The following is a 72,089-nucleotide window of genomic DNA, read 5'->3' as shown; positions in this document are numbered from 1 at the left end:
GACCATGACTCGGACTCGGAGTCGGAACCGCACTCGGACCCGGACTTGAACCCGGACTTGGACTCGGACCCGGACTCGGACCCGGACTCGGACTCGGACTCGGACCCGGACTCGGACTCGGAACCGAACTTGGACCCGGACTCGGACCCGGACACGAACCCGGACTCGGAACCGAACTCGGACCCGGACTCGGAACCGGTCCATGACTCGGAGTCGGAACCGTACTCGGACCCGGACTTGAACCCGGACTTGGACTCGGACCCGGAGTCGGACCCGGACTCGGACCCGGCCTCGGACTCGGACTCAGACCCGAGCTCGGAACCGGACTCGGACCCGGACTCGGACCCGAACTCGGACCCGGACTCGGACTCGGACCCGGACTCGGACCCGGACTCGGACTCGGAACCGAACTCGGACCCGGACTCGGACCCGGACACGAACCCGGACTCGGAACCGAACTCGGACCCGGACTCGGAACCGGACCATGACTCGGACTCGGAGTCGGAACCGCACTCGGACCCGGACTTGAACCCGGACTTGGACTCGGACCCGGACTCGGACCCGGACTCGGACCCGGACTCGGACCCGGCCTCGGACTCGGACTCAGACCCGGACTCGGACCCGGACTCGGACTCGGACTCGGACTCGGACCCGGACCTTGACCCGGATAACCACTATGATACCTTAACTAAACATGGGGGCCACTTTTAGGGGGTCAATGAGAAAATTTAAAAATAAATAAGTTCAAACTAAATCGTGTTGATATGTATCAAATAAAAGTTGTGAGAATCCAAATATATTTTTTTTATAATTTTAGGATAAACATTTTAGAAGTTATTCAAGTAAATAGGCAAAAACTGACCATTCCTCCCTTTATCTCCGACACTACTGGGTCTAAACTTTTGAAAAAAATTCATAAAATAGTTCTTTACCTATTAGATGACAGGAAAATCTATTAGAAATGTGCAGTCCAGCGTGAGTCGGACTTAATTACTTCGTTTTTGATCCGACCCTACGGGTTTTTCACTCACGTTTCACATAAAAAATACATTGTTAAAAATTGTGTAATGTTACATTTCTAATGTACGAACGGAACCCTTGCAACGCGAGTCTGACTCGCACTTGGCCGGTTTTTTTTTTAATTTTCAAGCAGATGGGCTAATTGATGGTGGCAAATATGAAACTGATTAGTTTTCTTGTATAAATAAATAATTGGTTGATTTTAATCAATAATAAAAATAATTAATAATACCTTCTTCTATAATCATTCTAAAGCTGCTATAAAAAAAAATATTAAATAAAATTATAAAATAAAACATCTGAAACTATTATTTACTAATTAATTAATAAGTAGAAAAGTAATAAAAAAACAATAAACAAAAAACACATATTTCGGCGCACACAGCGTACTGCAGGACGCAAAAGGATTCCTACGCAGCGATACGCTTCGCTTTTTCGAGGAAAGCACTGATATTCTGCCGGTTACAAATAATAATACTCATTTTATCTTGCTGCGACGTTTTCAATTTAACCGGTTTATTTCGTTCCTCAAGAACGAAACGAGAACGTAATTGGTGTAAACCGTTATTTCAAAAGAACAGTTCTTTAACCGGTAACCGCAAACGGAAACGAAATCCATTTCGTTCCCGGGCAAATGAACGAAACCGGTTTGAGCGTTGAGAACGGTTTCCGAGCCCTGTAACAGACTTAAATAGTGTAGTATGCTACATGCTTGCGTATTTTATCGATATCGATAAATTGGGGAGGGTTGAAACATAGGCCTGGTTAGGCATAGGTTAGAATCGATCACTGCGCACGACGGCCTTTCAGTCCTGCTTGTGACCAGTTAGAACTGTTTGACGGGATGACGAATAGGAACAGATTTGCCGTGTGACCAATAGCTACAAAACTATGATGTGACTTAATGACTGACGCTGACGTTTTTGTGATGATGCTGATGATGTGACTTTTTTTTGAGAACTCAATTTACTTGTGACGAATTGAAACAAATAATTTCGCTTTTGGCGGTGTGACAGGTTATAACAAAATTTTGGTGTGACGAGTTGATGCCTGAATCCTTTTCGCATGGTGTTAGGTACTTTATTAAATTTTGATCTCAGTAAATTAAAAGAAACGATTGAAATTCAGTTTAAATGACTATTGATCCTTTATTTCGGAAATCAAAAAAATAATTACCTACGTGTAATTATTTGCCAAAAAAAGTTTACCACCCCATTTTCGTAGTATATGGGCGACTTGCCTTTGTATTAGAAAAATGGTGTTTATTTCTAATCTACACCCCATATTAACAAGTTTAAAGTACACTTTTCATTGTCTTGATTCGTTCCTTTTAGGAATTTGACTACGAACATAATATACGCACCCATAGATTGGCTGATATCATTACTAGACGGACTTCCCTTAAACTGCACGGGAAGTCCGTCTACTCGCCAAATAAAATAAAAAACTATTGTTTTTGCTTAATTTGTGTTTGAAATGATCTGTCACTAAAGCTAAACTATTAATCGAACGAGCGAGCGAAGCGAAGCGAAGTACTTACATTCGACTTTGAACACGCGGCTGGCTAGGGGCACGTCCTGGCATTTCGATATTTTTAAGCTGAACTGGCAGAAGATAGTTTGATACTCAATAACTTAAGTAAATTTTTTCTAATTTAAATGAAATTAGGTAAACGTGTAGTCGACGGCATTATATTTTAGTCATTAAATTATGAGCAGGCCCGATCAAGGGGTTATTGAGCTAGAAGAGCTTAGAAGGCCAAAAAGCTGTTTGTAAGAGGTCTTGCTATTCTGGTAATTTTAATTGCAAGAAACATGGTCGAGTTTGGTATCAAATGAAAGTGCTTGGTTTACACTTTTATAATATCGTTTTTAAATTTACCATTTTGGAATAATTAGCAAGATAAAAATAAAATAAACATAAGTATTTGACATTTGACAGGAAATGTTTCAGGTTAGCACAGATACAGTTTATTTTTATCTCTATGGTGGTGACTTAAGTCCAGGGGAGGGACAGCCGTATACAAAGCCCTTTATTCGAAAAAATAGCGCCATCTATATTACTTAACGCTAAACTTTTTTTTGTTAATATGGCTTCACTTTATTTCGTCAGAACGTCTTAAAAGTCTTGTATGCAGGGCATGAAACAAACAAATAAACATCTGATAGAACAGATTATTTATCGCGTTGCCATACTTGCCATGGAGGCAATTGTCACAAAAAAACAACTTTGTCGAATAAAACTCAAAATATTATAACACCGTATTTATAGTCTGTACTACGACATAATTCATATAAATAAAAATACTTTCAGTTTTACAATGTTAAAAGAATCAAAGTTTTCATACGCCATCACAGTTGCTGACAACTTTATTATCAGAAAATTCAGAAAAAATCAGGGCGGGTAGATTCACAACCTGTGCTGCGTTCAATTGTGTTTTGTGGTCAATTGTGTGTTATTCCAGCCGTGTATGATAGGTACTTTATTTACATCAACAGTCAAGTTAAAAGTACCTAATCTGTTTTCGTGTATTAATAAATATCCTGAAGCCTTTCTTCAAAGTCGAAGTTTTTTACGTTCGCAACATAGGTCCTTAGACGCTATTTATGCCCCTTCACCCCTGATATTGACGTTGATGTTTCTGGTTAAGAATTACAGATGGCGCTTCAAAATTGATGCAAAAAAGTTCCACGAGAAGTTCTTTTTGTCCTATACAGGGTGTCCCTAGCCATTGGACAAAGCCGAAATGTACATATGCATCAGGGTATTTAGAACCAGTATACAAAGTATCATAACAATCGGTGTAGCGGTTACGAATAAATTAACAAATTACAATTTTTTTACTTTGGAGCAACCTCTGTGTCAATAGCTCCTGAGGTAATAAATAGTATAAAACCTTCTTGGACCGTTTTGATTATCTTTTTTATTTATGACATTAATAAGATTCTGACTTTTGACAAATGTCATCATTGTCGCACATTTTCAAAAAAAATGCCAAAAGCACTGCCAATGATTAATACAGTATGTTTCTTTTTGTTGTCGATTATTGTTAATAACTTTTGTATGATAATTTTTTTTTTTTATTAAAATAATAATAACCGTTAGAGCATTTCTGCGAAGTAACCCTACGTGGGATATCAGGGTTTGTCCAATGGCTAAGGTCACCCTGTATATAGATGGTCAAGCAAATCTTGTCAGTAGAAAAAGGCGTGAAATTCAAATTTTGTATCAGACGATATCCCTTCGCGCCTACATTTTTCAAATTTTGTTCTATATATAGATGGTCAAGCAAATCTTGTCAGTGGAAAAAGGCGTGAAATTCAAATTTTGTATCGGACGATATCCCATCGCGCCTACATTTTTCAATTTTGCCGCCTTTTTCTACTGACAAGATCTGCTTGACCAACTATATTATACATACTACTCTTTGCTTAAATCTGTCAGTTGCCGCCTATAGTGCGACATAAAATAGTAGAAATTAAATAAAATGGAACTCAAAAATGTCCATACTAAATTGTTGCCATGTGTAAGCATTTTACGTCAAAAATGTGACAGTTACGTAGAAACTGGCGCCCTCATTTATTTTCTATTATTTTATGTCACTATACGAGTACCTAAGTAGGTAGGTGCAATAAAGTCAATCGCTATATAATTTTTGGTTAAGACGAAACGGGAGCTGAGCTAAAAGTCAATTTTGAGATTTCAAGCTGAATATACCCGTCGCTCTGACGGGGCGTGAGAGACTGTATTTGTGTGTGTAATGCACGCACACAGATGCGTACGCTTGCACCCGCGCGCGCCTCATTGCCGACAATTTGCAATGTTATTTTTCGTGCGTTACTGCCACGAGGCGTTCACTTATTACTTACTGTGTTGCGATTGAATTTTTTGACCCGGCTTACGTTTACGGAACTCGATAATCTTTCTACTACTGTGACTTGGCTTTGTTTACTTGACTTTGCTGATCAGCTTATTGTTTTGGACTCCGTGAGTTGTGGTTACCTATTGGACCGCACGCAATTCATCTACCTTTATTCAAGTAATTAAGCGTAATTAGCCGAAACCTTTATAAGAGTGTAATTCATAAGATATAATTTATGTACTGGTTTGCTGTTAGCTTTTAATTGTATCACTTTACATATATGTTACTCAAATAACTAACACGGTTACACTGTTGTAAGAACATTATTTTTCAGGTAGGCCTTATTATACCTACTATAGGCCTTATTACCTCCTAGTACCTTAGTAGTAGTAGTACTACTACGGAAATTGATTCAAAGACTCAAGACTGACTTAAGTGGCAGTAGGGTGTAGGGTTTTTTCTAGGCTTAATGAGTTCGCTGAAGCTTATTTTTTATACTTAGCGCACAGAACCACTAGTTTAACAGTATCAGCTCTAACCACATGTCACCATTTTGTCCTTTACGTAACAAACTCAGGGGCCCAGAATATCCGATGTACCTATCAAATCAAGGTTCTGTACCAAATAAGGCCCGGTTATTATAGTTCGTTATTTTTTAGCATTAGAAAGAAGGTAAACAATCATGACGTGTCTTTTTATTAATAATTATTGAAAAACGCTTTCAAAAATTCTTCGAGCAACACCGGCTTCCCACACATCGGAAGGGAGGGGCCCAAGCGATATCTCACCGTACAAATCTTTCTGCCATTTTTCGCGGGGGGAAAGGTGCACACAGTCGCACTTCTCACACACTTACATACAAAATCCAATCTGTAATGACGACACAAATACATAGAAAATGACACACGTCAAAGACAAATCTTGCAAACCTCGATCTCTTTTTGTGTACGGACGAGTGACAAGTGTCACAACACGCACACTAACACATTTTCGTTGAAGTATGTTATTGTATTCTGAGAGATGAGATGTCGGATTTGTCGCTCGACCGATCCGCAATTTGTACTGAGCGAGCAAAATCGATAAATCCAACAATTACATGAGACTAAAATATAATAATTGTGTTTGAATGTAATTAAACGTATGATATGTAAAAAAAATATTACATGTGAAATGTAACACTTTCTTTTTGTAAATTTGATGTCCCCGACCTCTTTTTATAACAAAAAACCGAGCAAACAGGCATTTTTGTGCAGCAGTGTTCACGCGCGCGTCTGGACTCGGTCTAGTGAAAAATCCAAGTGCAACTAGTTTTATTACCCGCGCTAGATTAGATTGACGCGCTAATCTTGTACCTCGGCAGAGGGGAAATAGTGCGAATGCCGCCTCCCTTCCGTGTTGCTCGAAGCAAAAATTAGTTTATATTACTTATGAAAGCAAAAGAATATAAAAAAGTATATAATTAATACATACATACATACATACATACAATCACGCCTATTTCCCGGAGGGGTAGGCAGAGACCACGGATTTCCACTTGCTACGATCCTGACATACCACTTTCGCTTCCTTCACATTCATAACATTCCTCATACACGCTCGCCGGTTTAGGGTGCTCTTGCTCATTAATATGATTAATATGATTTATAATTCTAACATATTTGCTATGACTTATTTTTCAATGGTAATTTTTAATAAGACATGTCAAAATCTGTTACCTTAATGCAAAAAAAACGAACTTTAAGCGTGCTAACTTTCAAAATTTCATTTTTTATAAGATAGTATAAGTAGATGGGCAAAAATTTTGCGTCCATGTCCACCAGTGAGTAAGTGATTGAGATACCTAAACATTTAACTTTATAATGTAAAATGATATAATTTACTAACCTACTCGTTTAATTTCAGGTAGGTTGAATAAGGAACCAAGTAACCATGGGGAGGAGCAGTATTTACTAACATTTTCTTTTTGGGTCTTCAGAGTGTATCGTCTCCTTTTTTTTGCACATATTACACTTAAATATATATTCTCTGTGTAAACCCTTACGTCTTTCAATGACAAAGGCAAGATCAGCAAATGTACAATTTGTATGATCGTGCCTGATATTTGAGATCACAGAAAATAAATATTTTAAATCCACTATTCTGCGACCGTCTAAAATTTTGTTTTATCATGATTCATGATCAAAAAGCTCGGATTCAATAGTCATATCAAACGTCGATTATGCAGTTGATGATGAGCTTGCATTTTCTACCATTGGTGCTGCAAATGCATCAACCGGTGGCGATAAACTTTGCCCTCTTGTAAAACAAATTACTATTGTGATTGTGTCCAGCAAAAGGCCAAAATTCGGTTTACTTTCCTGTTTAAAATATTACTAATTTATTCATATTTCAGATTAGGTACATAGGTAACTGTCTGAATGTTACAATGCCAGCTGGCAAATTCTATCACATTTGTTTGTTTGGTAGTCATGGTAACATTCACTTACATTGATATCCTTATTAAGATCTGTATCTTATTATCCAGACCTTAAAATATTGCCACCGTTGCCCTTTAAAAAAATACTGTTTAAATAATTGGCTACTCAAACAATGCTTCTATAGTATAAATAATGACTAAACAAAAATGGGTAGTATTGTATATAATGCACGAAATAAGGCCCGATTCTTAAGCGGGTTTAAATTTTGAGGCCATGTCCGCTAATACTATAGACAAAATATCAAGTTTAATAAACACAAAAAAAACATTGATGGGCCTTATTTTATAATTTAGGCCTTACTTTGTAATTTAAAGTAGAGTTAGGCCAAGAAAAATCTATAGCGATTTTGATAGAACACGCAGTGCAAGTATTATTTCAAACGTCGCTTCTATGAAATTATGACATATAAATAACACTTGCACTGCGTGTGCTATCAAAATTGCTGTAGACTTTTCTTGGTCTGACTCTAAAATATTCTTTATTACACCACAAACATAAAAACAAATAAAAAAAAAAACCGGCGAAGTGCAAGTCGGACTCGCACACGAAGGGTTCCGTACCATTATTTATAAAAACGGTCACCCATCCAAGTACTGACCCCGCCCGACGTTGCTTAACTTCGGTCAAAAATCACGTTTGTTGTATGGGAGGCCCCACTAAAATTTTTATTTTATCCTGTTTTTAGTATTTGTTGTTATAGCGGCAACAGAAATAAGTCATCTGTGAAAATTTCAACTGTCTAGCTATCACGGTTCGTGAGATACAGAGATACAGACGGACGGACGGACAGCGGAATCTTAGTAATAGGGTCCCGTGTTTTACCCTTTGGGTACGGAACCCTAAAACCGATTTACAATGTAGATAAAGGTAGCAACAGGCGGTCTTATCGCTGTTAGTTCTTATTCTTCGTTTGTTTAGCATTAGAGTGAAGGTGACGTGTCTTTTTTAAGCATGCAATCGTATAATTATTTAGCTTTTTTTGTAATAGTTATGTACTTAGTGGTTAATATTAGTATTTACTATTTTTTTTTTCAATAATGCTTAAAAACGAAGTATAGACATGACAACCAAATATTAACGCCATTGTAGGGCAGGATATACAGAACATGAATCATTAGTACTGTCACGCTCCGTGATTGTTGAGCCATTTAGGGTTCTAGCTAAATTGGACATTCCATAGAGCACGAGTAAGTATGGAACAACCAATTCAGCTAGGACCCTAAATTGCTCGACAATTACGAAGCGTGCCTGTAGGTACCTAAAAATTTTGTTAACCCATTTTAACCATGCAATAAAATATTTTTGATTTTGATTTCTAATGTAATGTGGGGTGTTCGGGTAGATAATGAATACTAGAAAGTCTGCTGAATACTGAACATCTTTATTGAGTAAATTGGTGCTTATATACTAGTGGCCTACGTGAGTGGCATTTAGGTGACCTTTATGAAAATGTAATTAGAATTATTGTTTATTTTATTAAATCATCATCATCATCATCCTGGCGTCAATCCCGGCTGTGCCCCCGCGCGGGGCGCGAGGACCCGGGGTCCGCCTTCCGACTCCTTCGTGACCACTTTGCCCGATCTTCGGCATCCCTGGTAGTGAGTCCGTTGGCACGCATGTCCTCCTTGACGACATCAAGCCATCGCTTCTTGGGCCGGCCTCTTCTTCCCGTACCGGGAGGAGGCGGCATGGCCAGGCATTTGTTACCCACGTAACTTGCCGGTCTGCGCGAGACGTGGCCATACCAACGAAGGCGACACTCTTGCAGTTTGTCTGCAATGTCACGGACGCCAAGACTACCCCGAATGTGGGCGTTTCGGACGCGATCCTTGCGTGAAACTCCGCACATCCACCGTAGCATCTTCATTTCCGTGACACGCAGTTCCTGCTTGTGCCGCTCTAGTAAAGGCCAAGTCTCGCTGCCGTACAGAAGGGCAGGTCTAATGATGGTCTTATAGACCTGTCCCTTCAACTTAATCGGCATTTTGGGGTCACAAATAACCCCAGTCATCTCCCGCCATTTGACCCAAGCAGCGGAAATTCGGGCTTTGACGTCGCTGTCGATGTCCCCGGTAGTGCTAAGTACAGATCCTAGGTACTTAACTTGATCCGTGCGCTCGACCATGTCCACGCCTATGCGGACGGGTAGAGGATCTGTACTATTGCAGGCCATGTACTCTGTCTTCGCCACATTTAGTTTAAGACCGCCGTTCTCCAGCGACCCCCTCCATCTGTTCACACGCTGGACAAGTCGGCCCTTATCAGAGTCTGTCAGCGCGATATCATCAGCATACATGAATAGCCACGGTGGCTGCTCATGGTAGTCTCGGATGCTGGCTGACAGGGCGTCTAATATCACGCTAAACAGAAACGGGCTGAGCACAGAGCCCTGATGTACTCCAACAGTGACAGAGAAGGGGTTGGTGTCACCAACAGCGGTCCTGACTATTGAATCAGAATCGTGGTACATGTCCCGGATAGTGTCAATATAGGCCTCAGGTACAGCCTTGGACCGCAGCGCCCACCAGATCATCTCACGAGGGACACAGTCAAAGGCCTTTTCCATGTCCAGAAACAGGAAATGTAGAGGCGTGTTCTTTGCTCTGTATCCCTCCATGAGGGTCCTCAGGGCAAATACAGGGTCCATCGTTCCGCACCCTGGCCGAAACCCATATTGACACTCCGAGACTGTACACTCCTGTCGGAGCCGAGCATCGATTATGCGCTCAAAGAGCTTCATGGTGTGAGACATAACCTTTATACCGCGATACTTGCTACACTCCCGCACCGAGCCCTTACCTTTGAATACTGGAGTAATGATACTCAGCCTCCACTGGTTGGGTATCTTCCCGGTGAGGAGTATGCGGTTATAAATATCAGTGAGTATGCTCACACCCTGAGAGCCCATCGACTTCCACGCCTCTATAGCGATTCCGTCGGCTCCGACAGCTTTCCGATTCTTCATGCGGCGAAGAGCTGCCTCGACTTCCTCCGGCGTTATCGGTGGCACTAGTCCTTGATTCGGAGGGAGATCCGGAGGTTGCACCTCTTTGTGCTGGTTATTCAGCAGGTTGTGGAAGTAAGAGCGCCATCTCTCCTTTACCGCGCGATCCTCGCATAGCAGGTTACCGTGAGGGTCATTGACGCAGCGGCACTTGGAGATGTCCTGCGCCGCTTTGACCCTCGATCGTGCCAACTTATAAATGAACTTCTGCCCCTCAGACGTCTCCAACTTATCGTACAGAGGACGCAAGTGGTTATGTCTGGCTCTGGCTACAGCTTGTTTAGTGGCACGTTTGGCAGCCCTGTATGCCGCGTGGTCTTCAGGAGATCTGGACGCTTGCCACTTTTTAAAGAGGGCTTTTTTCTCCCTAGTCTCCCTCTGGACTGTGGCGTCCCACCACCAAGTCTCCTTGTCAAGCCTGCGACCCCCTTTAGACACCCCCAGCACCGCCTTCGCCGCCCGTGTGATGGCTGCCTGAGTTCTATCCCAGATTTGCTGTACGGAATGGCCATCCGTCACAACACTGAGGTCGTTGACAGCGGCAGCAAACTCATGGGACTTGGATCCTTCAAGCAGCCACCACCGGGTTTGGGGGCGGCACAGCTCCCGGTATGTGCCTCGGGGCTTGACGAGCAGGTCCATCACAAGGACTCGGTGTTGGGCAGTGAGACTCTCTCCCGGTATGACTTTACAGGTGGCTACTTTGCCGATATAGTCTCTCCGAGTGAGAAAGTAGTCGATCTGAGTGGCGCTCCTCCCGCTCCTGTAGGTGATCAGATGCTCGGATTTCTTTTTGAAAAACGTGTTCACGACGGCTAGATCAGCAGCCGTACACGTCCGGAGAATTTCTTCCCCTTCGGGGTTACGGCTCCCGAAACCAAAACCACCGTGGACACGCCCAAACTCCTCACACTTCTCACCCACATGACCGTTCAGGTCGCCACCCACAACAACACTCTGCGACAACGGGATGCTTTGCAGCAGTTCCCCGAAATGCTCCCAGAACATCGCCTTGTCCGCATCGCTACAACCGGCCTGTGGGGCGTAGGCACTTATCAAATTGGTCACGACCCCTTCGATAAGCACCTCCACAACCATAAGGCGGTCGCTTATACGCTTTACGTCCAAAACGCTATCCCTGAACTCCTCAGAGAGCACCACCCCCACTCCGTTGTCCCCACTCGGCGAGCCCGTGTACATCAGCTTGTATCCATTCCCGATGTTCCGGGACCTGTTGCCTTTCCATCGAGTCTCCTGCAGGAATGCCACTGCCACCCTCCGCCTGGCGAGTACGTCGGCTAGCTCGCGGGAACGCCCGGACAGCGTGCCAAGGTTCCACGTGGCAAAGCGGACCTTTCGGGCTAACGTCTTTGGCCGAGCCCGCCCTTGACCCGGTAGCCCTCGCCCACTTATCGCAGGGGTAGGGCGATCCCCCTGCGCGCCGTTATGCGGCGGCGCCCTATCCGTGGTGCGTTTTCTTCTTCGACTTTCCATTTTTGTTTGGTGTTTTGGCTTTTTACACGCGGCGACTACCATCTGACCCGCGCAACCCGGGCAGAGCCGGGAGAAGCCGTTTCGCCATAGCCTCGTCCGTTTGTCAGCAGGGGGACCGCGAGCAGGTGAGGTTGACTTGGGCCCAGAGGATGGTGGTAGGGCCCCGAAACCCCCCATTAAATATATTTTCTATTTATTAAATGTCACCTTAAATGTCACATGACGTGTTGACCTTAATACTCAATACGTCATGTCTCTACTCACCGTACACCTTCCCCGTTTTTTTTTTGAGACAAAAATAGGTTACAATATATTTTTGTCGTAATTACAATATTAGAATCAAAAAGTTCATAATAGATTGTATATCATAACTACAAAAATGTGTTCCCTACTCTCAACCCCAAACCCCTTGTATCTTAGGATCTAGATATTTTCACACAAGACGGTTTATCGATAACTTCTTACATCACTAGATTATCGACATTAAATGTCGACTATTGCCCATCACTTTTCTGGCTGTGTACGTATTTAGAAACTTGACTCCGCCCCTAAAATTAGTGCGATAGGGACAACTGCAGCTGAGGCGAAAAATCCTGCGTAAAAATGACAAAAATCGAGGTTTCGTAGTCCTCTTTTTCCTCCCCCAAAACTTAACCAATCGTAACCAAATTTGGAAATCTAAATGATTATGAAATTATCTGTGTCGGACCGTTTTGCTTTTTTGGCTAATTGATATCAGTTTTGAATACCACGCCTCTCATTGCGGCATAGTCTATTAGGCCATTTTGGCCGTTTTTGAAGGGCTCTAGCGCCTTAAAAAACAAAAATATCAAAAAAAGCAAAACGGTCCGACACAGATATTGACAATATTAATCTGTGTTGAAAAAATCATTGCTCTAGCTTCAAAAACCACGGAGGAAAACGAGGACTACGTTTGTATGGAGGAATGACCACTCCTGTTGGCTCTTAACCGCGAGTTCTCAGTTCGGGGCGAACTACTAGTTATTAAATTCTTCATCGTATGCGATTACAAGCGTTAATGTAGGTTAATAATTAACGGTAATAACGGTAGTAACGGTTAATAAATTAACTAGATCACTCCAAAGTGAAAAAAAAGTATGCCGGTCTTGCCCACAGTGACCTTAAGTATATTTAATTTTGTAAACCTCTACTTAGGTTACAAGTTCAACCGGTTGGTGGTGGTGAACCGATTTGGAAAATTAGTTTTTAGTTTGGAAGTATATACATAGTTCCAAGTTGGTCCCGTTTTTATCCCAGTTCTGATGATGGGATCCATGAGGAATCCACGGAACTCTTCGAATCTTATAGGCATACATATAGCGTTTTTTGTGTTTTCATCAATAAAGCAAGTAGGTATTTACATTCAGTTTTTATTTATATCAGTTAAAGTGACAATTAACGAAATGGAACTGCTGACGATGATTAAAACGGAACTCTTTAACGATGCATAGTTCACTTTGGCGATTTGTACTCTTGGTTAAGTTTACTAAGCCCGTAAGATTTATAAAGAACATTTTTATCAAGGTTTAGTCTGATGATAGGTTCCATGAGGGATTGAGGGAACTCCTCAAATCTTATAAGCATACATACAGCGAGTTTTGTATTTTCATCAACTAAATAACTAAGCATTTACAGTTACAAAGTGCCATTTGATAAAGTGGAACTGCTGATGAAGGCTTGAAGTCGGTTTTACTTTTTTTAGGGTTCCGTACCCAAAGGGTAAAAACGGGACCCTATTACTAAGACTCCGCTGTCCGTCCGTCCGCCCGTCTGTCACCAGGCTGTACCTCATGAACCGTGATAGCTAGGCAGTTGAAATTTTCCCAGATGATGTATTTCTGTTGCCGCTATAACAAGAAATACTAAAAAGTACGGAACATCGTACGGGCGAGTCCGACTCGCACTTGTCCGGTTTTTTCTTAATTATCTTAAGCCTTTTTACGTAATTATATACTTTTTTCGACTTTTAAATATTTGACGCTGTCATGTTTTTCGAATAGTAAAATAAACATGTCAAGAGAAAAAATAGTGATCTTATTTATAGAAAGCTACTAAAGTATGAATAAATACCTACGCAAGAGTAACATAACAACATAAAATGTACTAATTAAGGTATTTGCTTAAGTATAATATGGTGTAGGTTGTTTGTGTTATCCGCCTGTATTTTAGGATTTCGTTATCTATCCGAAACATGCGCACCCAAGTTATTTCCATGTTTTTGTCCCCCAAAACATGCCCAAAACCCTGATCGTGTGAAGAGATTTTATTTACTTTGACAAATAGAGCATTTGCATTAACTACAGATATGAAAAAACGGGACCCTTTAGGTATCACTTCGTTGTCCGTCCGCCTGTCGGTGGGTCTATCCGTCTGTCCGTCTATCCGTCTGTGAATCCGTCCGTCTATCCGTGTATCCGTCCGTCTATCCGTGTATCCGTCCGTCCGTCCGTCCGTCCGTCTGTCAAGACCCTTGATCTCGGGAACGGGTGGAGGTATCGAGTTGAAGAGGAATAAAGTAAATACGAGTATTATTATTTACTAGGTATACAGTATGTCCAAAGGAAGAGTGCTATGATAAGCAGAAGTAATTTTTTAGGGTCCGGTACCTCAAAAGGAAAAAAACGGGACTCTTTAAGGATCAATTCGTTTTCCGTCCGTCCGTCTGTCCGTCTATCCGTCTGTCCGTCTGTGAGTCCGTCCGTCCGTGTGTCTATCTGTCTTTCCGTCTGTCCATCCGTCCGTCTGTCCGTCCGTCCGTCTGTATGTCAAGACCCTTTATCTCGGGAAAGGGTGGAGGTATCGAGTTGAAGAGGAATAAAGTAAATACGATTATTATTTACTGTACAGTAGGTATGTCCAAAGATTTTCAAATCTTTTATATACAGGTACTTATAGTATATTTTTTCCACGACAAAGCATGGTTTCATGAAACATTTCCCGAAAACGCGTAAAGAGGCACAATCCACCTGATGATGCCGACATGGCTCCCAGCTTCAACTGCCACAAATGCGGTCGCAAATGCCGGTCCCGCATTGGCTTATACAGCCACGAGAGACGTTGTTCCTCGCTTACAGACGCTGCATAAATCATCTGTCAAGATGTTAAAGGCCTGAATGATGATAGTATTTTTTTTTAAAGCTTTTATTAGGTCGACCTGTATGTAACTAACTATGTAATGGAATCTAAGGTAACTAATTTAACCATCTTCCAAGGATCGTAGCGTCATGAAAATTGGCAGCTGTATGTAGTTCTGATGACAATACAATAATATTATGGTACTGTCGAACTGATCTGATGATGGAGACAGCAGGTGGCCATAGGAACTCTGTGATGAAACAAAGCAACCTAATTGTGTGTGTGTAGGGGTTTTAGAATTGTCTCGATGAGTATTAGTTGTCTATCGTAAGAAAAGTACAGTCAGCGATAAAAGCTTGTACCAAAAATGAAATTTTTGCCAAAAACTTATTTACATTTGCATTTAAACAGTGCTATTTGGTGAATGGAACTTTTTCATGAAGACCAGAATGTAACTTGTCCATGCCAAGTATTTAATAGGTGTTTGGGCTTAGGCTTTTAATTATTTATTATTTATATCCTCCCTTGTGGGGAGACGAAGGAAGAGACATTGACCAAATTCCACACGGGCAAAGCCTTGGCCACAGCGAGTATATAATCACTCCACCTTATAAAACAAAGTCCCCCGCCGCGTCTGTTTGTGTGTCAGTTCGCGATAGACCCAAAAACTACGGATCGAATTTTCATGCGGTTTTCACCTATCAACGGAGTGATTCTTGAGGAAGATTTAGGTGTATGATTTGTTAAGGTATTGTAACCCGTGCGGAGCCGGGGCGGGATGCTAGTACCAAAAATGGCGTAGTTGGTGTCAATTTTACGTAGGTTTAGGTAGAGAATCTTCAAAAATAAAACAATAGATACCTACAAAGCAGTTGTTATTGGCCCGTCTTTATACACCTGTATACAGTTATACATACACCATACGGAACATTTCATTTAATTGGATGGGTGATGGGAGGCATGTTTGACCTTATAAATGACTGTGCCCAAACATTTCCGAAACATATCGAACGTTTTAGTTGCAGTTTTCAGTAGTGTAAAATAATTGGTATATTTATAGTACCTCCTGTTATAAATGTAAATATAATATATTATTTTTTAAGGTTCAATGGACTGGCACTGGTTTCACCAAGAACGATGAGCGAGAAGCGATTGGAGCTAAAAACTAGAAATAAGATGGCGCGCGAGCAGCGAGAAGCGAGTATAGTTCTGGTACTTACTTCTGATAGTTTTGTCGCCCGGCTATAAAGCGAGTGGTCGAATGCGAGTTTGACGTTTTAAACACTGTATTTAAGGTTAACAAGGTCTACAAGGAAATATCAGCCTTCGTGAATTAAGTATTGTAACCTTAGTCACAGAATAGAAGTACAATGGAACCTCGATAGCACGGATCTCAAGGGAAACGCCAAAAACTTCGTGTTAACGAGGTTTCGTCTTATAGAGGGCATCGACTTAGAGAGGTTCTTGTAGGTTTTTGTTCGTCTTAAAAACACATTAAAAATTCGTGTTAGGCAGGTAATTATAGAAACGTAGAAATACAGTTTCTTTTTTTTCGAGTTACAGAGGTTCGTTAGTAATATCGATATAGATGTGGTAAAACAATACGACTATTTTTTCTAGTTGCATTGTCTCTCCGACCGCCAAGCGAACATCGCTTAGCGAGTACCTACCGCTGAGCGATTTTATCGTTGACAGCTTTTATCGCTGCGAGTAAAGAGTGTAATAGTGCACTGCCTTATGGGAATTTAGTTCAGATTCGGAAACCGCTACCAACTTTTAGTATGTAGTTGGACATGGCATTGGGTCTCGAAAACTGCCGGGAAACAGCGGCGCCGACCATCTACTTCATTCAGCCTCGATTAGCCTTTTATAGAAGCAAATTTTAACTACGAGCGTAGCGAGTAGTTCGAAAAGTGGAATCTTGAGTGTTGCAAGGGCTTCAAGGCTGTGAAGGCTGGCAGTATTTTCCCTCTGATCCTCTGAAATACATACAGGTCAGCCCTCTGGTCATTTGAAACCTCCATAAGGCATCTTGCTAACTCATAGAGGCGACGCCCGCTAAGCCCCTAACAGTTACTCTATGGCCTGAGGGTTTCAATGTTAGAGAAATGATGTACTACCTGCTTTTTATTTCTCTTAGAGTCTGTGCGGAGAGAGACGACTCATAGAATGTATTGATTCCCTTATGTTCCACGACTCTTCTCTTTCCGCACAGAGTTTATAGTTTATATTTGTAGTGCCAGGCAATGATAATAAAGGTCTAATTAATTTTAATCTTGTGCTCAACTACGGCAGAATTTGCTGTCTATGCGTGCATGTACTGTTTACATGAAACTACTGAACTGATTTAATAAACGAGGTGTCAATTCATTCGTGTTTGTAGCCCAGGTGACAAAAGCCACATTTTAACCAACTATCAAAGGAGGAAGGTACAGTTCGTTTGCTTGTTTAACAAGCAAATTCAATTTATAAATTAAGATTCCAGTCGAAAATGTCGTTTTCATGTATTTTATGTAATGTCCTTTCATTTAATACTCGATAATTAGAACAATTCTTTGCATAATAAGAGCGCATTAAGATAGAATTGTACAAATACAAATACAAAAATAGTAGAATTGTTGGCGCGCTTTAGTTTTTTTTCTACAACTTTCACAGTTTTTATCGGAAATTTAAAATTTAAATTGTAATGTATAGTTGAATAACTGGTTTCTTGAATATTATACGCAACATTTTATTAACGTTTTTAGTTTAGCCAGGGGTGCGAAACTCCTGACTTCGGCCAAACTCGGCTCCGCTCGGCTCAGCATTGCTCCGAGCAATTATTAGGGTTGGCACCACTTGACTTCCTTTTGCATGCACGACCACAGATAAGATAATCACTTGAATTTTGACAACCCTAAATAGCAGAAAGAGATAGTGCCATATATTAGAAAGGGATAGCATGATTCGACCCTGAACCGCTGTCAAACTTCGGTTTTGTAGGAAGTTTCCTTTCTGTACGATAGTACTATTATTTGAGTCGCTTAACTTCAAACTCGGGTAAATCCATCTGTCAGATTATGCGATTTTGGTATTAAGAAAAGGTAATAGGGTAGATATTTGCTGAGAGGGTCGAATGGATTTACCCGAGTTTGAAGTTAAGCGACACATTTATTCTGTGGTTTAGCTATAAAATCGATATACACCTACTTTTTTCATAAAAATGGTATTCCTGTGTTTATAGCTCTTAAACCATATTTTTTTTCTGCAAACAATGTTTAGGTGACTTATAATACATTTCATTTCATAATTTCCACATATTTGGTCAAATTTGAATTTTTTTGATATCAGTGTATGCCTTGAGATGTCATCTTTAATGTTGTAGTACATTTCTTTAACGTCCGACTTTTGGTTTGGTTATAAAATCCAAATAATCGAATATTTTTTACCTCATTTTGTTTATTTTGTAAACTGTTGTATATTTTGGTACACACTGTATAAATGAAGTATAGAATATTTCATTAGCTTTCATTTAATACCCCACACGTGTATGTGCCATGTATAGTTTGGGTGCAATATGCAATATTCGCAACGAGACGGGAGTCATTTTGATGATATCATTCCGCTGAAGGCCTGAAGTAGATGGCCGGCGCCGCTGTCTCCCGGCAGTTTTGGAGACCCAATACCATGCGCAACAACATACTAAAAGTTGGTAGCGGTTTCCGGCTCTGAGCTATCTCTTCGACTGTTTCCCATAAGGCATAGTACTTTAAAGAGAGTCCTCGTGCAATGTGAACAGCCAGCGATCAACTATTAATATACCTATCTATCTCTTTTATTACCGACACGGAATCTCTATCTTATCGCTTACAGGTCATTTTATTTAAAGTTGTCCCCTACACTTTTTTTTTAATTTGGGAAATTTTATGTTATTTCTACTCAGAATCACGAGCTCTTTCTATCCTAATAGAAGAAAAAAAGTGTGCCAAGGTTTTTATTTCCATTCCGGTACCATTTTTCATAGACTTTGTATGGCAGTCACGGAATGTAAAGATCGAAAATTTTATGGAAATTTCGGGACACTTTTTTTCTCCTATTAGGATCAAAAAAGCTCATGATTCTGAGTAGAAATAACATAAAAAATCCCAAATATGAAAAAGAAAGTGTATGGGACAACTTTAAATAAAATGGCCCTTACACGTCCTTGAACTAGTGCATGTCCATCCATACTAATATTATAAAGGCGAAAGTGTGGCTGTCTGTCTGTCTGTTACCTCTTCACGCTTAAGCCGCTGAACCGATTTATTTGAAACTTGGTATAGAGATTGTTTGAGTCCCGAGGAAGGACATAGGATAGTTTTTATTCCAGAAATCATCCCTTAAAGGGGTGGTGTTTTGTATGGGGACTTAACACCAACTGCACAACAAACTTTGTCAATAGGAACTGTCCCGCCCGCGCGGTGTAGTACCGGCGCTGGTGCACGATTTAGTTGGGTATAGAATAGGGTTTACTAACGAATGGGCCAAAAACGTTTCCCAAAGTATCACATCCCAAACTATGTTTCCCAAATTATCATTTCCCAAAAAAATGTTTGGCAAAACAACTTATCGCAATTTTTCAGTTAGCAATAGTCTTTTTTGGCAAGTTATTGTTTAGCAAATAATTACTTGGACAAGTTTCATTTTACCAAGTATTATTTAGTCAAATAAGCATAACATTGCATGGGATACAATTTACATACTTACCAATAGATATTTTTATTTTTGTTTTATTTGAAATACTTAATCCCGACCTTTGGTTATGTTTTACGCATAGAGGGTGTTGGGTTATTACCGGGTTGATGATGAAAACTATTACTTGTACCAATATTTTAACTTTATTCATTTGTTACAAACATTATAACAACCAATTTACAATCAATTATTCAAGACGTCTTCACTCTAACTTGTCCGTACTCGAACTGGCCACTTGTCACTGCTATACCGGCCTTTTTATAACAATTCAAAATGGCGGGAACCAGTGACAAGTATGAGTCAATTGATACTCTTTTATAAGCTAATCATAAATAAAAGTAAGAATGATCAAAATATAAGCTATTAATAAATAATGATCCTTACAGCTCGGCCATCCTGTTCGAGGCGAGACCCTTCGCCAAACCTTAATATAAAATAGTTAAAATGATAAAAATAAAGACCAATTTATGAAAATAATGAATCAAAATGTATACATTAAAACAAACCAAGATTCACTGATCCAATATTACTATGTGAATGATATTTATGCACATAATATGCATATTAAATAATAATAAGTAACAACAGAAAATAAAATTACAAACACGTAATACTCATGTGCACTCATGATTTCACGATATACATATACTATTAATAAGATTATAATGTGTAATATTGTTAATTATTAGGCATTAATAAAATGATAATTAATGATAATTAGGAAATAGGTGGCCGATACCAAAACATAATATTATTAATCGTTCAAATTATGGTTTTCGAAGAATTTTTACAAGTCTGTTATCAAGGTTAAAGAAACTATATGTCAACATAGAAACGAATAAATTTAATTAGTTCGGCTTGCAGTAGTATATTAAACAATAGAAAATTCATACGATAAGCGTAATAGACGGTACACTATGTTTCATTATCTGTAAGATTACGCAATCTAGCATTATTAAATTTTCTTTAACACTTGTTAAATTTCAATAATTATGATCAAGAAATATAATATAATATACGTACACAACACCATTCACTTTCGCACGTAAATATTCAAACCGCTATACATGGATCACTTCCCCAACAGAAGATAGTTGCGTCACCGCGGGTTGCGCCGTCTGCCTAACCGACGCCACGTTCTCATTAACTGCAATGGTGCCACCGACCACGCAAGTTCTGCCCACTGCGATAGTGCCGTCGACAAACCTAAAGCTATCCTGGATGAAGCTGCCGCCAACCACGCTGATGCTGCGCAACACGGGGCACCGGATCTCGTGCCGCTACTAGCCGCAGCTTCGCGTGCCATGATGCCAGCATTCGAAGACTCTGCGGTGTAGTCAACGATCGTTACGTACTTCTGCGTAGAAGCACCTTAGTTCTGCTAAGGAACAGGAATATCATTACCCTGGCCATCTCACCTAGGCACTCCTGGGTCGGAAGTGATTCCACACCCCGACCCTCTCACCTGGGCACTCCTGGGTGGTAATGGAATACCAAACCCTGGCCCTTTCACCTGGACGCTCCTGGGTCGTTCTGAAACTTTCAAGACTTTCTTTAGATATATGAAATTAAAACTTCCTTTTTTTAAATTATTATTGAATACTCGTTTTTTGTTTCATTGATTTATTTAATCGTTATATCGATTTTAGCATGTTATGAATTTATTGTTTCACGTTTCAATTATTTTAGTACATTAACGACATGGCTACCAAATTGTACCTAATTTGTATTAATTATTATAATATTTGTAAATAAAATAGTCCACAATTCACTATATCATGTATTGCGCAATAAGGAGGACATAAGTGTCACATCTCTATAAAGAATGCATGGTTCTGATTTTATATCTTCGGGCCCAGCCCGTAGTTGACATGAATGCAATCATAATTATGCCAAGATATAAAAACATCTTGATAATAATAATATAAGTGACAGATTATGATTTTTTTTTTGGGCTACTGGTTATCTGATGATATAATATGTTGATTTAAATTAACACAAACTTTTGATATTACTTCGAACGTTACCTGTTGCCAACGATTTTTTTTATTAAGATATTATGACTGAATTCGTTTGAAGAGTTTAATTGATAAGAAATTAATCTTATTGTAGAGGTAGTTCTATTGTCCTTTAACCTGCTATTATCAACAGTCAAAGTTTTATATTTTAATATGAATGCGACCGACTAATCCTCATTTGAACTGCTTACACACCTTAGCCATTAAAGATCCATCAAGTAGGTATAAGAACATAAACTAAGTAACCGTTAGGTTTTGTAAATTTGAATGAACGAATGAATAATTTTATTACAGAAGTTCATAACTTCATTACAAGAACAAATTCCTCATCACATAAAATGGATTTAAACATCAGACATAAACTAGTTAATTAATTATTCCACATGAATGATGAACATCTACATTGCGATTTATTTTTAAAAGTATTTGGTCATTATAACAATACTCTTAGCGAATCTAGATCGAAGAATATTCATGTTACAAAGTGACTAAGAAATACTATGTTTTTTTCAACAGGTTTTATCTGAACCAACAAGTTTATTATTGTAGTTGAGTTTGAATACCAAATATTTAATTTCCAGCTATAGTCGTGTTTTTTTTTTAAGGAAACTAAAGTCTAATAGGTATTACGGTGCATTTGTTATCCTAATTCCTTATTCGGACATATCTAAAGACTTATTAATGATAATACTAATTAAATCAGATTCGACAATTAATGCATGTAATTATGTATGTATGCTTGGAGTATGTTTATTATTAAAATTATTCTGGCTATACGAAAATAAGACTTATTAATAAATTAATTCGTTAGTCACAAGGAAAATATTATTACTGTTATAATTCACGTATAAAACCCTGGACACAATAAAGTGTGGGTATATAGAATACAGTTTATCTTGCATATTATTTATAATACTATTTTACTAGATCGAGATATTCGTAAATAATTAAAGTAAGACAAATTAAGGACCGTATTCTGAAGCCTCATTAAATAAAAACGATATATTTAATTTTTGTAACTTTATAACTTGTATTGAAATTGACATTCAAATAAATGGGACTTTCTTATGAATTATCGATTATCGAACACGGTATTAGAATATAAAAATATGTAAATTCACATATGCATAATAATCATGTTTAATTGTCAAGTAATATTGAACAGTTTGACAGTATATTAAAAGCGAAGCACCTTATCAATTATTATTTGATATATAAAACTTCATAATGATGTTGTACTATGGTGATTGAAATAATGGAAGAAATGACTTCCCGTGTAAATTTAAAAGCTTTACTTATGAATTAAACATAACAACATTTTATTTCTTTTGCAGAGAATTTACCGTATATTCCTCAGTAATAACCATTGGTTTTATATATATTTTACATTATGAATGTCTAATCTCTATGGCTCACGCGCCCAGCCAAGTTCAAGTTGAACATTAAGAAAACAGGTATCATTAATCTACGCGTGTATCGATTTCCATTACATGTAATTTTATATTTACGAACGAGCGATAATCGTTGTTTCCTTTATTATTCAAGTGTCGGTATCTAATTCCTTCGTCTCTTTTTTTTTTATTTGTGAATATAAAAGTATTATTAAAATGTTAGGATTTTAGCAACTCGTGTATAACACACATAATATGATATTTCATACCGTTTTAATCTAAACTGCGCTCAGATGAGAACTCATTACTCAACATGTTAGTAATAGACGTGTAGAAATTTTATAAATTTTTCTTTGCTTTTTATTATTACTGTTTATTATGTTTTTATGATTAAATTATACTGATATATGGTTGACTAATTATTTTAAATTGTTGTAAATATATTCATGAAAGTTGGAATAAAAGTCTAGCGCATTCATCCACGCGCGTCAAAGTCTCACACGTTCATCCACGTGCGTTAAAGTCTGGCACGTTCATCCACGTGCATTAAAGTCTCACACGTCCATCCACGTGCGTTGTATATTGTGTACACCTACACAAACACATCGATTCCACAAGATTAAGATGGCGCTTCCTATCTACTGATACTAGCGTCTGGACATACGTCATCGACTCTTTACATGAAAACCACTCAACGTATAGCTATGTATAGCTCTGACTACATATGACTCTACATATGACTCTACATATGACTCTACATATGACTCTACATATGACTCTACATATGACTCTACATATGACTCTACATATGACTCTACATATGACTCTACATATGACTCTACATATGACTCTACATATGACTCTACATATGACTCTACATATGACTCTACATATGACTCTACATATGACTCTACATATGACTCTACATATGACTCTACATATGACTCTACATATGACTCTACATATGACTCTACATATGACTCTACATATGACTCTACATATGACTCTACATATGACTCTACATATGACTCTACATATGACTCTACATATGACTCTACATATGACTCTACATATGACTCTACATATGACTCTACATATGACTCTACATATGACTCTACATATGACTCTACATATGACTCTACATATGACTCTACATATGACTCTACATATGACTCTACATATGACTCTACATATGACTCTACATATGACTCTACATATGACTCTACATATGACTCTACATATGACTCTACATATGACTCTACATATGACTCTACATATGACTCTACATATGACTCTACATATGACTCTACATATGACTCTACATATGACTCTACATATGACTCTACATATGACTCTACATATGACTCTACATATGACTCTACATATGACTCTACATATGACTCTACATATGACTCTACATATGACTACACGCAACTTTCAAAGATATCCACAGAATACACTATTATTCCAATTAAGGTCCTTTGTTTTTCATTTAGGTAAGTATGATTTACTACTATTACAGAAACAAACAGAAATAGCAAACGTTACTGTCAGATAAAACACTGAAATTATGATTCACATCCTATAAATAAAGGGGTATAAATAAGGGGGGGAGTTTCTAAATGTTTAACGTATGCGTATCTCGCAATCAAATATTATATCAAATAGTTAAGCATATCGATTTCCCATCGACCTCGTATTTCTCCATGGTCATCATGGTAACACACATAGATTTATATACAATGATTATGTACTCGTGCCAAAATTACTGGCCCTTACAAGGTTGTTATGATAAAGCTGATTACATTAGTTAGTCATAAAACTTAGACATGATGACATAAAGTTATACAGTCTAAACAAAATGTGACCTGTTATTAAATTGAATCCATTGAGATTCAAGTTCACGATATCTAGTATGTGTAAATTGACACAAAAAATACTTTAATGCTCTACGCACAAAGTTACGAGTTACGTATCTTGAGGAGTGGGCAATAGAAAAACAATAGAAGCATATTATTTATGCTATATTACATAAGTACATTCGTTAACGAGTTACTACTCGTGTATTCAACAAACGACATACGCTCCATAACCTGGAGATTTAATATAGATGTATGTCCATACCAGAGTTGGGCAAAATTAGTTAGTTAAATTTAAAAAAAATGAGAATGGTAACGTTAGTTTTAATGACGGCAACTTATTTTGTACAATTTGAAAAAATGAGTTTACCAATTAGCTTGAATTCGATATGACACACTTATGATTTTATCATCGATCATGGTTTGAAAGTATTTTAATTATTCGAGCAGATGGTTATCATGGTTACTCAAACTAAAGTTTTAGTTGATACAATTAAAATAAGGTTCGTTTTACGACCGCTACTTTATTCCTTATTAAATCATGTGACTAAGCTTTATTTTAGTTTAACACACAGATTGCAATCACAAGTGCCCAACTCTGAGTTATACTATTATTACGTTTAACATCCAACATGTCATAGAGGTGTTGTATTTCCATACAAGAAGGGAGATAATTATAAACACGTGTTCTAGTCATTTAGCTTCATCGAGGCTAGGCTTTTTAAGTAATGCTGCGTTGGACAGCGTCGCTGAATGAAATCCGGTATCAGTATAAAACCACTAGGTTAAAAAAACATATTAATAGCTAATAGCATTAAGTACACAAGTTACATAACGTAACCCTGCATTATGGTTTCCAATTTGAACTTAGATCGACACGTCATTTTCTTTTCTTGTGCGCATTGATTCGCAATATTATGAATAAGCTTACATAGTGATCAGAATAATTTTAAAGTGGATTTCCGAAAGCTCATACATTATAATGCCCAACATTTTAATAAAAAATCTCTTAAATGCATTCGTAACAGTACTAAGTTATACACTGACGCAAATCGCGTTTAAAAACTTCGTACTAGAGGCATTGCTAATACAAACGCATCAGGGGTTTACTTCAGAGGTATTCAATTGGCAAGATTTTATTTTTAGTTTACTCATCGGTTTCACGGTTACAAAGCCAGTGTATTCATACAATTTTAGTAACGCAAATTGATCTCAAAAGGTGCAGCAGATCGTAAATCTTAATGTACATAAAACAATATCCTACTGTAGTCTGCTACTACAGTTGTACTATGCTATCTTGCTACGCAACAAAACTAAATAATGAGTCCTTAGCCTGAGCTTGATATAATCGATGTGGTACACCATCATACAATCGAGTTTGATAAGATAGAAGCATTATAATGACATTTGATCTAATTTTCACTAACTCATATGTAATATTCAAAAACGCTTAAATGACAACTGTAAATTTTAAATTTCGTATTTTTATTATAAACGAGACTACCTGTCATCCGTTCGTACGTTCTTTCTACACATACATATACCAAAATTGGGCAAATCATCATCATTATCTTATACAGTATATTTAATACAGACATGACGGTAGGTTATCAAGCCAATTTTATTCAAAATAAAATGGAGTTAATAAAAATATAAAAAACTGACTTACCATAATTTAATACACTTTCCGATAAACATAGTTTACTCACTGATACAAACGAAAAAGAAAAGAAACCTTACGTTCGTGCGGCGTGGCAAAAATCCTATCGATTTTTGTTGGATCCAACTTCTGAGTTGTTGGGTTATTACCGGGTTGATGATGAAAACTATTACTTGTACCAATATTTTAACTTTATTCATTTGTTACAAACATTATAACAACCAATTTACAATCAATTATTCAAGACGTCTTCACTCTAACTTGTCCGTACTCGAACTGGCCACTTGTCACTGCTATACCGGCCTTTTTATAACAATTCAAAATGGCGGGAACCAGTGACAAGTATGAGTCAATTGATACTCTTTTATAAGCTAATCATAAATAAAAGTAAGAATGATCAAAATATAAGCTATTAATAAATAATGATCCTTACAAGGGGAAGCGGGGCAGATAGGCACAAGGGGCAGTTTTGAACACCCACACTAATTCCTTAACTAAAAACTTATGTTCACCTTCTGCAACACTAAAACGTGGCTTTGTATGTGTGAGTGAGGTACCAGCTTCGGCACATCTCTCCTGCCAGCCGTTGCCGCTTAGTGCGTGAAAACGTGTTTCCGCGGTCGCATAGTAAATAAATTATGATTTTTTAATCGAGTTGTGGTGCGAAATTTTAGACTTTACCGGATGAACATCATAATGAGCGCTTAGTACGTTTATTCAGTAATAGAGTAAGCTTATTATTTTAAAGTACTTAATACTTAATAGTATATTTTTAATAAATTATTTTTCATTTATTTGACCATTGGGGTACTTTGGTACAATAAAGATTGGGGCAGTTTTGAACATGTCAAAGTGCCCCTCTAGTGTATCTAAGTGCCCCTGCCAGTTTTTTTGTTACAACCAACAACCAAAGTAGCTTTTTGTGAAAAACTGACACTGATTTCATTAAAAGTTTTTTTTTGTAGTTTTAGTGCACCTGCTTAATAACTGGTTGTCAGCACTTTTTATTTTACTTCGTGTAAAAAAACGCCGAAATAACTATATACCAACATGTCAAACATAATTAACTTTAACTTACGAATGTAACATATTGAATATAAAATAACTTATTAAAACAAACTAAAACTACAAAGAAATTAAAATTAAAACTAAAATAAAAGAAACTTACCTATAAAATAAAAACCTAATTATAAAAAGAATACCCCCTCTAGCAGGTCCGCCTGTGGCATGGTACCCATTACGCTGGCGGCGTTTCCTCGCTGAACCGCCAGGGCGATTCGTTGCGAGAAATACGCGCCAGCTCTGGGGTCCCCTGTGGCGTCAATCAGCCGCCCCGACAGGGCTCTCACAAAGGCCTGCATGTCGGCTGACCAAGGTTATAAGGTTATAACGAAATCATGCATCGATCACGTGTTCGTGCGCAGCATAAACTGCAGCGAAGTGTACACCGCCGTTATCAACAACGCGCTCGCCGACCACCTGATAACCGGTTGCGTAATCACCTGCGGAGCCGATATCGACAACAAAAAGGACCTGCCACAATTAGTAAACAAATTAGACAATAAAAAAGTGCATTGTGAACTTAAAAAAATCGATTGGAGTGTCGCCCTTGCATTCAACAACACCAACGATATTATGAACTTTATTTCCGACAAATTCACGCAAACATACGATAAATGTAGTTATGTAACAAAACGTAATTTAAGCAAACGAGCAACCTGCAAATGGGTAAATAGTAAAATAATTAATATGTGTAATAAAAGGCAGGAACTATATAACATATGGCGTAAAGATGTGAACGATAAGCAAAAACGGCTATTATATAATAAATATAGGAATAAAACTAATAAATGTATAGAGAATACTAGGAATAATTATATAAAAAATGAAATATGTGTTAATTTTAGAAACTCACGGAAAGTTTGGGATATTATTAACAGATTGAGCGGTAGAATAAGTAAAAGCATAGATAGAATAATTACGAAACATTTCAAAAATGATATTAATTTGTTAACCAACATTTTTGCAAATGAATTCAGAAATAATGTAAAGACTATATGTGGTCTGTGTGACTCACCCCTATTGAACCATAAACCGTATAGTAATATTCCTAAGGTAACTATGAGATTAAAGCAAGCCAATAACCATTCCGTATGTAATATAATAAAAAAACTTAATAATAATAAAAGCCCTGGCATCGACAAAATTCGTGTTTCAGACTTAAAATACATCATAAATGAAATCACGCCCCTAATTACTCATCTAATAAACACCTGTATTAAAACGTCATCCTTCCCCGACAGGTTAAAGGTCGGCATCATACGCCCTATCCACAAAAAAGGTCCGTACACGGACTGCAATAATTATAGACCTATAACGATTCTACCATGTATAGACAAAATAATTGAGAGATACATCGGGAGTGAATTAAACAGATTTTTATATAGTAATAATATAATCAATAACAAACAATATGGTTTCCAACAAAATCGGAGTACCTCTCAATTATTAACCAAATTTACAAACGAGGTTAATGGCTACTTAAATGAGCGTAAACATGTAATTACCACCCTTATTGACTTCAGCAAGGCATTCGATACTTTGAATTACAACACTTTATTTTCCAAATTACAGCAAAATGGTATACAAGGACCCTTACTGAACTGGTTCCAGAATTACCATAGCAACCGATACACAAGGGTGAAGATCGCCGACGCGCTCAGCGACCCGCTGGGCACGGAAGAGGGCACGGCGCAGGGCTCCATAATCAGTCCCACCGAATACTTGATTTACGTTAACGACATGTGCAACATATTTAGCGAGGGTTCCGTATACCAATTTGCTGACGACACGTGCCTACTTACTGCCCATCATGATTTACTCGAAGCTCAAAAAATCATGCAACATAACTTCGACTTGCTATGCAAATGGGCTCATGACGTAGGTCTCACAATAAACGCAAAAAAAACTAAAATTATCCACATACGATCGCCATACACTAAAGAAATACGGGCCCCTAACATCATAGCACACACACATTATTGCTTACATAACCCTAACAATAACTGTAAATGCGAAACGCTCGAACTTGTCAACCACCACACCTATTTAGGCCTAATTATAGATAATAACTTCAACTGGGGACCGCACATAGATCGCATATGTTCAAAACTTAGATCCGTCATGGCTAACTTGACATTGCTCAAATACAAACTCCCATACAATACACTACGTATGCTTTACCTATCACTCGCCGACTCAATTATATGTTATGGTATCACAAGCTATGGGCGGACATACAAAACCTACTTGGAACAAATCTATAACCTACAAACGGCACTTCTGAAAACAATTGTACCGAATAAAATTAGAGAAAAGTATAAAAATGATAAAAAGGGCCTATTTAAACATTGCAAAGTTATTAACGTCTTTGATAGGTTTTGTTTGTCCTTAGTAACAGAGGAGTGTGAAATCATACCATCATTAGATAAAAAAAATCGCCCCAGTAATTTACGTACCTTAGACTATCTACCCTCATATACAACACCAAAAAGTAACAATGTATACGGTAAAAGAGTAATTGAATTTCTACTCCCATATATATTAAACACCTTACCTAAGAATTTACAGTATGATCTCATTAACATTGTTGAAAATCACGGCAAATGTATGCCAATCCTAAAAAAATACTACCTAAGTCTAGACTAATGTATAAAATAGAAGCAGAGATTTTGATATTCATAGATTAATTTAAGTTTACCGAAACACAACTAAGCATGTAATAAATAATAATAGTATTAAGTATTAATTAATAATAGTATTAAGCAAACGCGGATTGGACCGCGCGATCTCGCCAACTATTACATAAACCCTAGAGGTTTCCAATAGTGGCATGCATGTAAAAAATTGTATTAAAATTTAAAGTGAATAAATAAACTTAAAAAAAAAAAAAAAGGGCCCAGTGTCTCTACCGCGAGCGCCGCAAACTCGTAGTCCTTAAGTAAGGACGAATATTTGCGGCGCTTGAGAACCTGGGCCTGGTCAGCCGCGCCGCCGGCCTGGGTGCGGGTCGCCTGGATATGGGACTGTGCGAAGGTATCTACGCACGTTGCGTCCCACACCAGGGCCCTACCTAGTTCCACGGCACCAATGTGGCCCCGTCGGGGCGCCTGCCATCGTCCCTCGCCATGCCCGCGGGTTCGAGAATCGCAGGCACAGACGCGGTGGCAAGCGACCGACGGACCAAATCATTGATGGTACCGTGGCGAAATAGGCGGCCGGCGCTTTTGGGGCATGAAAGGCCATGTCGGCCCAGCTGATCGACGTTTTTGCCACAGGCGCAAGTGTGAGGGACACATATTTTAGACCCAAGCCTTAAGCATATAGCTATTCTCAAGTTACTTGGGTCAAAAACGGTGCCTATGTGACGGGAAGGGAGTGCTTGTAGCCAATGGCCCGACTCGGGGGCTGATACGGCTAGAATTCGGGCACGTTCGAAGTCGTCCGGACTATCCTGAAGAAGTGTGGTATGAGCTGCTTTTAAGGGAGGGGAGTCCCAAGCCCGCTGAATGTGACGGGCGACTGGGATGTCCTCACCCGGACACGACTCACACCAGGCCTCCCTGGCCTCACTTAGATTCGCTATCTCATCGTCAGGTATCTGAGGAAGGTTTAAAATAATACCGACGAGAGATAGCGAGCCGTATACTGAGGACAGGAACGCGGGTAGAGCCAAACTGGCCGAAGTGCGAACGCCCAGTCCACCCAGCCTTATGGGTAGAACCGCTTGGGTCCATGAACTATTGTCGAGATGAATGTTCAGTGTTTTGGAAAGGCTTGCCTGAAGGGAGGAGTCTATGGAAGACAGGATGGACGGAAATTTCCAAATTGGGCAACTGCGGAGTAAATACATAAATTTGGGTGTAAATAAGCAAAAACGAATGATGAAAAGAGCCATATGGGGATTTATTTTAAATAGGAGGTCTGATGTATTATTGAATAAATTTAATTTACAGTTAATGACGGGTGCGATTGATTCGTCAAAAATTGGTGAGCCTAAAAGGGTGAGGGATGTTTTTGAATGAACGGAAATATTAGGTAAAACTGCGTTAAAATTTGTTAGTATATCTATTTTTGTATTCAATGGAACGTGATCTGGAATAAAAATTTCGCATTTAGTGAAATTTAATGCAAGCCCGATTTTCGAAAATTTATCTATGATAGATTGTATATCTTGTAGTACGGTTAGTGCGTCTCCGCCAAGGGAGCCGTCATCTAAGTACCAACAATTGAATTTTGAATTTAGACTAGAGATGATGGGGTGAATGACCAAACTAAAAATGGCAGGCCCAAGCGGATCTCCCTGTTGGCAGCCCATACTTGACAAGATAATATCATTTCCAAAAAGTAATTTTGAAGGTGCTCCGTAGCATTGCCAAATGTATTTGTAAAGTTCTGGTAGCTCTTTTTTTACTTCTGCTAATAGAGCACCGCGGTCGACCGAATTAAATGCATTTTTGACATAACTGTAGTATGTTCTAATAGCACCGCACTTAATAGACGTTTTGTAATGTTTAAAAAGTTTACTACTGGTCAGCTAACTGAGTTGATCTGTAAAGTGTGCTCTGCGGGGCAGTTTGAAACACTTACGGGGCACTTTGATTCACGTGCCAAAGTACCCCAAAACGATGTATCAAAGTGTCCCATGTAATGTATCAAAGTGTTTAGAGTTCATTTTGAGGCCTAAAATCGATTTCAAAAAAAGGTGTACCAAGCTGCCCCGCTTCCCCCTACGGATGTGATTAGTTGAACCATAAACATTATAATTTTTAAGAAAAAAAATACCGATTTCTATGGGGGCCGGTGAAAGATTATTGTAGATGGTGCACTATGTAGAAAAGGAGGTAAAACCACCCACTTTTCTAGTAGCATTTCGTTTCTGTAAGGGTCTTAGTTCTAGCCTAACCTAACCCACTTCTCTGATAGCAGTTCGGTTCTGTGAGGATCGCAGTTCGAACCTAAACAAACCCACTTTTCTAGTAGCATTTCGTTTCTGTAAACCTAACCTAACCCACTTAACGGCTTTTTTGGAATATAATATTAGCCAATAAAAATCGTTTGCTAAATAATTTTTTGTCCTAACAACATTTGACAAAGTAAAATCATGCCAAGTGATAATTTGACCAAATAAATTATATGCGAAGTGTAACTTTGCTAAAGGTTCCTTTGGGAAATGAAACTATTGCGATAAGTTTGTTGGGAAGTGAAATTTGGCAAAAGGTATTTGGCCCAAACGAAAGTACACCATAGAATAGAGATAGTTTGACTCCCGGGGAACGACAAAGGGTTATTTTCATTCAAGAAATCACCCTTTAACTGATTGAATAAAATAATAGCTACCTACCTAAATTAATAATTCCACGCTGACGAAGTCGCGGGCAAAAGCTAGTATATATATAACAGTAAGCTACAGAGATGAGCCACTGAAAATATCGTTGATACACAATTAGACGCCTAACCTATTTTTGTAAGGATATATTATTATCACTGCCAAAAGAAGGTTAAAGGTGCCCTCTAGCGTTCCGGGAGTGGGCAGTCAACGTGAAAAATGTTAAAATGCTGGAAAGTGCAGGGGTCAAAATGTCCATACGGAACCGGCTGTCTATGTGGCAAAAAGTAGGTAGGTTAGGTTCGTTAGGTAGCTTCAGATGCCCGAAGGGCAAACCGCCGAGAAATAGGAGCCCCGCGAAGCGGGGCTCCTTCTAGTTACGTCTAGTTGCATAGACAGCCGGTTCCGTATGGACATTTTGACCCCTGCACTTTCCAGCGTTTGAACATTTTTTAACGTTGACTGCCCACTCCCGGAATGCCCTCTAGTAGTAGAAGGTATTGTCATACAATGAATGGTATTATAATTTTTTTTTCATATATATACTATGGACATTCCTCGATGGCATCAAGTTGCAACCGGAAAGCGATGATCACACGGCAAATCAAATCCTGAAGACTATAGCAGCCACGTCAAAGAAAGATATACCTATCTACCTACCTACCTACCTACCTATTAAAAAAAATGTTTATTCTTTCTCGTTTGATATGTAAGAATGTATGTCAATAAGATGTTATTAGTTAAGACTGCGTCGACCGTCCAATGGCACCCTCATTGGGGCAATTATGATTTCTAAAAAATACAAGGCAATTAATTAAACTATCATATAAATGATCATATTAATATAATATGGGATCCTATTTGAAAGCAATTTTACAATCATGATCATACACGCCATATTTGTTAAAATTGTTGTTATTTAATTACCCTATGATTAAAAATTAAATTAAATTGATTTAAGACCAACAAAGGATCAATTTCGTCATTTTAATTTTAATCTTTCAACGAATGTTAGTAGGCATACACACAAATTTATTAACTAACTACATATTTACAGATGATGGTGTAATAACAACAATTTTGTGTGGTACTATACAGCACGTCCACGGATGATTTTATTATTTCTTTTGCGGTACATATTCATGAAAAGAAATGTACTTTTATGTACTTATGTTTTTAAAAAATGTACTCGCACGGTTTTGGCATAGCGACATACAGGTCGTGGTCGTGCTGGGTAGATACTGCCTGGCACGACCACACTATATTTATGGTTAATTTAATGTCAAATGAATACAAAACAAATGTACTCAAATTGTACTATCTACAAGCACATCAAAATGTGACAGTCATACTGCAAAAATCGCTGTCATGATTAAAAAAGGTGAACCTAAGGGCTGATTTAGACGGCGCGCGAACTCGCATGCGACTTTCATTATATTTTTTTTGATCGGCTGGTGGCATCGTTTCCGCCATTATAAACGATGCTCCGATACAAATACAACGCTGCTCGTCGCAGTGCGGCGTAAACGCCATCGACAATAAGGTCCCTTTACATTGATGATCCCACATTTAGACATTATGCGCGCGCGAACTCTCATGAGATTTTAGTTATTTCAACCAGCCGATCAAAAAAATTTAATGAAAGTCGCATGCGAGTTCGCGCGCCGTCTAAATCAGACGTTCACCTTTTTAGAGCACCGTACAAAACTTTGTTCACGGTGCTCTTATTTAATCATGACAGCGATTTTTGCAGTATGACTGTCACATTTTGATGTGCTTGTACATAGTACAATTTGAGTACATTTGTTTTGTATTCATTTGACATTAAATTAACCATAAATATAGTGTGGTCGTGCCAGGCAGTATCTACTCAGCACGACCACGACCTGTATGTCGCTATGCCAAAACCGTGCGAGTACATTTTTTAAAAACATAAGTACATAAAAGTACATTTCTTTTCATGAATATATACCGCAAAAGAAATAACAAAATCATCCGTGGACGTGCTGTATAGTACCACACACAATTTTAACAAATTTGGCGTGTATGATCATAATTGTAGGATTGCTATCAAATAGGGTTCCATATATATGATCATTTCTATGATCTCATTGCGGCCTTTGTATTAGAACAATAATAATCCAACCTAAATTTCGGGTCGACTATTGAGTCCAGGACTGCTGCCAAGAAACTTGATGTCCTAATATTTAAGGTGAGGCGGCACCAAGCATAGGTCCCTTCGTGCATGGAATACTGCTGCAACCTATGGGACGGTTCCGCCAAGTATCAGCTGGCAGCCCTGGACTCGATAGAGCGCCGGGCTCATATACTTTTTGGCGATGGCTGTCAAATCAAAGTTACAAAGTCTTGTTCATATCATCGCCGACGAGTTACATGTCTATCGGTGTTTCTAGGGAGTGCGCAAAAGAATTGCACGACCTGATCCCAGCTTTCCCTTTCCGGACGTCCAGGCGCGAGGAGCGAATGCACCCGTTCGTTGTTAATATTCCATTTGTCCGCACAAAACGATTTGCCTCATCTTTTTTGGTAAGGACGATTAAGGAATGGAATGCGCTTCCGTCATCTGTGTTTCCTGGGAAATTTGACCTCGGTCTCTTTAAAGCAAGAGTGAATAGGCTATTACTTACTGAGCCGGTAAGCTCCATCATCTTAGGCTCTGTTTTCACTTTCCATCAGGTGTGACTAGAGCCAATGCCCGTTCAGTTTATTATAAAAAATATATATACAAAGAGTACTATTGTATTATTTCAGTAGTTAGTGCCTTTGGGTATAGTGCGACATAAAATAGTAGAAATTAAATAAACTGGAACTATAAATATTCAATACTAAATTGTTGCCATGTTTAAGCATTTTACGTCAAAAAAGGGATAGTAACGTAGAAAGTGGCGCCCTCATTTATTTTCTACTGGTTTCTGTCGCACTGTAGTTTGAGGCAGGAAATAGGCAATATTACGCAAAACCCTGCGTAGAGGGCGTTACCGTCCGTGCATTACATGACATGCACCGTCAAACTATTTGTATTTGTGCATTACCTGTAATGCACGGACGTATCGGTCCATGTCAGTAGTGAAGGCGAGGGACAGTTAAAGTGTTAATAATAATAGCACAACCCAGGGCCTAATACACTCTTGGCCATTCGATCGACAGAGAGGCAGACAACGAAATTTCGATTAACGCGTTTTGCGGTAGGCCATCTGTAAACATAGGTACTGTAAACAAATCACCTTGATGCATCAATATCATAGTGAAAATTGTGAAGAAACTCCGGGGGGTCAGGGCTTTGCACATAGCAAGACCGGGCCGGGCCCGCACCGTGCCATTCCCGAGCCCTGCATGGTGATGACATAACGCTTTGCATAGAAAACGAAGCTCCGGAAGCTCCGGCCCGGCCACAGCCCGGTCTAACATGAGTCATCCTAAACTGGAAAAAAACCGGAAAAACTAAATTTTGTGAAATGATCGATAAGCATTTGATTTTTTCCGGGATTTTCATCCCTAATTCCACCCAGTAATAAAAAACGGACTTTTCTAAATATGGTTAAAGTACAACTTGGTTTATGAACGTGAATAAGCATTTTTGAGCGTTCATAGGTGAATGTGTGGAGCGAGCATTATTTGACGTATAGGTGTGGGTTTAACAAAAAGAACGCTTGTCAATAAGGCGTTCGTGCTGTTAAAATTCAATTAATAATAGCCTTTATCGACCATCAACAGTGTAGTCCCCTTTTGATTGATGGAAATTGTCACGTATAGTTCCACTACTCGCCGCCGCACCGTGAATAGCGCGTTAGTTCATCTATCGCTCACAAGATGTCATTAATTCCTGTAAACGTATATACTAAAAAAAAAAGCTTTACTCTATGCTATAAAATACCCTTTCGCACGTCAAAAACTCCAAGATGGTGCCCAAGCCCATGGACAAAAAAGTCTAGCGATAGTATCCACACCTGTCAAAATTTGACATTAGCAATCCACAGTTAGGTGACAACGAAACCAAACCGACGTAACCGACATACCCCGAGTTCAAAGTTATAATAAACCGTATAGTAGTAATAAAACAAAGTTGATTTTTTCTTACTTATTTTTTCGATCGCATGTTTGCGATAGAATGCGATTCGACGAACATGCGATACAATCAACTGAGGATATGAAGTGGATTTCAAATGTCAGATAAGTACGTGTCGAATTTGGCCCCTGGCTACCTTATACTAAAAATTATATTCACCTATAAACAGATGCATTTTTTTTACGTGAAAGCGAGTTTTGCTTGCGGCGATTCTTAGCTATGTTTGATAAAAATCGATCCAGAAGAGAGTTGAAGAGTATCAGCCTATTTTCCAAAATGATGTAAGCTATATAATGTGCAAAATGATGTAAGGTGTTGGCATAAAATGGATTTGTTTGGTATATCCTATATTTTTTTAATTTAATAGTTATAGCGTTTTTCTATAAAAAGACAAGTTAACATCGTGTAGCCATTTCTGCTAAAGAAAACAAAGTACCTGAATCTACTTTGTATCTAACTATGATCTCTAATAAAGTTTCTTACTGAGGTAATTGCAATACTTAATACTAACTACACCAAACACAGTACAGTACAGATTGCCGCAATGAACTAACTGCATTATCAACTGTTCAAAATACAGCACAGACTGTAGTTTGCAGTTCGTTGATTTTAATTGGCAGGAATTTGCAATACATTTTCTAAATTATTAAGAGAAATTGTTTAGTGTTCAATATTATTTTACAATGGTAATTAAAATTTAATATAGGAAATAATGTTTCTTTCGCATCCATTAAATAACTTCACTAAATTGTTGAATGGACTTAGACAAGCGTGCCTAAATTATTTACACCACACCAGCTTGTAAAGGCTTTCTTTATTTTTCAAAAACTTATGAGAAAGTTGTTTGATGCAAATTTTGAGATGTTTCCTCACGTTGTGACTTTTAAGTGTTGATTTTGAATGATAAATATTTAATAACGTTTATTAGGATTTAGTTTGTAATGTTAAACAGTTGGTATTGGCGTTGGTGTGGTGAAATTTTTATTTTTCACTCCGTAGTTAAGTTTGTTTAAGGCCGGAGCCCCACTGCTGCGCACGCTACATCCACGGCCCACGTTTTAATACAAACCGTGGGCAAGCCCACGAAATTTTGTATAGGAACGTGGGTCGTGTACATAGCGTGCGCAGCAGTGGGGCTCCGGCCTAACCCTCGTGCCTTAAAACCCGTGCAATTATGATTATAGCAATAGTTTTACCATCACTCATGTGGCACACAAGAAAAACTACACGATGTTTAGTAATTACACGACTGCCCAAAAAAAACCGGCCAAGTGCGAGTCGGACTCGCGTTCCAAGGGTTCCGTATATTACACAATTTTTAACAATCAGTGCCGGATTAAGATATTTTGATGCCCTAAGCATTTCTAGGTGCCCCCTCTCCCTAGGGTCATCAAGATTACATTGATTTTTTGGTAAATTGAGAGAAGTTCATTGCCGCATTACAGCTGAGAATGGAAATCAGTCACATCATTTTATCACGAAAATTGACAGTGCCGCAGCAGTAATGTTGCAACAGAGTACCTAATATGCTGTTGCAGTCGCCACCCGAATGTCACCTTTATCATAGCTCAGAAAGTAATAGAAACGCGAGCGAAGCGAGCGCGGAAATTTTTCGATATAAAAACGCAATATGATAGACAGTTGTACATTTTTACTTTTAGTATGGAAATGTCACATCATTTTATCACGGAAGTTGACAGTACTGCAGCAGTAACGTTGCAACAGAGTAATGTTGCTGCAGTCGCCACCCGAATGTCACCTTTATCATACCTTATAAAGTTATTGAAAACGCGAGCGAAGCGAGCGCGAAATTTTTTCGATATAAAAACGCAATTTTAGTTTTAGTACCAACCAGGCGCGAATCCAGGATTTCATACAGAGAAGGGATGGGACAGTTTTCTATCAGCCTAGCTTCGCATAGGGCTCGATATTTAAGGGTCTCAGCGAGGTTGTTTTCATGCATAAAATATGCAAGAAAGCAGAGCTTGGAATTGAATTGGCGAAGTGTGAGAAAGGCAGTAGGCCCAGCTGCGAAAGAGGAAAGCTTGGATTTGGATCCACGCCCAAGTGTAATTAAGGCAGAAGATCAACTTTGCCGTAAGGCAGAAGGCCTCGCATAAGACCTAACGCCGAACCGCAAAAGAGTGGGTTGAAATCGAATCTATGCATGTAATCACGACTCTTCTACTGCGACCGATTGTTTCCCAAAGAATTACGCGCCATTATTTTTGCAAATTAGCTTTTGGACAGCTAAAAAAATCGTGTGGTAAAAACGATGTGTCTGTCCCTAATTTTAAAATTTGTTCACCTTTTTCAACCTGGCATTTTGGTGCCCCCCCTGAACGTGGTGCCGTAAGCACGTGCTTGTTTTGCTTATTGGTTACAAAGTCTTTATTAATTCAACCATTAAAGTCGACGAGTACAAAAAACTTTGAGCTAGCTCTCAATTTAACATTTTTTTTTAAACATTATTTTTAATTTGACCTTACAATTACTCGTAAGTAGGTAAGACCGTTAAATATTTAAAATGATTATCTTATCAGAAAATTATCACCAATTACTCTAAGGAAACTACTACTCTAAGTAATCCGGCACTGTTAACAATGTATTTTTTATGTGAAACGTGAGTGAAATCTCTTTAAAAAATCCGTAGGGGTCGGTTCAAAAACTGTAATTAAGTCCGACTCACGCTTGACTGTACATTTCTAATAGGTTTTCCTGTCATCTATAGGTATAGACCTATTTTATGTATTTTTTTAAAAATTTAAGACTTAGTAGTTTCGGAGATAAGGGGGGGGAAATGGTCATTTTTTGCCTATTTCCTTGAATAACTTCTAAACTGTTTATTCGAAAATTATAAAAAAAATATATTTGAGATCCTTGCAATAAGCTCTTTCATTTGATATGTAACATGATATAGTTTGAAAAAATGTTTTTTTCATTTTTTCATTTACCCCCCAAAAGTGGCCCCCATGTTTAAAATTCATTTGTTTACGTTACATGTCCGTATTTGGGTCACAAATTTACATATGTGTACCAAATTTCAACTTGATTGGTCCAGTAGTTCCGGAGAAAATCGGCTGTGACAGACGGACAGACAGACAGACAGACGCACGAGTGATCCTATAAGGGTTCCGTTTTTTCCTTTTGAGGTACGGAACCCTAAAAAGAGTGTATTGTTAATAATAACTACTAGAGTCTGTGCGGAAAGAGAAGAGTCCCCATACATTCCACGACTCTTCAATAAAAACCTACTGATATTTTCAATAAAAACAAGGTAATCTCGTACACATAATAAAAAAAACACTGATGATGACGTTTGCGGGATTGCGGGTGTCCTATCATTACGTATGCATAAGTAGACGCATGTTTGTTGCAATAACAAGCCAAAGTAAGTGTGTTGTATTGACTTTTCCACGCCTCGTTTCAATGTTCACAGCATTCGACGAGGCATGCATAAACAACTTGAAGCTGTAGAATAAAATTTACAACTCGGCTACTGCATCACAGTGGCTCAATCAAAATCAGTAAACTAAGGACTAAGGTATGCGAGTAACCTACATCAATCAGCTGCAAGTACGGATGTGCAAGTTGCGGATTTTTTGAAAACCGTTGGAAAAACTCTTGGAAATTCAAAAGGAAATTTTCATTTTGGAAACGGAAAATTCAATCCCATTGTTTGTATGAAAGAAATCTTGCTGGCCGCTAAAAAGCAGTTTTTAGATCTGTAATTTGTATATATATTATGTCACCATAAAATTACAAGCACCCTTCAGTTTCCAATGTTGCTAGAAAGCTGATGATAGAAAGATTACAAACTAACCTAACCAACATTAGATTGTAAACTAACGGTTTCACAATCTTACGGTATTTTGTGTTAGAATGGTATTAAATTTTGTAGGTCTAAAATACTTCATTCTATTAACTCTCTAAAGTTTTTAGTAGAGAAGATTTTCTTAGTATTCAAACAACAGTAGTTTTAATGCTATGATACGATAGCCATTACGCGGCTATTTCTATTCTAACAAAGATTCCCTCTGGTCATGATCTTTCCACTGCGACCAGAGTTTATGGCACCTGCAATACGAGTAGGTACGTTCAAAAACCGCCAAAGGTTCAAACTTTGAAGCTCGAGTCTCCGGTGAAGACTTTTTTTTTAAGTTTTAAACTCCAAAACGTACAAGGAGTTGCGTAATTGGGTTGCTTTGGATTTGACGTGTTTCCATGGATTTGAGCGTGTTCTAGAGATTTAACTTTCCTATTTTGAAGTTAAATTTTAAATGAGATACCGGAAGTTGCTGAATATGTTAACGAGTTAGACACAATGATAATTTAATCAAGAATTGAGATATGCATAATGTCTACTGCTTAATGATAAATGTAGGTATGATAATAGGAATATGTAAAATGTTTAATAGCTCTATTTTCTTTGTATTACAATTCCCAGCAACGAAAACTACTACCATACATAGATACCTATATAAGGTTAGATGGGGTAAGAGTAACACTGGGGCAAAAGAGTAACACTTTGTAGGGAATCCTCATACTGTTTCTCTTGCCCCGAGCAAAAAAAACTTTTACTCAAAAGTACATAAAAAGTTCTGCAGGAGCTTTTACAGTGTTGCAAGAACACAAACATAATAAAAAATATTTGCCGAATATTCGGCGCTTTCACCGAATCATTCAGATGAATACAAACATTGGAAAACTTGCCGAATATGCCGAATACCGAACATTCGGCCCATCTCTGATTATACTCATAAATCGTTTAGGTATATTGTGGTAAACGTTTAGTTTAGTTTGTTCTTCAGGGAAATCATAATATTATAGGAAGGTACGTAATCATTCATAATCATATTACGTTCCGCGTATTGATCATACCTACTCTTGTGTATCTATCTTCTATACATATAATAAAGCTGAAGACGGTCGAAAGTCTGTACATGGAAGATATTTGAAAAAAAGTTGGCTGGGGATACTTAGAATCGATAACAGAACACGTTCCAAAAGTTTTTAGAATTTTTGTCTGTTTGTCTGTTTATCTGTTTATCTGTTTGTCTGTTTATTTGAACGCGCATCACGTGAAAACGGCTGAACGGATTTTGATGAAAACTTTAATAATCTGTCGAGAAAATTCCCGGCCAGGTTATAGGCTATAAAAATTCAACCCCTAAAAGGGGGGGTAGCCACAACACTCGATTGACTTAAGTTTGCCCCTGAATCTTATGGCGCTACTTAGGAAGGAGGGGCAAACTTTTTTCAAATATATGCTACCACTATTGAGTACCCTGGTAAACTAACAGATGGCGCTGAATTTAATACTTTGTGACATGAATAAGCCACCGAGGACAGATTTTGCCAAATTAACTCTAAGTTTCAGAGGGGGTACGGATATCAACAAAAATAATTGAATAATTATGTAGATTTAATAAACTAATAATACAACAAAATTAAACGACAGTAAATTAATTGCCCCTCATTGCACAGTGCCTTCTTTTGGGGAAATGAGTAAAAATGAAGTAATCAAGAAAATTAAAAATGAGTTTACATAGTTACGTAGTGGTAAAATAAACACACAAGACATATCAACACGCGTATAATTGCATAATTATTTAAAACTAGCTGTGCCCGCGGCTCTGCCCGCGTGCGCGCGAGCGAAAGCGAAGCGGCCTGCCTGTGGCTAGACCGCCACTCACCGTGGTCTTCTTCAGACTCTTGAGGAAGACACGTGCCCCTTGTAACCTCAATGCGTTGCGAGACTTTCGGAAATGATTCGATTGTTTTCGGGAATGCATGGTAATGTGTATAAAATGCGAGTCCCAAATCATTTGACTCCGCAAACGACCAGTGCCGGATTAAGATATTTTGATACCCTAAGCATTTCTAGACCATGGTGCCCCCTCTCCCTAGGGTCATCAAGATTACATTGAATTTTTTTGGTAAATTGAGTGACGTTCATTGCCGCATTACAGCTAAGAATGGAAATTAATCACATCATTTTATCACGACAATTGACAGTGCCGCAGCAGTAACGTTGCAACAGAGTACTTAATGCTGCTGCAGTCGCCACCCGAATGTCACCTTTATCACATCTTAGAATGTAATTGAAAACGCGAGCGAAGCGAGCGCGAAAATTTTTCGATATAAAAACGCAATTTTATAGACAGTTGTACATTTTTACTTTTAGTATGGAAATCAGTCACATCATTTTATCACGAAAATTGACAGTGCTGCAGAAATAACGTTGCAACAGAGTAATACTGCTGCAGTCGCCATAGCTTAGAAAGTGATTGAAAACGCGAGCGGACCGAGCGCGAAAATGTTTCGATATAAAAACGCAATTTGATAGACAGATTTGTACATTTTTACTTTTAGTATGGAAATCAGTCACATCATTTTATCACGACAATTGACAGTGCCGCAGCAGTAACGTTGCAATAGAGTACTTAATGCTGCTGCAGTCGCCACCCGAATGTCACCTTTATCACATCTTAGAATGTATTTGAAAACGCGAGCGAAGCGAGCGCGAAAATTTTTCGATATAAAAACGCAATTTTATAGACAGTTGTACATTTTTACTTTTAGTATGGAAATCAGTCACATCATTTTATCACGAAAATTTACAGTGCTGCAGCAATAACGTTGCAACAGAGTAATACTGCTGCAGTCGCCATAGCTTAGAAAGTTATTGAAAACGCGAGCGAAGCGAGCGCGAAAATGTTTCGATATAAAAACGCAATTTGATAGACAGATTTGTACATTTTTACTTTTAGTATGGAAATCAGTCACATCATTTTATCACGACAATTGACAGTGCCGCAGCAGTAACGTTGCAACAGAGTACTTAATGCTGCTGCAGTCGTCACCCGAATGTCACCTTTATCACATCTTAGAATGTAATTGAAAACGCGAGCGAAGCGAGCGCGAAAATTTTTCGATATAAAAACGCAATTTTATAGACAGTTGTACATTTTTACTTTTAGTATGGAAATCAGTCACATCATTTTATCACGAAAATTGACAGTGCTGCAGAAATAACGTTGCAACAGAGTAATACTGCTGCAGTCGCCATAGCTTAGAAAGTGATTGAAAACGCGAGCGAAGCGAGCGCGAAAATGTTTCGATATAAAAACGCAATTTGATAGACAGATTTGTACATTTTTACTTTTAGTATGGAAATCAGTCACATCATTTTATCACAAAAATTGACAGTGCTGCAGCAGCAACGTTGCAACAGAGTAATGCTGCTGCAGTCGCCACATCTTAGAAAGTGATTAAAAACGCGAGCGAAGCGAGCGCGAAAATTTTTCGATATAAAAACGCAATTTGATAGACAGTTGTACATTTTTACTTTTAGTATGGAAATCAGTCACATCATTTTATCACGAAAATTGACAGTGCTACAGCAGTAACGTTGCAACAGAGTAATGCTGCTGCAGTCGCCATATCTTAGAAAGTAATAGAAAACGCGAGCGAAGCGAGCGCGAACATTTTTCGATATAAAAACCCAATTTGATAGACAGTTAGACAGTTGTGCATTTTTACTTTTAGTATGGAAGTCAGTCACATCATTTTATCACGAAAATTGACAGTGCTGCAGCAGCAACGTTGCAACAGAGTAATGCTGCTGCAGTCGCCATATCTTAGAAAGTTATTGAAAACGCGAGCGAAGCGAGCGCGAACATTTTTCGATATAAAAACCCAATTTGATAGACAGTTAGACAGTTGTGCATTTTTACTTTTAGTATGGAAGTCAGTCACATCATTTTATCACGAAAATTGACAGTGCTGCAGCAGCAACGTTGCAACAGAGTAATGCTGCTGCAGTCGCCATATCTTAGAAAGTTATTGAAAACGCGAGCGAAGCGAGCGCGAACATTTTTCGATATATTATTAATTTATTAAATCAACATAATTATTCAATTATTTTTGTTGATATCCGTGTCTTCTAAACTTAGAGTTAATTTGGCAAAATCTTTCCTCGGTGGCTTATTCATGTCACAACGTATTAAATTCAGCTCCATCTGTTAGTTTACCAGGGTACTCAATAGTGGTAGAACATATTTGAAAAAAGTTTGCCCCTCCTTCCTAAGTAGCGCCATAAGATTCAGGGGCAAACTTAAGTCAATCGTATTTTGTGGCTACCCCCCCTTTTAGGGGTTGAATTTATATAGCCTATAACCTGGCCGGGGATTTTCTCGACAGATTAGTAAAGTTTTTATCAAAATCCGTTCAGCCGTTTTCACGTGATGCGCGTTCAAATAAACAGACAAACAGATAAACAGATAAACAGACAAACAGACAAAAATTCTAAAAACTTTTGGAACGTGTTCTGTTATCGATTCTAAGTAGCCCCAGCGAACTTTCTTTAAATATCTTCCATGTACAGACTTTCGACCGTCTTCAGCTTTATTATATGTATAGATTATAAATTTTCTCTATTATGAATTATACCTAATCGTAATTATATCGCACCCATATCAAATCCATATTCATACGTAGGTATCGCCTCATTTAAGCACTTAATAATGGCCACGAAGGTGGGTACTTTGAGAAAAAAACACTGACCTCTGTCATTCGCAGTGCCGGATTAACCCTTTTAAGCAAAGTACCGGGGCACCAAAACCGTAGGCAAAAAAAAACGCGCAGGCTGCATCAGCATTGCAGTCGTCGTGGAGTAGGTACAGTCAACGGTAAAAATAAGGGTGTACAAATCATCTCAAAAATATGTCCCATAACTCTTATGTCAGTGAATTAAGAACTATGGGACATATTTTTGAGTAAGTTTTTTACCGTTGACTGTACCTACATGAAACTTTTATACGTGTACATGTACCCATCTAATAACGAAGGGTCGTAGGGATCAAGTAAGAGAGTGAGGGTACGTAAGAACATCTCCAACGTAGGCTTTCGATTTGACCTTACGCGGAGGCCCTTAAAGTCATGGAAAAAAATCTTGCTTTCGGGCTTGCGGCCAGCCGATTTTTTCGACATAGGTTACTGATTTTATAGCGAATTTTGCTCTCTTGCACGCCAGATTTGTCGGCCAAGCCGAGTTGCTCCTTAGCCGCGATCCTGAGACCTAACTGTCAAAGTGTTATAAGGGGCCCCGTGAAAGCCGAAAACTAAAAGCATCCTATCAAGTAGCGCTTTCGAGTGAAGCCAAAGAGCGAGCAGTAGAAGAATCGTGATTACATGCATAGATTCTATTTCAAGCCACTCTTTTGCAGTTCGGCGTAAGGTCTTATGCGAGGTCTTCTGCCTTATGGAAAAGTTGATCTTCTGCCTTAATTACACTTGGGCGTGGATCCAAATCCAAGCTTTCCTCTTTCGCAGCTGGACGTTCTGCCTTGCTCACACTTCATATTCACTTGGTCAATTCCAAGCTCTGCTTTCTTGCATCTTTTCTGTATGAAAACAACCTCGCTGAGACCCTTAAATATCGAGCCCTATGCGAAGCTAGGCTGATAGAAAACTGTCCCATCCCTTCTCTGTATGAAATCCTGGATTCGCACCTGGTTGGGACTAAAAGCAAAATGTACAACTGTCTATCAAATTGCGTTTTTTATATCGAAAAATTTTCGCGCCCGCTTCGCTCGCGTTTTCAATAACTTTCTAAGATATGGCGACTGCAGCAGCATTACTCTGTTGCAACATTACTGCTGCAGCACTGCCAATTTTCGTAATAAAATGATGTGACTGATTTCCATACTAAAAGTAGAAATGTACAACTGTCTATGAAATTGCGTTTTTATATCGAAACATTTTTGCGTTTGCTTCGCTCGCGTTTTCAATAACTTTCTAAGATATGGCGACTGCAGCAGCATTACTCTGTTGCAACGTTACTGCTGCAGCGCTCTCAATTTTCGTGATAAAATTATGTGATTGATTTCCATACTAAAAGAAAAAATGTACAACTGTCTATCAAATTGCGTTTTTATATCGAAAAAGTTTCGCGCTCGCTTCGCTCGCGTTTTTTAATAACTTTCTAAGATATGGCGACTGCAGCAGCATTACTCTGTTGCAACATTACTGCTGCAGCACTGTCAATTTTCGTGATAAAATTCTTCTTCTTCCTCGCGTTATCCCGGCATTTTGCCACGGCTCATGGGAGCCTGGGGTCCGCTTGACAACTAATCCCATGATTTGACATAGGCACAAGTTTTTACGAAAGCGACTGCCATCTGACCTTCCAACCCAGAGGGGAAACTAGGCCTTATTGGGATTAGTCCGGTTTCCTCACGATGTTTTCCTTCACCGAAAAGCAACTGGTAAATATCAAATGATAATTCGTACATAAATTCCTAAAAACTCATTGGTGCGAGCCGGGGTTTGAACCCGCGACCTCCAGATTGAAAGTCGCACGCTCTTACCGCTAGGCCATCAGTGCAGTGCAGTCTCTGATGGGCTCGGTACACGTACCGAGTAGAGTGGCGAGACAGTAAAACGAAGTATGAAATTGTTACTCGGCCGAGTACAAATTTCATACTTCGTTTTACTGTCTCGCCACTCAACTCGGTACGTGCGATCCTGGCAATAATTTTCGTGATAAAATTATGAGACTGATTTCCATACAAAACGTAAAAATGTACAACGGTCTATCAAATTGCGTTTTTATATCGAAAAATTTTCGCGCTCGCTTCGCTCGCGTTTTCAAAAACTTTCTAAGATATGGCGACTACAGCAGCATTACTCTGTTGCAACATTACTGCTGCAGCACAGTAAATTTTCGTGATAAAATTATGAGACTGATTTCCATACTAAACGTAAAAATGTACAACTGTCTATCAAATTGCGTTTTTATATCGAAAAATTTTCGCGCTCACTTCGCTCGCGTTTTCATTCACTTTCTAAGATATGGCGACTACAGCAGCATTACTCTGTTGCAATGGTACTGCTGCAGCACTGTCAATTTTCGTGATAAAATTATGTGACTGATTTCCATTCTCAGCTGTAATTCGGCAATGAACGTCACTCAACTTACCAAAAAAAATCAATGTAATCTCGATGACCCTAGGGAGAGGGGGCACCATGGTCTAGAAATGCTTAGGGCATCAAAATATCTTAATCCGGCACTGGTCGTTTGCGGAGTCAAACGATTTGGGACTCGCATTTTATACGCGTTACCATGCCTTCCCGAAAAAAATCGAATCATTCGCGAAAGTCTCGCAACGCATTGGCTTACAAGGGGCACGTGGTCTTCCTCAGGAGTCTGAAGAAGACCACGGTGAGTGGGTGGCGCTCTAGCCAGGCAGGCCGCTTCGCTTTCGCTCGCGCGCGTATACCTTACTGTATCGTCCGATATACAACTACTTACTACTCTGTCGTTTAAATCACGTGTAAAATTTGAATAAGGGCGAAAAAAACATATAGATTTTGGAGTGTTGTTTTATTTAGTGGTACCTAATTGTAAAATATTTTATCTGGACTACAGTCCTCTAGCATATCCATCTGTCAACTTTACTTCAAGTTCCGCCTCCAGGGGAGAGGGAGAGAAATTAGGATTAGAAATTAGCCGCTTACTGACACAGACCGAATTCCACGCGGGCGGAGCCGCGGGCACAGCTAGTTAGTAATAATAGACAAGTTATCATCGCCGTTTTGTATAGAACTTTGCCTAACACGTGCAGCGAAACTGCCGAAAGTGGTCAGAACAACTCGATACATAACATACAGACGTTGACTAACTAATCTAATATATATAACAGCATTGTGTAACTTCTCAAACTAATAAATAGTTAGCAAACCAACGGAAGGTACTAAGTATTAGTTCTGTTTCGAGTTCGGGAATGTTTACATAGTCCGAGTGGGACTAAATTAGTTGTATGTTGTTTTACGGAAAAATATTTTTTTTTTCATCAAACCCATACGTATGGGGATAGATACCCCACACGTATGGGGTATACGGGGTATGGGGATAGGTCTCCAAAAATAATATCGAGGTTTCTAATATCTTTTTTTTCTAAACTGAATGGTTTGCGCGAGAGACACTTCCAAAGTGGTAAAATGTGTCCCCCCCCCCCCCCTGTAACTTCTAAAATAAGAGAATGATAAAACTAAAAAAAATATATGATGTACATTAATTACCATGCAAACTTCCACAGAAAATTGGTTTGAACGAGATGTAGTAAGTAGTTTTTTTAATACGTCTTAAATCGTAAACCGCAATTTAATTATGTTACTTGCTGGAGTTGCTGCTAAGGAACCCTTCATGGGCGAGTCCGACTCGCACTTGGCCGCTTTTTATAGTTTAGGGTGTTTTCAAATCAGGGAGTTGCAAACAATTTTAGACATAGGCAACTATGATTTTAAATATTTACCCCAACTTAGGGATAAAGAAGAGAATACATATTCAATCGATCGTTATAAAATTTATTTTGTGTAAATCTTTGTTAGGTATTTTATTAATATAAATTTAAATTACTAAAATAACGCTGCTTGCTTGTTGGGCACCCTCCCGAAGGCACCAAATTTTGATAGGCATTTTTAATTTTTAGTTTTAGTTATTCTAATTGTAGTTAGTTTTAGTTTTATATTCCTGTTTATTTCTTTTGTTAGGTAATTATTTCTTCTAGAAACAAATAATGGTAATAAATACTAAGTAGGTACAATAAGCTGGTACACAAATCAACTTAGCAATATTAAAACTAAAATTATACTAAATTATAATGAACAAACAAACTAAAATAAATCTAAGTAAACAATTTGTCCCAGGGCATATAGTGCGGAGGATGCTGGCAGCCTTTCGCTGCTTTCATCGCAATGTGGATAGCGCGAAGAAAACTGCCAGCTTTTCGGGCATTAGTAGGGTCAGTCAGTCATAAACAGTTCTAAAAACATGAGCGGTGAACTCCTCAAAGGTCAACCTCGAATCTCATAAAAACCGGGCAAGTGCGAGTCGGACTCGCGCACGAAGGGTTCCGTACCATAATGAAAAAAAAAACGGAAAAAAATGCAAAATAAAAAACGGTCACCCATCCAAGTACTGACTGACCACGCCCGACGTTGCTTAACTTTGGTCAAAAATCACGTTTGTTGTATGGGAGCCCCATTTAAATCTTTATTTTATTCTGTTTTTAGTATTTGTTGTTATAGCGGCAACAGAAATACATCATCTGTGAAAATTTCAACTGTCTAGCTATCACGGTTCGTGAGATACAGCCTGGTGACAGACGGACGGACGGACGGACGGACAGACGGACGGACGGACGGACAGACGGACGGACGGACGGACGGACGGACGGACGGACGGACAGCGAAGTTTTAGTAATAGGGTCCCGTTTTACCTTTTGGGTACGGAACCCTAAAAATTAACTCAAGTGCCCGTCGTATCGTCACTGAGTTAAGTCCTGTTCTCTCATTAGCTGTAAGGGTTGTGTTGTTCGTTAAAAAAAGATAACAGCGCTAAGAGGCAGTGCGTTCGTAGTAAGCCTGGGCTTACGGTCGTGAACGGCATATATTACTCCACACTCTATGGTATAAGGTATATTATTTAAAAAAACCGGGCAAGTGCGAGTCGGACTCGCGCAAGAAGGGTTCCGTACCATTACGCAAAAGATTTGGGAAAAAAAAATGCCGTTTTTGGGAGCCCCACTTAAATATTTATTATATTCTGTTTTTAGTATTTGTTGTTATAGCGGCAACAGAAATTCATCTTGTGTGAAAATTTCAACAGCCTAGCTATCACGGTTCATGAGATACATTGCGTATCTGCTTTACTGTTTTGTAATCTGTGACTCCGTTCTAAGAGAGCAAGCCGTTAGCTTAATTAAGTGTAGGCATTACACTTTACTGTATAGCAAAGAAAAAGTACCGCAAGCCAAGAGATTTGGTTGTACTAAGTATAATAACTAGAGATGCCCCGAATACCGAATATTCGGCCCCACTTTCGGCTGAATACCGAATATTCGGCGACCGAACATTCGGCATGACGTGCGAACATTTTGAGTCACAATTATTATGAAAACTGGTCGCCAACAAAGGACAACGTTTGTCAAGATATATTTTTATGTTGAACAGAATTAATGAATGTAGTTAGAGTCAATCAAATCAGACCCATAAAAATAAAATATTTTGTAATCAACAAAGCTCAAAAACGAGCCTTCATATTTAACTACTTTAAAAGAATACATTTTAAATATTAAATATATCTAGTTTTTGGTTATTTTATTGTGTAATTTTTCTTTTTATGTAGGTGCAACAGATATTCGGTAGTAGGCAACATTCGGCCGAATACCGAATATTCGGCAAAGTGGCCGAATAGGCCGAATACCGAATAGTTGCCGAATATTCGTGGCATCTCTAATAATAACAAAGGGATATATTTAAGCTATAGAGTGTGCAATTCTTGCTAGCTGACCCAAATCATTATTTCAATACCCATGTTATAGTTATGTAAGTCGCGTTTATACAAAAGAATATAGGTACTTAAATACTTGTACTTAAATACTTATTCGGCGTGTCTAATTTTAAAGTTAATTTAGTTTTTTCATATTATTTGTAGGGGTATATAAATGAACATTTCTTTTGAAAGATTAAAGACACCCGGAACCTAATACTAAGTTAGTAATGTATAGTAGACATACACATTATTGAGTTTATTGTGCCCATAATCAAACCCAGTATTATTAACGATAATTATAACGGTTGTATGATATAACTTACTCCTCTAACTGTCAAAATAATCAAATCAAATATTATTTTTGTTTCAGGCAACTAAGGCTAAGGCATATATAAGTACCTACTTTACAAACTAATGTAATAATATACCTCAATAATAAAAATCTTAATACTTATTAAAGATTCATTTTGAATTATGGCCATCGGACAATGCCACCGTAATGCATATTAGCATAGTAAACCTGTAGGTACTACAAACTTAAATCTAAGATGAATTTATTTGTTTATTTATTCTCTAAAAACTGCGTAGAACTTCCCATGCAGTGGGGGCCAAGACAAACTACTTCCATACAAAAGACGACGAAAGCAGATATAAGTAGGTTATTAGGTATGTATGATAACAGACCCAGATAAATTGTACGGCGAACAGCCGCTTGAAACATCAACACATTTATATCGAGACATAGCTACCCACAGCGTGAGTCAAAGTAACGGACAAGCGGTCAGTAACAGCGACGTTGGAACTTCAATACCGCGTATGTTAAATCAGCTGTCCAATACAGCAACCTCAATGACTAATGACGATGCAGTTGGGCTAACAAAATCACCTATGTCACACGATGCGAATGCGCACGCAAATGAAACTATGTTGCACTTAGGTTCAAATACTGCGCGGGCAGACCCGCGAATGTGCATTCATGACTCGAGACAAACATCGGATGCGCGTACAAAAACAACAATGTCGCATGCAGACTTGACTGATGTGCAAGCGAAATCACGAATGTGCGCTAGCGTATCTCAACTTGATTCTCATGTGTCTGTAGCTGAAAAACTTAAGATGCCGGGTCAATGGAAGCCAGAAAACCCTTCAGAGGAGTGGACAGTAGTGCAGCGCAAAAGATTGAGAAATAGGATTACGGGGAAAATGGGAACAGCGGTTACTGAAATTACCGGTAAATTTAAAGCGGCCGACATCAAGATTCCGTTGTTCTTATACAATGTTGACAAGTCCACTAAGGAGGAGGACATAACTGCGCATGTGTATAGTAAGGCACAAATTAATGTTTCGCTGCATAAATTGAACTTAAAAGTTGACAAAGGCTACAATGCCTACAAAGTGCTTGTGCCTAAAAGCAAGTTAAACACCTTTCTTAGTGAAGACTTTTGGCCAGAAGGAATATTGTTTAGGCGTTTTGTTAACTTTTCAAAAATGCCTAGGAATAGTGCAATTGGGTTAGATGATCAACAACAGAATAAACAAAATGGATAGTGATCGGCTAACGAATAACTGTAGATTTCTATCATTTAACTGTAAAGGTATATCGCGATCAGTGGACTGTGTTCGGGCACTCTGTGAATCAGCTGATGTCATCGCACTTCAAGAAACGTGGCTCTTGCAGCACGACATACCCATGCTGGGTACAATTAATCCCAACTTTGCGTACTACGGCAACACAGCGGTGGATTTATCGGCGGGCGTTCTGCGTGGTCGTCCACACGGAGGTGTCGCGCTCCTATGGCGTAAAAACCGGTTTCCGTGCGTTTCAATTATACAGTGCAAGAGTGTTCGACTCGTGGCTATAAAAATCGCTATGGGTAATAGATCCATCATAGTGTTTTCGGTATATATGCCTACTGACGAGAGTGATAACCTAATTGAATTCACGGATTGCTTGAGTGAAATGCATGCGATCATAGATACTGAACAGGTGAACTTGATTTATTTGTTAGGCGATTTTAACGCTCATCCGAGTACGTCTTTCTATAATGAATTAAATAGCTTTTGTGTGGAGCAACAAATGTGCATAATAGACTCAGAGCTTTTGCCTTCGGACTCGTACACATATGTCAGCGATAGTCACGGGTGTAGAAGATGGCTAGACCACTGCGTGGTATCAGCAGCCGCTAGACAAACAGTTCTATCCGCCAAAATACATTATAATGTGTACTGGTCCGATCACTTTCCCGTAGAGATTATATGTAATGTAAATAAAAGTGTGCCAAAAATGAGTGAAAATGAGTACAGTGAGGCTAGCAAGGATAGTAATATATTGAAGGGAGTAATATGGGGGGAAAGGGACCTATCACAAATAAAAGAATATGTAAACATATGTAATAACAAGTTGAAACACATTGATTTTCCTAGAGAATTGGAGGCATGTTGTGATAAGTTATGTAATAACAATTGTCATAGGAAAATCATTGACAAACTGTATAATTCTATTACGGGGGCACTCATTGAGGCTTCGGTTGGTAGTTGTGGTAGAGAGCGGACCAGGGGACGTGGTTATGTGACGGGCTGGAACAAACATGTCCGGGGGGCTCACTTGAAGGCGAGGCTTTGTTTTCAGGAATGGTGTGCACACGGTAAACCTAAATCAGGCCGCTTATATGAGGAAATGTGCAGTTCCAGGAAAGAATTTAAAGCCAAACTGAAGTTCTGTCAAAACAACAAAGACCAAATTAGAATGGATATAATTGCCTCACACCATAAGTCAAAAAACTTCGTTCAGTTCTGGAAATCCACTAATAAAGTAAATCCTCGAGTGAGCCCACCGGCTAGTGTTGAGGGTATTAGTGAGCCCACTGACGTTGCCAACCTTTTTATGAATCACTTCAAAGTGGAACCGATGTCAGCTGCCGGGGGAGGACAGGTGCTCGATGCTGAGAACCGCGGGCCTGGTGACAGCCTGATCAGAATTACGCCAGCAGAAGTGTCTAAGGTAATCCGACAGATGACGAGAGGTAAGTCGCCAGGGCACGACGGCCTCAGTATCGAGCATCTGCAATATGCAGGCGTGCATCTCCCTAGAGTTCTGGCCATGTTTTATACATTCTGCTTACGCCACAACTACTTGCCGTATGACCTCATGAAGACTATAGTCGTACCTATCATAAAAAATAAGACAGGTGATGCCTCCGACAAGTCCAATTATAGGCCAATTTCTCTGGCTACTATCTTGGCGAAAGTACTGGACAGTGTGCTTAACACGTATATGAACAAGCATATTAACCTGCATGACGCCCAGTTCGGTTTCCGACCGGGACTATCCACTGAGTCAGCAGTTCTATGTCTCAAGCACACTGTTCGGTATTATACTGAGAGGAGCACGCCGGTATACGCATGCTTTTTGGACTTGTCGAAGGCATTTGACCTGGTGTCATACCAAGTGTTGTGGAACAAGTTAAGCGTGAGCTCGAGTTTACCAGCTGAAATCATAAAAATTTTCAAATATTGGTATGACAACCAATCAAATATGGTTCGATGGGCGGGGGGATACTCTGATGTCTATAAAATGCAGTGCGGAGTCAGACAGGGAGGGTTAACTTCGCCCACTTTATTCAACATGTACATTAACAGCTTGATTGAGGAGCTCAGCAGCGCAGGTGTCGGATGTTCAGTGGATGGTTGTTTTGTTAACAACATAAGCTACGCAGACGACATGGTGCTGCTGAGCCCCTCAGTCAACGGCCTTAGGATTCTGCTGGATATATGTGAAAGATATGCTGTGGCCCACGGTCTAAAATATAATGTGAAAAAGAGTGAGGTATTACTGTTTAAGTCTGGCACTAAAACATATCCCATTCCGCCAATAATGCTCAGTGGTTCTCCTCTTCAAACAGTAACTAAATTTAAATACTTGGGTCACTGGGTTACTGACACTCTAAAAGACGATGTTGATATAGAAAGGGAGCGCAGAGCACTGTCGGTAAGGTGTAATATGCTGTCTCGCAGGTTTGCGCGTTGTTCGACAGAGGTAAAAATAACCCTGTTCAAAACGTATTGTCAAACCTTATACACGTGCAACCTGTGGAGTCACTACACCAAAAAAGCCTACAGTGCTCTGCGCGTCCAATACAATAACGCCTTCAGGGGGTTGTTGGGGCTGCCCTGGCGCTGCAGCGCGTCAGGAATGTTCGCCGCGTGGAGAACCGACGGTTTCCAAGCCGTGCTGCGCAAGCGGGTAGCATCCCTGGGCGAGCGCGTGCGGGGCAGTGCCAACACTCTCCTAAAGGTGATCGCTGAGAGGATGGACAGCCCTATCCTCGCTCACTGGATGTCCTTGCATGTCAATTGTAATTATAATTATACTTTCTACTAACACACCTAATATAAGTTATTACTTAGTACTAACATAATATGGATGTATTTGTATCCGAAATAAATGCTTTCATTTCAAATACATTTTTATGTAATTTATTTAAACAGAACTTAAACTACGAAAATCCATGGTACTTAAACAATAATTTAAAATATTACGTGACTTTTTTGCTAAATAATTTGATTAATCTTCTTGTCTTATCTACCCTAATCCAGTTCTAAATCAATTTCAAACTGATTTTCAGTCCATCGCGTTCGAACAAATTTGTGTGCGCGCGAGCGTGAAACAATACGATCTTAATTTAAAACCAATAATGATGACTGAACTCCGGCTTAAATACAATTAAAAAAAAACCTTCTATGAGGTCGATTCTGATCTTGCCGTTGATTGGTGTATAAGCGAAATGCAATTAAATCGTGCGTGAGATGCGCGTCAAGCGTGTATCAAAACAATATAAAAACCATAACTAACTAGCGGCCCCTAGGTCAGTATGATAAAGGCGTTAATATTTATTAGCATACTTTTATTTATAGTCTTTAACCGAATGTTAATCTTAAGCACATAGGTACCACCCATACAACCATTTCCAGTCGCCGTTACGACGCGGTGTTGACACATCTTGTGTCGACACCGTCTGTTTCGGTCACAATTCCAGTCGCAGAGTCGTCGCCGTGTCGACACAGTTACCAGAAATGGGGAAGGGTCGACACATGACACAAAGTGACATAAAGTGTGGTCGCCGTGTGCACACATTGTTTCGGGTTTGCGACTACTTTATGCCAAAATCATTCGTTCATTCGTTCATTTTGTTCCTGTCAAATGGAAACTGTCAGATGGAAAAATACTTAAATAAAAATAAGTGACATTAATACGCCATCTCTAAAACGGATTACAAGACGTAATTATATATTGTTTGCATTTATATTACAATAGGACTTAAATTATTATGGGGAATTAAACTGCTCGAGTGATTTGATAAACTAAGTGTAATATAATCAACGCGCCACCACATTGTTTTAGTTTAGCCGGAAATGAAATTGTTTACTTCTCAGTGCCTGTGTTCATAACTATATTATTTGAAGCATTTTTAGTACTTCGATGCGTATACTATACTTAAATAACAGAAGTAACGCTTTACATACTACGAAACTTGTTAATTATGATGTATAAATATGGTTTAAGGCTGAGAAATATTGCAGTCACAAAGTAGTTGCAATGTTTCGACTTTGTGTCGACTCTGTGTTGACACATGACACGCGCTGTCAAAAGTAATAACAAAGTTACTGGTATGTTACTGGATTTGCAAAATGGCTCCTTGTGTTGATTTGTTTTCAGATATTCTCAAAGTGTAAAAATTCCGTGGTCAGAGATGGGCATTAATCGATTAACTGTTTATTCGATTAATTCATGGAATAAAAAAAGTTAATTCTCAAATTTTAATCGCGATTAGTTTAGTCGACCTAACATAGATTGAAATTGAATTAATCTGAATATTAATCGAATAAATTATCGATTAAATCTCGATTGAAAGTTGACAGGGGGCCATTTTTGTACGTAAAAATAATAGAAATGTCTTGCATGCAGATGGTAGCAAAACACTTTGTCATAAAAGTCGAGATGGGTGTCGATATATGAGTGCCGATTTCGAAAATAATGACTATTTTGGAATCCGAAATGGCGGCCATGCACTGTGTCATAAAAGTCGTCATGGATGTCGTTTTATACGTTTTAGGGGGCCCCAATTTTGAAAATGATGACCATTTTGGAATCCAAAATGGCGGCCATGCACTATGGCATAAAAGTCGTCATGGGTGTCGTTTTATAGGTTTTAGGGGGCGCAGATTTCGAAAATGATGACCATTTTGGATTCCAAGATGGCGGCCATGCACTATGTCATAAAAGTCGTCATGGATGTCGTTTTATAGGTTTTAGGGGGCCCCGATTTAGAAAATGATGACCATTTTGAAATCCAAAATGGCGGCCATGCACTATGCCATAAAAGTCGTCATTGGTGTCGTTTTATAGGTTTTAGGGGGCGCAGATTTCGAAAATGATGACCATTTTGGATTCCAAGATGGCGGCCATGCACTATGTCATAAAAGTCGTCATGGATGTCGTTTTATAGGTTTTAGGGGGCGCAGATTTCGAAAATGATGACCATTTTGAAATCCAAAATGGCGGCCATGCACTATGTCATAAAAGTCGTCATGGGTGTCGTTTTATAGGTTTTGGGGGGCGCAGATTTAGAAAATGATAACCATTTTGGATTCCACTTTTATGACAAAATACGTAGCCGCCATCTTGGATTATAAAATGATCATCGTTTTCGAATTCTGCACTCCCTAAAACCTATAAATCGACATCCGTGACGACGCAAGTTATCTTTATTTTCAGATCTAACAAATTGCTACAGAATACAAAGGACAAAAAAGAAGCGAGGAGGTAATGAAACAAGCAAAAATACAGATGATTCCTCGACGCAATTGGGTGATTCTTAAATTGTGTCCAGATTTTTTTTGTCATAAAAGTTTTTATTTTTCACATATTACTCTCACAAGTTCCGTGACATTTCGACCTTGTAATTTTTTAAGTAAATGTTTTTGTTTATCTATGAGGATCTCACTAGAATAGTATAATCAAGGTATGTTTATATTTTATGAATGAAATAGTAACGCAAAAAAAAAATATATTTGTGTCTTATATTCCTGCCGAAGACTTTTATTTTACCTTTTCCTTCTACACAAGTTTGGCCAAGTAATAAGAATTTAGGGCTCTCAATTTTATTTTGACTTCTACAACAGTAAAGCTACGAGGCCATGTTTGGTATCGTTTTCGTATAAATTCGCAGTACCAAATTTAGTTAAGGTATCACATTGACTCCATTCTGAAGTAAAAACATATAAACTTATTAAAATACTTTCTTTTAAACTCCTCTTCACGCTTAAACTGCTGAACAGTTTTAATTTAAATTTGGTACACATATATTTTGAGTCCCGAGACAGGATATAATAAGTTATCTCAAAAATCATCCTTTAAAGGTGTGAAATGAGGTGTAGGGGGAATTCAGAATTGACTTCTTGAAGTTAATACTGTTTAAGTTTAGGTTTGAAGTCATGTTTTTTCATCATTTTTAACTAAATCAAAGATGTAGACCATCCCAAATTTCATATAAATCGGTTCAGCGGTTATTGATTTCCCATACAAATTTCCACGCCACTTTTCACACCTTCAAAAGATGATTTTGGTTATAAGATCTATCCTATGTCCTGTTCCGGGACGCAAACTATTTCTATACCAAATTTCAACGAAATCGGTTCAGCGGTTAAGCGTCAAGAAGAGTTTCAAAAAACCGGCCAAGTGCGAGTCGGACTCGCGTATTAAGGGTTCCGTACATTAAGTCCGACTCGCGCTTGACTGCACATTTCTAGTAGGTTTTCCTGTCGTCTATAGGTAAAGAACTATTTTGTGTATTCAGACGGACATACATACAGACGCACGAGGGTAATATAAGGGTTCCGTTTTTTCCTTTTGAGGTACGGAACCCTAAAAAGATTTATTTTTATTTTGTGGAATGGTGTCAATGTGATATCTTAAATGGATTCAGCACCCCAGATTTATACGAAAACGATACCAAACACGGCCTAGCACCTTCACTGATATAGATATATCAAGATAAAATTGAGAGCCCTAAATAAACTTTCCAGAGCGGATATCTCAAAAACTACCTATTCAACATATCGAAAAAATTGACTGAATAAACTTGTAACAAATTAAATTAACTTTCATTTTGTATAAGTGGCCATGTCGCTGAGATGCATAGTTTCCGAGATATAATCGAAAAACGGGAAAATGGGACCTTCAAAGCCCCCTCTCTCCCCCCCGCTCAAGGGCTACGGCCGGGGACTTTTGATATGTTCACCTCCTAACTTGTCAAACCGAGTTACGGAGTCAAAAATTGTGTTCCGAGCATTTCCCTCTACAACTTTTAGAGCATTCGTTGCCTGACCTAAGTAGCTTATTGAATTTCTTTAAAAACTTTTCTGTAAAAGGTTGACGGGTGTTGGGTGTTTATATGGTTTCGGTCGATTATTATCATTTGCATTGCCCATGATGACTTACTAGAATTACGAGCACACGAGACACTAATAGTAGTTTGACAAACCTTGGTTTTCAAGACGTATTTTATATTGACATTTGCTGTCACAAATTTGCTGTCAGATTTAGTCGCAAACCGCACGCAAAGTGCACACAAATGTGTCGACACCTTGTTACGGAAAAGTGTAGACACGGCGACGACACTTTGTTTCGAAACAATTCTAGACACATTGTGTGGACTCTGTTACGACACATCTGACATTTAGTTACCACTTTGTGATTCTGCGACTGGAATGGTTATATGGGCAGTCAGTGATCATAAATGCACAGAGACAGAGGATGTCTTCTTCCCTAACTTTTGCTGCTGAAGTATTTGCTTAACGCCAAGTTTGGGACAAATAACATTATGAAACGAGAATTTAGAGTCAGAACCGTGCGCATCGGTACGTGGTCTTGCAGTAAAATTAAACGTCCATAGCGCTAACTCGTTTTGGCGTGCTCGACCCAATTTCCACCGCCTTCGCTGCTGTGCAGTCAATGAATAGAATAATACCAGCCCGGAGCTCGGCTTACACGACTATTATTGAGAATATTCTAGTATTTGATCGGAAATTTGCCAGATCAAAGGTATAAATTGTACAGCTGTTAGCACGTGAATTGATAACCTGACCTAACCTAAACTGGATAAACTTCTTCAAGTCCTACTGACTAGATATTGGCAATTAATATTTATAAAGTTAGGTTACCTTTGTTCGAGGGTTCGTTTGTCACTTAGCTTTGGGGGTGCTCCTATTCCAGTGGTTGGTACCTATTCACATTCAGTTACATGCTCAGATACTATGACTTATACACATATAGGTATATACACCTTGAGTATATGGGCGACATGTATGACGCGCTTAACAGCCTAACTTCGTAATTTAAAGATGACAGTCCATTACCAACGACAGCAGCACTACCATTCATTTTACTATGGAAATTGACAATAACACCGACGCGTTTGTACTGGTAGTGCAGTGCGGTCAAAAATGGAATGTTACCCTTAAGGTGACATTCGGATGTCAACAGCAGCTGCATTAATGTTGCGGTATCATTGTGGCCGCCCCTGTATCTGTCAATTTTCTTGATAAAATGAGTGACGAAATGAACGTCATAATTGCAGCAGTAATGCGGCGGCGAATGTCACTCATTTTGTCAAGGAAATTGACAGATACAGCGGCGGCAACAACGACGCCGCGACAGTAAAGGACGACCCACGCTGGACGGCGCTAGAGGCGTCCGACATGTCATTTTCTATGACGGCTGATCGGTGATCATGTGGTGCTTTCCATGGAAAACAGAACTAAGCTCCGGAAGCTCCGGTCCGGCCACGGCCCGGTCTAATAACCGACCGACTGATAGACCGGGCCGTGCCTGGCCGGAGCTTCCGGCGCTTACTTTTCTATGACATGACAAATGATCACGTGATGCTTTCCATAGAAAATGAAGCGCCGGAAGCTCCGGCTCGGACACGGCCTGGTCTAACGTGAGTCATCCTTAATGCACCTACATTTGACATCCGAACGTCACCTTTGGTCGAACATAGTAATTTTTCATACAGTTTTGTTATGGCTCCTCTACAGCTACACGATGGGCCAGCGCCGGCCACTCCAAGGGACGCAGCCATGCGGTAGAATGAGATAGCAATATCACTTGCTCCCTCTAACGCATAAATACGTCCTTTGGAGTGGCCGGCGCTGGCCCATCGTGTAGAGGAGCCATTAAACGGAGTCCACTATAAGCACTAAACCTGCGGTTATATCTATTTAAGTGGCGTTAGGACATGGTCGGGACCGATGAAGTCGTTTAGAACTAATTTAAAACTTCCCCTATCGGGCACGAACCGCTTTCGCTCTCTAGTTCATTTGCATACAGTTCTTGTTGACGATTGATTGTGATTTTAATTGATATAGGGAACGTGCAAGTTAATAAACAAGACCAAGTGCGGGTATTAGTTCAAAAAACTCGTGCGCCTAAAGTGCCATTCTATGGAACTTGCTAACTATGTAAACAAACCGGCATATTAAAATTGGCTCTGAATGTCAATTTACTAGTGATTTTGTTTACATAGTTAGCAAGTTCCATAGAATGACACTTTAGATGATGTTGATGTCAAGTTTAACCAGTCCTCGAAACGTCAGAGGTAAATTTAACTTAATTTTACGTGATTAAGTCGTTGTGAATAATAATGAGATATAGGGTCGAACAGGGAGTGAATAACTGCAAAATATTTCAGTCATTCCACTCATTCCCATCATAGATATAATTAAATCCTTACACCCATATTTATTAAATTAAGTTAAAATGTGTCTTTTTCTAACAAACACAATTATTTATGTTAGACGTACATGAAAATAATAAGGACAAGCGATTATGAACGGCTTGCTAGGTTCCACAGTAATTTGTGATTTATGAACGACGATATTATTCTGTAATATTGGCTACTCCTTCTTATCGGTATGAGCCATATTTATAATATTGTTACATGTGAAAAATTGTTAATAGTAGTATTTAAAAATAGACATGTATGCTTTTGTTTCCTGATTAAATAGGGAAGTTTCCTCTACTTAAAATAAATTATTTCACACCATGCACGAAATAAAGCACCAGATAATTATTAGAAAAACATAGAAAACAGTTTTTTTTAAACAATATTTCTATTTAATAAATCGGATTGAAATATAAAATTAAAAAGAAGGCGAGTTGACCGTGACGTCACTATAATCGTTTTCATATAAATTTCATATCAGCAAATCGTTTTAACAGTTCTAAAAAAAGAAGCTGATTTGACTAGTTGGAATGGCTACATATTACTTATAAAATGATCAATAATTTAAATAATGTTTTGCACTCACTATTACTACTTAAGTAGCCTTCCGATATTGTGGGACATTTAATCTGGGGGATAAACATAGACACGGACAGTGATGGATGGAGCCATCCGTCTTGTTGCAGGAAACTGAGTGGCCGGGGTTAGTGGAGACAAAACATTTGAGCACTCTTTCACTTTAAGTTGTTGGATTGTGTTATGATCACTTTTACAAGAACTTTATCACAGAGTAGATAAAAAAACTACGTACAGTAATAGTATTAGCTTGGCATACATTTTTATATATTGTTTTTTTTCGCTTTCATAAAAACTAGTGCTATGCCATGGTCTAATAAAACATGGTCTTCTATTCCCAGAGTGACACGGGCCTACGTCACAATAACATTGCCACTTTATTTCAACATAACATGTTACATGGGTACATTATACCTATGGTTAATAAGTTAAAATATTTCTTTATAATTTTATAATTTTCATTTATATGTATTTTATCTTAAATTTTACAATAACACGTCATTTTTAATTATTCGTTAGCAATATCTTCCGATTCACAAAAGAAATTTCAGACGTTCGGGTAATTCTGTTTACATTACTGGCAACACAGGATAGCGCTGTCACATTTGACAATTCGGATCTAGATAACTTCATGCACTGACCGTCATCCTTGTCGAACGCGTGTTAATTGTTATTTCCTTCTCGCTCAGTGTCAGCAGTCGCAGTGTTTTCCAAACTTTTCACGTCGTATGCTTGGTAATTATTGTGTAACTGTGAATTAGTTTTTCAAACGTTTGTCTTGTATAGATAAATAAAGTTTAATTTAATACATTAGATTTGTTTTTTTTTACTATGTTTCTACGTGAATAACTTAAAATTAATGCCGTTAAAATAATTTTCACCGTTGGTTAAAATTCTCCCACATTTTAAAGTTTGAGAACCTGTAAACAGCATGATGACGTAGGCCCGTGTCAGTTAGGTCATACGCGAATCTCGGAATAGAGTACCAGGCGGCGTATATTATTATACCATGTGCTATGCCAATTCTCGGGCTTAGTTGCCAAGTGGACCCCAGGGTTCCATGAGCCGTGGCAAAGGCCGGGATAACGCGAGGAAGATGATACATTTTTATTTTATTGCTTTGCTGACTGTGCATAATTCTTACTGTTACGTCATGAATCATCTTTGTTCTCTTTCTCAGTCGCACAATAACTTCTCGGATCAGTCGCAAACTAATTTCGTGTTAACGTGGAACATCAGACAGGGGAAAAAAATGATACGTACCTTATTTGCGTATTTCTAGAAGATACAACATTAAAGTTGTCAACAGATATCATCATCAACAAAATAAATAACGTAACTTTGAATCAATTTGTTCCCTCGTGTCCAAATTAAATGATAAAAAACTTTGTGCACGGAATCTTGAGCCAAAGCACTTTTACGACGAAATGAGCAAAAAACGGTCGAAAACTTGAAGAAAATGTCTTTATACCGACAATGGTATCCTGTAAGTAATTGAGTTGTGAAAAATGTTTGTCATTGTCGGCGAGGTCAAGGTTTTAAGGGAGGATGGCAGGTACGCGGGTTTATTATGTAATAAAAAAGTGTTGGATTTTTCGGCTCTTCTGACTAGGTACCTATTGCATGACACTTTTGATTTTAATTCCTGGCAAGTGAAGTGTCAATTAAAATACACTATAAAACTTATCTAATAGAATTTTCCTGACTGTAAACCACCATGCACCATACTGCGCTAGACCGCAAAAATAGACCGCAATACCACGCTTGTAAAAAAAACAAATCGGGATTACACGCCTGATATTGGACCATTCAGTGTGCCTCCGTTCCGTACGCTTAGTTCCCATAATTTGGCGTAAAATACTGCTACTTCGATAGCTGGGCCACGAATTTTTAGCCCAAAACGTGAGGAGCTTGCCAGCAACGCAACTAACGAGGGGATTCGCTCGGAGCGTTGTTTTTGTGGCTCTTGGAATGTAGAGGCATATTCCAAATAACTAAGCCTTACAAAAAGTCTTGCCCGACATGATAAAGAAGGTACATATTACAAGATCGCTCCACGTTAAGAAGGAATTATTCCCGAGTCCATTTCGGAGTCATCCGGCGCCAACAAAAGCCAGATTCTTCCCGTAATTCGACGCGATCCCACTACAGCGATGCAGCCACTTAAGGTAAGAGAGCTTTTTATTTTTATTTGCTTTCCCTGCCTTCCTCACGAGAATAAAAGTTACTTATCTTTTATTCTTTTTGATTGTTTTCAGTGTAGTCACTTAGATACTATGCTTTAATGTTTTATTAACAAAAGACACTTCAATGATTTTAGAATTTGTCATAAGAGCAATTTAAGCTGTTTTCTTTGGTGTTTTTTTTTGTGAAATATGCGCTTCTACCAGTGCATGAGTTTCTATGAGCCTTTCTTACAAACATAATATAAACTAAACAGAAAGGAGTATTTTTTTTGTAAGTCTATAATTACGATTTTTATTTATATTATGCAATAATCGTAGCCGTGGGTAGGTACCTTCACACGTCTGTTTATAGATTCGTAACAGATACGCTTCAATTTTCAGAGCACGTCTTTCTCTCTAATATAATACAATTCAAAAACAATAGAAGCAGCCAGTATTCCATTGTAGCAGCATTCTAACATTCTAAGCAATGTCTTGCCCGCTGCTGCTTTATTCACAAAACATTTTGTCTCGACTGTGGGCCGTTTGTTGTTTATCTTGACTTAACATTTACCTACGTGACATTCGGAGTATGTATTCTATTCTGGAACGTCTTTACCGCCTCATACTCGTAGTTTATCACTTTAGTCACACGCTGGTGAGAATAAGTTAGGTATTACTAAAGTTTGGTTGCATGCAGATTATATAAAGTACCACCGCGTAAGTTGGTCCGCGTAAGTTGGTTGATGTTAATATTCATGAGCATGATTTGGTTAAGATAAGATAATTATGACCTTTTCGGTACCCATATGTGCCCATATGCATCCGTGTAATTGAGACGGTGAAATAATAAGTGGACTGTAGTTTAACGCTGGTTTACTTACAAAAATACGAGAAATACAAAAAGTGGCAAAGTGGATTGTCGTTGGGAATCGAGAAATGACAAAGTAAGTTTTTTGAAAGCTCTATTAACTGTCAAAGCTTTGAATGTAAAATTGCCATAGTTAAGTTTGAACATAGAGATTTGAATTATGATTGAATTTATACATTTCATTGAATATTTTAATTAAAAAATAGACAACAATATTGCAATCTTGCAAGCTTAATTACAAACAGATACGTTCCGTTACAACGAACAAGGATCAAAAATAAGTGTATTTTTGAACGTTTCGTAACATAATATCGAATATACACGTACATGACCCAAAATTTAACAATGTATTTTTTTATGTGGAACGTGAATAAAATGTCTTTAAAAATCCGTAGGGGTCGGATCAAAATCTAAGTAATTAAGTCCGACTCTTATTTTTTCAAAATTTTAGACCCAGTATTTTTGGAGCTAAAGGGGGGAGGGGGGGAATGGTCGGACAGACAGACGCACAAGTGATCCTATAAGGGTTCCGTTTTTCCTTTTGAGGTACGGAACCCTAAAAAACAGAAATGTTTCCATGAATAAGAGAAGGAATATTGGTAAAAAACACCAGTTGCCTCAGGCGATACGCCTGAGCATTGTGCGACTTGTGAATAACATTCGCTGATCTGCCAGTATGAAAGATTAATGAGCAGCCGCGAGACAAAAGAAATTTGAAAACAATTTCACTGTTTCCTTGTGAAAGCCGCCCACGTAAAACATAATTTGCGGGGTGACCGGTTCATTATTTAGTAGGGTACCGCCTAGCACCCTGAAGTATTGTTGGTAGTTTTTTCAGTCGCAAGGGAATTACTTAGTAAATGTTTATTTTATTGTACCTATTCTTAGTTTGTTCTTAGTTCGCAAATGGCGTGCAATAGTAGAGGCCTATGTCCAGCAGTGGACGAGAGTAGGCTGATGATGATGATGGTGACTCTTTGTTTTGGTAAAATGTCTTTGGTAGGCACCAAATTAATTAAATATTTTTATTATATTATACATATGTATGTATATGTCTTTTGCTTGTTATGTACTTAGTTACTTTGTATTGTGACGGACGGGTAACTACGGAACCCTACAACAGCATGGCCCGCTTTTAAATAATGCTTTCGACTAATTGACACTGTAGAGTTTTACTGATAGCGCTCTGTTAATAGTAAGTTCTAACCCATGAAGGGCCGGGAAAAATGTTTCCAGCGAATTGCTCGATATTGACACTTGTCGACAGTTGTTGACAGTGTCGGGCGATATTCATCAGTGGAAAGGAAATACATAATAGGATTATGGCAAAATATTACAGTTTATTTACAGAATGGAATGAACTTTAAAACTTAAAACCATTTGTAAAATATAACCAATTAACCACCCACAACACAAGCCTTATTGAACTTACTGTGGGACTAGGTCGATCTGAGTAAAATTATCCTATAATATTTAATTTATTATTATTTATATAAGTAATGTGTGATAGTTTTTGAGTGACAATTCTTTTTTTTTTATTTTGACATTGGAAATGTCTTTTCGTTCGCTCCAGTATACGGTCCGATTTCACGAAAAAGTGCGATCCCCTTATATCTCGGAAAGTTGTGAAGATATGATATTAAAAAATAGGCTCAAAAGACGCATAATCACGAGAGCTGTAAGGTGCAAAAATAATTATTCGAGAAAGTCAAAAACAAAAAAAGTTATGGTCGAAATAGTGAAAATAAAATTCAATTTTTTCCGAATTTTTGATTTTGGTGCTCGATAATTTGGAAACGAAGAATGATATCAAAAATTTGAGAAAAACGGCTCTGGACAATTTAGTCAGCTACAATTTGAGCCTAAAACAAAGACGATCGGGTTAAGGGTTTGCCCTGTAGCCTAACCTTAAAATAGTCAAAAAGTCAGAACGACATTTTTCACAGGACATTTATGACTTCATGTTTCGGAGAGGGAGAGGGAGAGGGATAGCTGATGCTGAACCCTGGCAGTACCTAGTGGAGCTCGGGTTTAATACAACATAAACACACGCTGTTTTGGTCATCGGACTCGTCTCGATGAGCACTTAGGAGAGTAGTACCCAAGATAGAGCTGATGCTGAACCCTGGCTGTACCTAAAGGAACTCAGGTTTGTTGCAACATAGGCACACGCTGTTTTGGTCATCCGACTCGTCTTGATGAGCACTTAGGAGAGTAGTACCCAAGATAGAGCTTATGCTGAACCCTGGTTGTACCTAGCGGAACTCAGGTTTGGTGCAACATAGGCACACGCTTTTTTGGACACCCGATTCGTCATGATGAGCATTACCCGAGATAGCTGATGCTGAACCCTGGTAGTACCTATTGGAACTCAGGTTTGGTGCAACATAGACAAACGCTGTTATGGTCATCTCTCGTCGCGTCAAACTGCTGTCAAGAAAATTTCATATCTTGCAGCAAATGGGCCGCTGCCGATCACCACTTCTCGAGTTGCCGTTGCCGTGTAATAATTTTCTTGTACTTTGAACATTAATATATCCTGCTTATTCAGCGAAAAATGAAATATGTACCTATACTTATGCGCCACGGCGACAATTATTCAAACTTGGATGCGCGTGTGGAAATTTTGCAATTTGTTTGTTCACATGCGTTATGTCGAGGATACTTGTGTTAGTCTAAGAATAAAATAATTATCATTCAACGTTGTAGTTTTATTTTGTAACTTTTTCCTTATCCAGACTTTCTCGTCGCTCAGCGACAATATTTTTTCGAATTCCGTAGATTCATTTCCAATGTGCTCGATAGTCGTGTGAGGCACGAAATCTGTGAATTTTTTTTTATTATGAGCCCATATTGTCCCACTGTTGGGCAAAGGCCTCCCTCTTATTCTTCCACGTATCCCTATCCTCAGAAGTCTCCCACCAGTCTATGCAGAGACAGAGACTGGTGACAATTCTTATGACTTACAAAAAATCTACAATGCTCTATCCATCGTAGTTTAACGACAATGAATCGTGATTAAGCTATCGAAGGTTTACCTATTTTTACCGCTCCTATTTCAGCATTTACCCGTGATTTCGCTTTATCCTTCACCTGTGTGGTCCCAATGGCCGATAATCAGATCTTGTACGTCGACGTCAAAGATATGTTTACACTTTTGCACCTTATGTCTTTGTAATAAGGCGAAAAATGTAAACATATCTTTGACGTCGCCTGTAAGTCCGACCCACGTCCCGTCATCTAATTTAGCTGTTAGCAACTACTGCCGATCACATGTTCTGGGTCTTTGTCTCAATTCTATCGTCTGTCTAAAGTTTATTATTGATGTTTACGTAGGTAGTTAAGCTTTTGTGGTTATTACAATTTTAATTTGCATATATATACAATTATTGGACAGTTAAATTGAGGCGTAACTAATAAAAGAGTGGTGGCTGGTTAGTTCAGGGTGACTTACAAAACGGATGCTGTGGGGGTTAATTCCTGACGCACTTGAGAAGTGCCCAGTGGTGGTCTTAATATAAGCTGACGATGATGGCACTACAATTGTCTATAAAGTTAAACCCATTGGGACCCCACTGGTTCCCAATGGTTCCCAATGATTCGTACAACACCAAATTAAGAATCTTTTCTTTTTGATAGTCGGTTATAAAATATTCAACATTCACATATATTCCAAGCCAAAGGTCGTTATGCCGGCGTTTCTGACACGCGCGGCACCGAGCTGTCTGCCGAGATAACATCCTGTGCAAACCAGCGGGTTCAGCACGGTTCCATTTTTATCGACTATCACTATGCGCGTCCCTTTCGCACTTACATACTTGTTAGAACGTGACAGGCATGGTGACAAGGGATAAAAACGCGACCGTGCTAAGCCGCCAGGAAGGAAAATATGGGAAATATTATAGTTGAGACAATGTTTTATTTAGAGGTGTCGATGTGTGAAAACAATGTTAGGGTAAATGTCTGTTTATTTTCATGTAGTCAATTGAAACCTTCGTTATTTAAAAGACAAATTATTTTTTTAGTAGTTGTTAATATTTGGCCTGTTGTTCGTTAGGTATGTAACATAGGTAACATATGTAACATTGTTAGGTCTTGGGCACCCTCCCGAGGGCACCAAATTTTGATAGGTATTTTAAATTTTTAGTTTGAGTTATTTTAATTGTAGTTAGTTTTAGTTTTATACACCTGTTTATGTCTTTTAGTCATTTATATTAATAAATGATAACCTCACTTCTATAAAAAAATATAGGTATTGAATATATTGTGAATATTTAAATGAATTCAATTTTTTTTTATAAATTCGATTACAAGAGCACTTGTGTATTTATACCGGCGTGGTGCGTTCACGTTGAAATAAAATTAGTTACATGTTTCTAATCTTGCTGTCAATGCGTACCTGTAGGTAGTGCTCACAATTTGATAAAGGAGTTGGTGGTAAATTGAAACCGCAAATAAAAGTAATTCCCAATTTAAAACTAACCTAAAATACCGAACACGTTCATAAACATAACTTATTCTATGTTGAGGAAAGGCTTTCGTAACACCCCGTTTGTCTAGATCACAAGATGTACTTATAGTTAAGGGTCACGTGTCGATCTAAAGATATAGCTTTACGGACTGGCACTAGGCTTACTGCCGTATTCGAACTTCAAGATATTCACAAGAGACGACACGTACTAGATCGATTCTAGATACGTTATAGTTTAGATATCAACTAGTTCTCTTTTGCAGCGCAATTCGGGCAACCAATGTCACTTTTACGTTAGATAGAGTAAGATATCTATTAGATGTGAATGGGATCTCTAAGTCATATCTTGTGGAAATCGTTCATCAGTATCTCTAGAATCGCGCAAATGTCAAATTTGACAGGTTAGATCTTAAACATATCGTTATCGTATCTTAGTGATGTCTAAAAGATGTCTAATAGATGTCTATTTCAAAATCCGAATCGGGCCCACAGATACTGTGACGTGACTTCATTTAAAAACATTCTGAAACTAACCGAAAACACCTAACTATTTTATATACACTCATGTACTACCGTCGATACGTAAACTAGCCATCGGTAAGCCTTATTGTAACCATATAAGGTCCACGTAGTGTCACATGAGTACCTACATTCTGAGAGCAGGATTCCGTAACAGCATCACGTATCGCTACGAGCCATCCCCCTTATCTTTAGGAACGCCATGTGTGGGTTAAGGTTGACTTCGTCGACTGACACATGACACGGATGTGACATCATTTTATCTCTGTAGTTTTTAACCCCCGACGCAAAATGAGGGGTGTTATATGTTTGACGCCAATGTCTGTCTATCTAGCTCTCCCACGGATGGACCGATGTCGATGCAGTTTTTAACGTGAAAGCGAGTTTCCTTGCGGTGATTTTTAGGTATGTTTGGTAGAAATCGATCCAGCAGTTTGAAGAGTACTTATCAGCTCTTTTCCAAAATGATGTAAGGGGTTTGTAGCATAAAATGGATTTTTGGGATTATAGCGTTGGGGTTTTTTTTTAATTTTATTATGTCCTGTATGTTATTTAAGTATGTCCTATGAGTTAAACAAAAAAGGTAAATGTTAAATGATAAGCCATGCAATATAATTTGATATTTATCAGTTAACATTTGGGGAAGTAAATCGTAAGGAAACCTCAAATCTGGATACCTATATCTGCGAAGAAACAAAGTGAGCGTTAAGTACCTAAGTTAATTCCCGTTTCGTATGTGAAGCACAACAGCCTTTGGAGAAGATGTACATTTACTTACATATGATCCGCACTCAAATTCAAAACTTGAAAAACTGAAAATTTCTGTACTTAAGGGATTTCCCCTCTTACATGCCATCTTAGAACGTACACTGACATCAGAATCATATCTAAATAATGTTATTCTGCTATGTAGAGCTGTGTTCGAATTGGCCTGTTAAGCTCAGCACATCTCAGTTTACTCCCACTGCTCATTTCATTAATTAGCTAATTAAGTTCGTCTCTTGAAAATACATTTCTCAACGACATTCTAATAAGATTAAGAAATCAGAAAACTGTTTCGAGCGATAAGTATTTTAGAAGTAGAAGTATTATTCAAAGGTCGGAACAAGTTGGGATGTAGAAGTCTATTATCGGCGCTGAGTTAAATGAGGCGCAAATTGATGAAGTCTGTAAGACGTAGCCCTTAGCGGATAGGACGCGTAAAATAAATATGATACCAATATGGTAGTATTAAAACTGATGTGGATATAGAATTAGTATTATATTTAACGTGATACGCTATCACTCTAA

The 72,089-nt window shown here is 38.6% G+C and overlaps 1 long non-coding RNA gene across 1 annotated transcript; it reads left to right on the top strand.

The window, feature by feature from the left end:
• The first annotated feature begins 13,861 nt into the window (after positions 1-13,861).
• LOC134793449 (uncharacterized) lies at positions 13,862-35,738 on the top strand. Its single transcript, XR_010144548.1, has 4 exons — positions 13,862-13,993; positions 16,060-16,168; positions 33,558-33,694; positions 35,400-35,738. It is a non-coding gene; the product is annotated as an uncharacterized LOC134793449 (long non-coding RNA).
• Positions 35,739-72,089: the final 36,351 nt, after the last annotated feature.

The sequence above is a fragment of the Cydia splendana genome, chromosome 9 (assembly GCF_910591565.1).
Source record: "Cydia splendana chromosome 9, ilCydSple1.2, whole genome shotgun sequence".
Classification (NCBI taxonomy): domain Eukaryota; kingdom Metazoa; phylum Arthropoda; class Insecta; order Lepidoptera; family Tortricidae; genus Cydia; species Cydia splendana.
Note: the sequence above shows the minus strand (reverse complement) of the source record. Positions and strands in the feature narration are given on the sequence as shown.